Source organism: Pyrus communis, chromosome 11, assembly GCF_041283825.1.
Source record: "Pyrus communis isolate YQ-2024b chromosome 11, ASM4128382v1, whole genome shotgun sequence".
In the NCBI taxonomy this organism is placed as follows: Eukaryota; Viridiplantae; Streptophyta; class Magnoliopsida; order Rosales; family Rosaceae; genus Pyrus; species Pyrus communis.
Window position 1 is genome coordinate 16,453,331 of NC_142575.1, and position 71,021 is coordinate 16,524,351.

Genomic DNA, 71,021 nt, shown 5'->3' on the forward strand with positions numbered 1-71,021 from the left:
CTTTGCTCACTATTGCTTTAAGAACCTTTGTTTTCCATATTCCTTCTTTGTCATCTAAACACCCTTAGCCCCGTTACAACCCTCAACTTCTATCTTGAGTGTTATGTGTTTCAAATTGTGGAGTTTGAACTTGGTATGAGCGTATGGTATCCCTGGTTCTTGCGTCTAAGTAGTGGCATTCCATTCATGAGATCATACATATACATGTTAATAATTCCAGAAAATGCTTTCCTTGTTATAACATATGTGAGTGTTCGTCTACATGTTTACATCAATCTTCTCACATATAACTAGTGTAGGGTGTGTAGTCAAAAAATCTGTGTAAAAATAGAGTGCATTCTAGTAAGGAATTGAGGAAATTCTCTAAGGCATGTTACTACATTCGAAGTGTGTTTTAAATGCTTAATTGTGAACTAGTATGTGGTGACTATGATTAAGAATGTACTTAAGTGTAAAGATGGCTAAAATCTGTGGGAATAATGATTTTTAACTTGTCATGTGCATTGGAAACCCCTGAGACGATTGTTGGAAGGTTTAGGTTGTGTTTTTCTTGTTCAGTGTCGTTTTGTTTTTGGTTTCTTTTGTTTTGTTTTGCTCGAGGACTAGCAAAAGCTAAGTGTGGGGGAATTTGATAGGAGCATATTTATGCGCCTTAGTTTGCTTGTTTTCTTGCATTTATGTTGCTAGTACTTAGTAATTTTAGTACTTTAAGCTATTTTCGTGTGTTTGTAGGTCCAAAGGGCTAAAGGAGCAAAAAGATGCATTTTGGAGACTTTTGGAGCACTTTTGGGCTAAGAATGGATAGCTTATGCTTGGAGCCAAAGTGTTGGACGAAATTGAAGACCTAATTAAAGACCAAAGTGTTGGAACCTTGTTCCCTTTAGTTTTAGGACATTTAAACCTTTCCTAATCCCAATCATGCCATGCATAACACACCAACAAACAAACCAGCCATGCATCCCATTCAACTTTGCACATGCATTCATCATCATAACCTAGCTGTCATTCCACTTTAATTCACATGCATACCTATTCTTTAAATCAGCCACATGCATTCATATTCATCATTGCCGTGCATAATCTCCCATCATTGCAGCCACATTTCCAACCCACATGCACTTTAACCATTCAAACATACACCCATTCACCACCAGAAATCATCCTTGCCGTGAGTTTCATACCCTTTCCAGCACTCCCTTTCATTCCACTTTAATCCACATGCACTCCCACTCTTTAATCCATTTCAAAGCACATGCACATTCACCCTAATCACTCACATACACAACCTACCATCATTCCAGAAAATCACCATCATTGCCGTGCATCCCATTCCACTTTCCAGCCATTCCACATGCCATTGTCATTCCACTTCATTTCACCTTGCATTTCCAGATTATTCCTTCATCACTGCACCACAAATCAGCCACACATTCACCCACATGCACCCTTTAATCATTCAACCATAAAGCCACATGCAATCTCATTCATCCACCACACATTCCAGCCCATTCTCTACACATTGACGTGCATCCCCTTTCATTTCTGTCAAAGCACATGCACTCCCACCCTTTAATCACATGCATAAATCAGCCACATGCATCTCCCATCATCATTCCAGATTTCCACCAAGTTCCTAGCTGTCATGTTCCCTCTTCTTCACCTATAAATAAGCATCCATTGCAGCCACAATGGACACACTCTTCCATATTCAGAAACATACCAAAAACCCCCATTTGCCGTGCAAATCCATCCATTCCCTACCAATCCAAACACCATCACTCCATTCTACATAATCCCCAAAACTCACCTTAGACCTTGTGCTACAACAAAGAGGAAGAGAAGCGGGCCTAAACGTTCATACAATTCAAGTTTGAGTTGTTGGAATGTTTAGGTGTTTCTTTTCCTTTGAATTCAATGTTTAATTTCAATTCTCTTTGTTTTGTACGTATGAGGAACTAAACCCCCCTTGGCTAGGGGGGGATTCGAAATATATGTTTATGCTTGCATTTTGATTTGATTACTTCTAATTGCGTTTCATAAGTTGTGGATTCAATTTGTTTAACTGTTTGATTGATAACTTATTTATGTATGTTTATTGAGAGTGCACGCTTAATTTTCATGCATGAATATGACGCTAGAATATAAGTGAGTTTCACCTAATAGTTACGAACTTATATTCACAAGTAGTGGAGGTTGCTTATAAACAATCGCGTTAAACAAATTCTTGGCATAAGTTTCATGCGTATTCCATAGTAACGAATGCCTCGTCAACACTTATAATTTTCATAGAGCGTAATGATTCTTGCTTGTATCTCTATTATGCAATCATGATTCTTGCTTGTATCTCTATTATGCAATCATGTAGGGGACTTGTGGGGAATGTTTTGGGTTGTCGTATGCAATCATCCAATTCAATAACGTTAGGAAGATTTGAAAGTTAATTTAAGCGGATCTAATTAACTTGGAGCATTGAGAATTCATGGTTTATTGAAGTACAATTGGAAATCATTTTATTATGCAAGTGTAACATGTGTGGAGATGAACCCCTTGGCTAGCATCCATTCATTCCATTTCATCAATTTCATATTTACATTCTGTTTTAATTGCAATCTGTCCATTTAATTTAGTTTCGTCAAAACCTTAATCCCCCTTTACTTTAGTGTCCAACTTAGTTAGAAAGTGTTTTAGTTTGTGTTCATAAGTGTTTTGATTCAATTTGTTACACAAATTCGTCCAAATTCACCAAAGTGCTCAAAACTGCCCAGAAAGTGTTTTTAAGGCAGTTTTGAGTGTTTTGGGTTATGTTTGAGTCTTTTAGTTTGTTTTAGTATTTTAAAGTTTAGTTTTGCATTCTTTGAGTCTAGTATAGTGTTTTATATTGTGTTTTTACGTTTTTGAGTCAAATCCAAGTGATTAACAATCCCTCCTAATCCCCGGTTCAGAACGATCCCTACTTATATACTTATACTACAATTGACAAAAAGAGGGTTTAATTTGTGTGCGTATAAATCACGCATCAGGTGTGTTCGAGCATGACTCCCATCAACGTCGATGGAAGTATTCTGAAGATGAAGGCTTTTCCATTCTCTTTAATGGACAAAGCTAAGGATTGGTTGTATGACTTAGCTCCCGGAACCGTCAAATCATGGGAGAGCATGAAGAGGGCTTTTCTGGAGAAGTTTTTCCCAACTTCTCGCATCATCCTTTTGCGTAAAAGGATAAGTGGGATCCAACAAGAAGAAGGTGAGTCCTTTCCTACGTATTATGAACGTTTTAAATCTCTTGTTGCTTCGTGTCCACAGCATCAGATGAAGGAGGAGTTACTTCTTCAGTACTTCTACGAGGGGCTCCTACCAATCGAACGTCAAATGCTCGACGCCTCGGCGGGTGGAGCATTGGTGGACAAGACACCCAGGGATGCCAAGGTTTTGATTGCTAACCGAGCATTGAATGCTCAACAATACGAAGGAGTAGGCCAAAGAGGACCCCCACGGCAGCAAGTACATGAGGTAAGTTCCACACCCGACATTCATTCACAATTAGCTAATCTTACTTCCATTGTGTCTCAGATGGCCGAAGGAATGAGGGTGCAAGGACCGATTGTATGCGGAGTGTGTTCTATCCAAGGACATGCTTCTGAGAAGTGCCCACAACTCATAGAAAATGGTGGATGGGAAAGCGCCAACGCAATTGGATTTCAGGGCCAAAACCAACCAAGGAACGATCCGTACTCGAACACTTATAATCCAGGTTGGAGAGACCACCCGAACTTCAAATGGAGGGAGCCCCAACAACCACCACAACAAGGAGGCTTTAGGCAACAACCCCCGGGCTTCTACAACAAGCCATACGTCCCTACACAAGCACCTCCACAATCTGCCCAAACAAGTTCAGGTAACACTTTAGACAATGATACACTTCTTAAGTTACTAACGAATTTGTCTCAGGGGCAAGAAAATCAAGCCAAAGTCATGCAAAACCAAGATAAGAGGGTGGAGCAATTGGAGAAACAAATTGGGCAGATTGCAGATTTTGTAGGGAAGTTTCGTGAGCAAGGCCAACTCCCTAGTTCTACCATTCCAAACCCCAAGGGAGGCTTCGAAAGTGCAAAGGCCATACTCTTGAGAAGTGGAAAAGAAGTCGGGGCAGGTCCTACACCATCACCATCAAGCCCCGAAGAGGATGAAAAACGAAGAATTGAAGAGGAGGAATCAAGGCAACCCATGGCAAAGGTGGAAACACCTTTGCCGCAAGCTTCAAATGATCCAAAAGTGTCCAATTCGGCCAATAAAGGTAAAAATGTGTCAAATTCAGTTCCTACTAATGTTGTTCCTTCGAATGTGCCTTTTCCTAATAGATTCATGCAAACGAAGAAAGAAGAAGCCGAGAAGGACATCCTTGAGACATTCCGGAAAGTTCAAGTAAACATACCCCTTTTGGACGCAATCAAGCAAGTCCCGAGGTACGCCAAGTTTCTCAAGGAGCTTTGCACCACAAGGAAGAGGATGGCGACCAAAGAAGTAGTAAAGGTAGGTGAAAATGTCTCTGCCATGTTGCAACGCAAACTACCCCCCAAATGCAAAGATCCGGGTAGTTTTACCATTCCTTGTGTCATTGGAAACACTAAATTTGAATCTGCCATGCTAGACCTAGGTGCTTCTATAAATGTTATGCCATATTCAATTTATGCATCTATGAACCTAGGAGCATTAAAAAATGATGGTGTAATCATCCAATTGGCCGATAGATCTAATGCCTATCCAAAGGGAGTTTTGGAAGATGTGCTTGTGCAGGTTAATCATTTAATTTTTCCGGCGGACTTCTATGTGCTAGAGATGGATGAATCTGACCAAGCCCCTACGTTGCCAATCCTACTTGGACGGCCATTCATGAAGACGGCTCGGACAAAGATTGACGTGTTTAATGGAACGTTGTCCATGGAATTTGATGGGGAAGTTGTTAATTTTAGTCTTTCTGATTCTATTAAGTATCCTAGTGAGGATCATTCATGTTTCTCCATTGATATAATTGACTCTTTGGCGCAGGGACACTTTGAAGATTTGAACGCCGATGCACTAGAAAATGTCATTACACGAAGCATGGAACTCAAAACTGTGCAAGGGGGATTGATGCAAGCCCACGGCACACACTCTCTACTCCATGCCGTGCCTCCTAGTGTGGAATGCCTTGAGTTGGTTGCTGCCCTTGAGTCACTGCCTAGGCACGAGGGTAAGTTTTCTAAATTTGAGTCAATTCCCATTTCGACTAATAAGTTGCTTCCATCTATAGTTCAGGCACCTCTCCTTGACCTCAAACCAATACCAAGCCATTTGAAGTACATTTTCTTGGGGGAAGAGGAGACCTTACCGACCATTATTTCTTCATCACTCACGGCACAAGAAGAGGAGAAACTAGTGCGTGTTTTGAAGGAGTTCAAATCTGCCCTAGGGTGGACCTTGGCCGATATAAAAGGTATTAGTCCCGCCACATGTATGCATCACATATTTCTTGAGGAGGGGGCCAAACCAACTAGAGAGGCTCAACGCCGTCTTAACCCTCCGATGATGGAAGTAGTGAAGAAAGAGATAATCAAACTCCTTGATTGTGGAGTCATCTATCCAATCTCGGATAGTAAGTGGGTTTCACCTATCCAATGTGTGCCGAAGAAATCTGGAGTGACGGTGGTGGAAAATGCGGAGAATGAGTTGATGCCCACTCGAGTCCAAACCGGTTGGCGCGTATGCACTGATTATAGGAAGATAAACGCCACCACGAGGAAGGACCACTTCTCATTGCCGTTCCTAGATCAAATGTTGGAAAGGTTAGCGGGTCATTCATTTTATTGTTTTCTTGATGGATATTCTGGTTATAATCAAATTGTTATTGCCCCGGATGATCAAGAAAATACTACTTTTACATGCCCCTTTGGTACATTTGCTTATCGTCGCATGCCATTTGGTTTATGTAATGCACCTGCCACATTCCAAAGATGTATGATGAGCATATTTTCAGATTATGTTGAGAAAATTATTGAGGTTTTTATGGATGATTTCAGTGTTTTTGGTAATTCATTTGATGGTTGTTTGAATAATCTTAGTGTGATTCTGAACCGTTGTGTTGAAATAAACCTTGTGTTAAATTGGGAGAAATGTCACTTCATGGTTAAGCAAGGTATTGTTTTAGGACATATTATTTCTGAAAAAGGCATTGAAGTAGATAAATCTAAGGTAGACCTTGTTCGTCACTTACCCTCTCCAACTTCGGTTAGAGAGGTTCGTTCGTTTCTTGGTCATGCAGGTTTTTATAGGCACTTCATAAAGGATTTCTCCAAGATTGCGCAGCCACTATGCCGATTGCTTCAAAAGGAGGTGGTTTTTGAGTTCAACGAGGCGTGTGAGAAAGCATTCAACCACCTCAAGGAGGCTCTCACTTCGGCTCCCATTATCACACCTCCAGATTGGAGCCTTCCATTCGAGTTGATGTGCGATGCTTCGGACTATGCGATTGGTGCTGTTTTGGGGCAGCGAAAGAACAAACAACCTCATGTTATTTATTATGCATCTAGAACACTAAATGATGCTCAATTAAATTACTCAACTACTGAAAAAGAATTACTTGCTGTAGTATTTGCATTAGATAAGTTTCGGTCATACTTACTTGGTACTAAAGTTATTATTTTTACTGATCATGCAGCTCTCAAGTATTTGCTCACGAAAAATGAGGCCAAGCCTAGACTAATTCGATGGATGTTGCTTCTACAAGAGTTTGACATTGAGATTCGAGATAAGAAGGGCGTGGAAAACGTGGTGGCTGACCATCTAAGTCGAATGGTGCATGAGGAAGCATTGCCAATTTCTGAAACCTTCCCCGATGAACAATTAATGTCTATCCAGGTACGTGAGCCTTGGTATGCAGATTTGGTGAACTTTTTAGTGTCTAAACATATCCCTAGCACACTTAATAGGAATCAACGTGATAAGCTTAAAAAGGATGCTAGGTTTTATGTTTGGGATGACCCCTACCTCTGGAAATTTTGTCCCGATCAGATTGTACGACGTTGTGTGAATGAATCTGAGTTTCAATCTATTTTAACATTTTGTCATTCATATGCATGTGGGGGACATTTTGGCACCCAACGCACGGCTCTTAAAGTCTTAGAATGTGGGTTTTATTGGCCAACCATTTTTAGGGATGCTAGGACATTTTGCCTTACATGTGATCGTTGTCAACGAATGGGTAATATAAGTGTTAAGGATCAAATGCCACAAAACCCTATACTTTCTGTTGAAATATTTGATGTGTGAGGAATTGATTTTATGGGTCCTTTTCTTTCATCACATGGTTTTCTCTATATCTTGTTGGCGGTGGATTATGTTTCCAAATGGGTGGAAGCAAAAGCCACCCGTACTAACGATTCCAAAGTGGTTGCAGGTTTTGTGAAGTCTAACATTTTTGCTAGGTTTGGAATGCCTCGAGTCCTTATAAGTGATGGAGGTTCACATTTCTGTAATCGCACAATCGAGGCACTGCTCAAGAAGTACAACGTTACACATAGGGTTTCGACACCCTATCATCCTCAAACAAGCGGGCAAGCCGAGGTGTCGAATCGCGAGATAAAACAGATTCTTGAGAAGATGGTTGGCCCAACAAGAAAAGATTGGAGCTTGAGGTTAGAGGATGCATTGTGGGCTTATAGGACCGCCTACAAAACACTCATAGGAATGTCTCCCTTTCGGCTTGTGTATGGCAAACCATGTCACTTACCTGTGGAGTTGGAGCACAAGGCTCATTGGGCCGTGAGGAAGTTCAACATGGATGTAGATGAGGCGGGAATTCATCGTAAGCTTCAATTGAATGAACTTGAGGAGATACGGAATGAAGCTTACGAGAATGCCCGCATTTACAAGGAAAAGACAAAGGCCTTTCATGACAAGATGATTCGCACCAAGTCCTTCTCTGTTGGACAAAAAGTGTTGTTGTTTAATTCTCGTCTTCGTCTATTTCCGGGTAAGTTACGTTCACGTTGGATTGGACCCTTTGTTATTACTAATGTTTTTCCTCATGGTGCAGTCCAAGTTCGTAGTTTCAAAACAGGTCAAGAGTTCAAGGTGAATGGGCATCGATTGAAGCCTTACTACGAGAGCTTTGTAGAACATGATGTGGAGGAGACCACCCACTATGCCGTGGGTTCCCATGAAGGTTGATCAATGTGGCATCGTCCGGCTGCAAGACGTAAAAGAAAGCGCTACTTGGGAGGCAACCCATGCAATCAACAAAGGAAAAACTTGGGAATCGCTCCACACTCAGATTTGCGTCCCTAAACCCTTTCCTTTGTTGCTTACTTTATGTTATGTGTATTGTGTTCAATTGTGTCTAAAACATTGAGGACAATGTTTAGTTTAAGTGTGGGGGGGGTAACATTCTTTTTTGAGATATTTTTGCATGAAATTCGTAGGGTATTACCACCTAACATCTCTAAACTTGTTTCCCACTGTTTTTAAGTGTTTTTAAGCTATTTTAGAGTGTTTTAGAGTGTGTTGACTTAAAAATCCGAAAATACCATAAAAATTTGAAAAATTGTTTTGAAAAACCCAAAAAGAGTTGTTTTGTGTGTTTGTTTGTGTCGTAGGTCACCTTCCAACACAATGATGAGGATTTGGTTTTTAATTGCATGATGGTTAAAGAAAGTTACAAACATGGATGGACGTTTGATATACTCTTCGGTTTATGCTTGTTTGTAGTTATAGTTTACGAATTCACATGTAATCACAAAAGAAAAAAATTAGTTTTTGTAACATGCTTGAAGGAAGGAACTTAACAAACGCTACATCCCTGTGAGACTTGAGCCTAAACGTTATTTGGAGAGTTAAAATCTGTGCATTATTGTTTTCTAAAATCGTTGCATGATCTCATTATTCTTTGCTTGGTTACTACTTAGAAGGCGTTTCATCACTTAGTTCCAAATGCTAGAACTCATGCCCACTTCATTCAAAGCATGTTATTGAATTGCATACCACATATTCAAGATGAAGTTGTGTAGTGACCACCATCAAAGCCAAATAGCCGTGTGCCCTTCACTCATTTTGTGTTTAAGTTTAACCCCCTTTGAGCCGTGTTAGCCATGTCTTTGTTAACCCATATCATCCTCACCTAGCCTAGATTAGGACCATTCGTACCCTTGTTCTTGAAGCATAGTAAGCATGAATGAATTCCTTTTGATTAATGTGTTGCAGGAAATAAGTGTGGGGGAAGGATTATTGATGTGAGTATGTGCCATAGGCACGGCTAGAAAAAAAAAAAAAAAAAAAAAAAAAAAGAGTTCCAAAGTATTGGTTTGTTGAAGTAAGGGTCCAAAACAATGAATTAGGCCCTAAGAGTTGTTTGAATCTCCCCTATTTGTCTAAAAGTTGATTTCTGCACTCTAAGTGAATTCTAAGTCTCAATTTCAATACTTTGCTTGCTATTGCTTAAAGAACTTTTGTTTATCCCTATCTTTCCTTGTTAGCCAATAACCCAAGCCCCGTTACAACCCTTGACTTATATCTTGAGTGTTGTGCATTTCAATTGTGGAGTTTGAATTTGGTATGAGCATATGGTGTCACTGGTTCTCGCATCTAAGCAGTAGCATTCCATTCATGAGATCATATCTTAGCATGTTTAATTACTCCAGAAATTGCGTTCTTTGTTATAACATATGTGAGTACTAGTCTTTCATGTTTACATCAATCTTCTCACATATAACTAGTGAAGGGCGTGTAGTCAGAAAATCTAAGTGAAAATTGAGTGCATAACTAGTGAGGAATTGAGGGAATTCTCTAAGGCATGTTACTACATTCAAAATGTGTTTTAATTGATTAAATGCGAACTAGTGAATGGTGATTATGATTAAGTATGTGCTCGAGGGGAAGGAAGACTAAAAGCTATGTGAGTAATGATCTTGGACATGTCATGGTTCGTTGGAAATCCCTGAGGCAAAAGTTGGAAGGTTTAGGTTGTTTTGTTTTGTTTTGCTTCGTCTTGTTTACTTTAGTTGTTTTGTTTTGCTCGAGGACTAGCAAAAGTTAAGTGTGGGGGAATTTGATAGGAGCATATTCATGCGACTTAATTAGCTTGTTCTCGTGCATTTATGTTGTGTTTACTTAGTTATTTTAGTGTTTAAGGTCACTTTTGTGTATTTTCAGATTAAAAGGCCAAAGTGTGCAAGAAGATGCAAATTGGAGTATTTTGGAGCGAAAGAGGAATGAATGAGTTGAAGACTTGAAGAAACGACGAATTCTTACTCCAACGATGAATTCCTACCAAAATGAGGAATCTTACTCAAACAAGGTTTCCTACTTGAAGTAGGAAAGTTAACCCTAGGTTTCCCGTTTTGGTAACCTTTCCTAAACTTAAACGTCCGTATTTTCTAGCCACTTTGAAGGCCTTGTATGCACTTTAGGACACAAAACAATGGCCCTAGCCCACTTTAAAGCCCAAGCCGTGCCTTTGCACTTTCTTTTCCTTCCCTTGCCGTGCAAGGGGGGGCATTTGTGTCCAATATCATTCACTTAAACCCTAACCCTAATCATTCTAATTACAATCTCAGCCGTACCCTTTTAGTTGGACCCTAGCCGACCTAATTCATTGCATGCATTCATAGTTTTAAACCATTCAGCCACATATTGAAAAAAAAGCTTTTCAGCCGTCATTCCCATTGATTCATTCATTATTCCACCCTAAGCCGTGGCCATTCCCTGCATTCTCTCCCAAAAAACCCGTGCATCCCATCATTCACAAAACCATAGCAGCCGCAGCTACCCTTCCAGCTTTCTCCCATAAGCCGCAGCCACCATATCCTTTCCAGCATTCCCCCATCCTTGCCGCAGCCACCATATCCCTTCCAGCCACCTTCCACACCTCCATACACCTCCCTACTACCTTGCCGCACTACCACACTCCCCTAAACCCATCTATAACCCAGAAAATCATCCAAAAACACCATTTAACCTCACTGCCGCAGCAAGGAAAGGAGAAAGAGTAGCTTGGACGTGCAGAAATTCAAGTGGATTCGTTGTGCGTTCTAGGTGTAATCAATCTTTTGTTCGTTATGTTTAAACTCAATTTTATTTCTCTTTCTGTGAACATGAGAGGCTAAATCCCTAATTAGCTAGGGGGTGATTCGAAACTATGTTTATGCTTGTAATATGATTTGATTACCTTTGGTTGGAATTTCATGTATTGTGGATTCAATTTGTTTAACTGCTTGATTGATAACTTATTTGTGTATGTTTATTGAGAGTGCACGCTTAATTTTTATGCATGAATATGACGCTAAAATATAAGTGAATTTCACCTAATAGTTATGAACTTATATTCACAAGTAGTGGAGGTTGCTTATAAACAATCGCGTTAAATGAATTCTTGGCACTAGTTTCATGCTTATCATAGTAACGAATGCCTCGTCAACACTTATGATTTCCAAAGAACATAATGATTCTAACTTGTATCTTTATCATGCTGTTCATATAGAGAACTTATTAGGAATAATTTGTTTGCGATGCATATTCATCCAATGCAATGATTCTAGGGAAATCTGACGGTTAATTTAAGCGGACCTAATTAACCCGGAGTGTTGAGTTTCATAATTCATCGAAAGACCAACTGAAAATCAAATTGTATGCAAGTGTGACATGTGTGGAGAAGAACCTTCTAGCTAGCATTCATCCATATTTTCATCACATTCATATTTACATTCTGCCTTTTAATTGCAATCTGTGCATTTAGTTTAATTTCGTCAAAACCTCAATCCCACTTTACTTTAGTGTCCAGTTTAGTTAGAAAGTGTCTTAGTTTGTGTTTATAAGTATTTTGCATTCTTTGAGTCTTTTGATTTGTTTTAGTGTTTATTGTTTAGTTTTGCATTCTTTAAGTCTAGTGTAGTGTTTTTAACGTTTATTTTACGTTTTTGAGTCAGTTTCCAAGTGATTTAGTAATCCCTCCTAATCCCCGGTCTAGAACGATCCCTACTTGTATCTTTACTACAATTGTCAAAAGAGGATTTTAATTTGTGTGCTTAATTAGTTCGCATCAGGTAGATGCATCAACCAAAACCATAAAATATCGAAATGGTCCACATGATGGTTGAATAGGCCCACAAATATCCCCTTGAATTCTTTGCAGAAATGATGGGGATTCAGCATCAACCTTTAGTTGAGATGGTCTAATTACCAACTTCCCTTGAGAACAAGCTTTGCAAGGGTTATCATTTGAGACAGCAATGTGTCTGCTTATTAATGGATGTCCATTAGAGTTGGTAATGATCCTACGCATCATGGTAGATCCTGGATGACCCAGACGGTCATGCCAAAGCATGTAATCTTTTGAATCAATGAACTTCTGGTTCATGACAGTATGTGATTCAATTGTCCTTATGTATGTATAATACAATCCACTCGACATACCACGCAACTTCTCCAATATACGCTTCTGGGTATCATTGGAGGTAATGCATAGATACTCCACATTTTCTGCACTTTTTGTTTCAATGTGGTATCCATTTAAACGTATGTCTTTGAAACTCAACAAATTTCGAGTAGATCGAGTAGCATACAATGCATTCTGTATGGACAATATTGTTCCATTTGGTAACATAATATGGGCTTGCCCTGAACCTTCAATTACATCTAAAGGTCCTGATATTGTTGTTACCCCTACTCTTGTAAGTATTAAGCTTGAGAAATACTTTCGATCACGAAGTATTGTATGTGTGGTTGCACTGTCTGCAAGACAAATATCTCCGCCATTTCTCATGTTCTGAGAATAACCACAGTTTTTATCCATGCTCTCTGAGTAAGAGAATCAGAGTTAAAAACAAGTTATAACAAGAAAATTTACATGCCACTTTTATTGAATCTGAAATACTACAAGTTCAGCATAATAAAAGTACATCAATGATTCAATCGGACCGGTATACTTCATTTCCCTTTTCCACAATAAAGTCTGGAACATCTAGATGAGTTGTGTTCAACTGCCCTGATAAGTCAAACACTGGATCAGGTATATCCATTGGTCTAGCCTGGTCGAGAAAATTGGTCTCGACACCCTTCTCCTTGAGGGAGGCTTGATACAGATCCACTAGATGTTTTGGGGTACGACAAGTATGCGCCCAATGCCCATTGCCACCACACCTATGGCAGGCTCCTTCAGAGTTCCTAGGAGCATTGTTCATATGAGCTTTGCCTTTGTGGCGATTCACATTTTTGAAGCTCGGGCCTGAATTATGCCTCGGAACCTGGTTGTGAAACTGAACTCCATGGTTTTTGCCTTTCCTATTCCATCGACCTCGCTTGTGGCCACGTCCTCGTTTATGATTATCACCACCAGAGGATGTGGCGTTCACTTCGAGGGAAACAGCATTCACTTCTGGGAATGGTGCAGATCCAGTAGGTCGGGAATGATGGTTTTTCATCAGGAGCTCATCATTTTGTTCAGCTACTAAGAGCACAGATATCAGCTGGTTGTACTCAGTGTAGCCTCGCGCTCTATACTGCTGCTGCAGGAGCACGTTGGAGGCATGAAATGTGCTGAGAGTCTTTTCCAGCATATGCTCCTCAGTAATAATATCCCCACAGAGTTTCATCTGAGAGGTAATTCTGAACAATGCAGAATTGTATTTTGCCACTGACTTGAAGTCTTGGATCCTCAGATGAGTCTACTCATAGCGGCCATTGGAAGAATCATCGTTGTCTGGTGATTGTATCTGTTCCTCAAGGCATTCCAGAGAGCTAATAGATCTTCAACCGTTAAGTACTCGTTCTTTAGCGCCTCATCAAGATGGCGGCGAATGAAAATCATGGCCTTTGCCCGATCTTGAGAGGATGAGTTGCTCTCTTCCCTGATGGTATCTCCAAGATTCCCTGCTTCCAGATGGATCTTGGTATCCAGTACCCAGGTCAGGTAATTCTTCCCGGTAATATCCAGGGCAGCAAATTCAAGCTTCGCCAAGTTCGCCATTTTCTTTTCTGAAAGAAAATGAGATGTGTAAGAACTTGCAATAATATGTATTCCTGGAGGAATATGATGTTAGAACTTCTGGTTCTTACAAATTTTTCATTTTGATCTTCAGGCCAAAATGATAAGCACTCGAAACTTCTGGCTCGAGATTTTCAGGGTGAATGAGGAGGGCGATTGTACCGCACCATTTTCATTGAAATAATGTAATATAGAATGGGCAATTATTCCGCACCACTCAAGTAACAGGGAAATTAAATATGCAAAGTAGTGTGGGCGATTATACCGCACCACCTAAAATTGCAATGAAATTAAACAGCAGGTAAATTTATATATGCAGGGTAGGGTGGGCGATTATACCGCTCCACCTAAAATTTGCAGTAAAATTAAATCTGCAGTCCAAGATAGGCGATGATACCGCACCGTCTTGGATCGCAGTAAGAATAAATTTGCAGTTCAAGATGGGCGATTGTACCGCACCATCTTCGATTGCAGTAAAATTAACATAAATAAATACTGGGTTAGTAATCAATCTCTACACCAAACAAGTAATCAAATATGTATGTAACCGTTAGATTAAGAACTAAAAGTAGGCATGGAGCAAACAGTTCATCGCGAGGGTATACGGCGCAGTTGAGGCAGAGGAAGAAGATGAACAGTAAAAACCTTAAAGGAAACATTTTTTCTTTCTTTCGTTCGTTCGGCGAAGAGAGATGAGAGAATAATTATATTTAGAGACTTGTGCTGATAACGTGTTATAAAAAGGTCAAAGTTAGAGGAATAACCTTTTTAATGGTAGGTGCAAGGTAGATGTAAAATACCACACTAAAACTATAGCACAAGAGGATAACAAATAAAAGGCAGAGGAATAGATGATGTTACTGATATTTCTCTCTTGTTTTGCTTCTTCTTATCTTTTCTATTACATGAAAACATGCGGAGTGCTCTATTTATAGAGCATCTCCAAACTGATGCATTAACTGCATGTTGAAACTTATAACACGTCCTCTGACAATACAATTCATATTCCACTTTTACTTTGCATGGGCATTGAAAACTTATGCCCATGCTGAAGACTTCTGCTAATATACTGTGTGAGCATTCAATGCCATCAGACTTTTCAACATAGGTGACTATACTTTTGACTTTTTCTTAAAGTGTAAATTTATTCAACCATAAATTTAACCCCTCTTAAAATGTTTGAATTTCTTTTTCCCTTGCCTAGGTTACTTTGTTAATAGTGAAAAATGCTCGAACACAATTTCTACCATTCCATCCAAAAAATTTACAGTCTTTTGCCAATGTACATCAAACATTATTTCTGATATTTCTTGACATGTAAATAGTTCTCTAAAATCTAGATCACAAAATATTTTTTACATGCATATACACTGGCATTTTGTAATCTTTTATATATAAATGTTGGTACCAATCGAAAACCAGAAGAAACTACAAAAGTAGAATGGATGACTATCATTTTTCTGTGTACACAAACAAAAATGTTGCAATCTCTTCTATGCGCGTTGCATATATCAAGCATTTTCTTTATAAAAATATTTAAACCTTTCCGCTATCAATAATGTTAATATTCTATGACACTATCTCTGCATCTTTCCAACACAATATTTGATGCAGTTTTTCAACCCGCGACAACGTGTGGCACTGTTTTCTAGTAATATCTATAAACCAAATTCATTTTGATAGGAGTAATGTCACATCTCGAATTCCTAGTCATGTGGCAAGATCATGTGCTTTGAGAATCACAAGAATGCAACACTTAATTGACAAGTGTGATCCTCCTAATTATTCACAAAACACATTAAACTCTTTTTGTTAGAGAAAAATGAGTTGGAGTAGAGTTTTATTAACAACGAAAGGATCCTTTTTATTCGATTCATATGATGACTAAATAGTTTTCAAGACGAATAATTTTTATACCAATTGATCTTTTAATGATGTTATTTGTAGGATGAAATCCTTCTTATAGAGGAGGAAAGTTTTATCCATTTTATACAATCATCAAGAGCCATGCTCTCCTAAGTTATTCATTTTCAGGACCTGCAAGGACCAAATGCATATTAGCAACAAGATTGAATTAGTTTTAGATTCAAAGACTTTAAAATATTTGACAACTTAATAAAGTAAAACAAGAAAATAAGTTTTCCTAATGGTTGATAGATATATATATATATATATATATATATATATATATATATATATATTTAGAACAATATATTTTTACACTAAGGGAAGGAATGAGTTCGGCTAAGCCACATAATGGACAACCTAATTTGTACCAAATTCACCATCTACAAGATTCGAACATAAAACGGCTCACTTACAAATGAAGAGAAATATCATCAGACTGTAATTCTAAATGACATGTTTGATGAATTTTAAGTTGGTTTTACTTTATTAATTTATGAAATATTTTAAACATTTAGAAACTTGTGACTAATATGAATTTGAACCTTACAGCTCCTGAAATGAAACCTTGGGTGAGCAAGACACCAGTCATCAAGAGTGGTCGTTTCGGCTAAATTCCCCAAAATAAAACACTAGTTCTCACACGTGCTGCATTCCAAGCGTGAGCTCTTATTTTTTAATATAAAAACAAAACAAAAATTGTCCGACGACTTTTATAAATAGAAAACAAAAAGAAATTAAGCAGAAAAAAACTGCGACCAGATTTTTGCATACTGGAAAGAGGGAGAGGGGAGTTGTGACTCTTGAGTTTTTGTTTGTGTTTGGTGTGGGAGTGGGAGGGAGGAAGAAGGAGAAGAATGGAATTGTTGCAGAGGCACAGAGCAGAAATGGTAAGCATCGCAATGGCTGTGGTGGCCATTGGTGTGGGTACGGCCTACTATTTCTACATCACCAACAAAACAAAACAGAAAGGTCTCTTCTTCTTCTTCTTCCTCTTCTTTCAATCATCCATTCTTCCCTTTCTAAGCTTTATTTGTCAGTCCAAATTTTTCTTTTTTAAGCTTTCCGGAGTATACCTGGATTCATTTGAAACCATGTCATTCAGATGGACTGATTGGATTCTACCTGTTGCGTTGACTGTTTTGATGAGGGGTTTCAAGCAGATTGCTCTGTGTGTGTGTGTGTGTGTGTGTGTGCAGGGACAATGACATGGTTCAAATATCAAGTTGATTGCTATGCTATGAATGATGAATCTAGTCTGTGATTAAATTCGATTCGCATTTAGGTCATTTAATGGGGTTTCTTGTTTTCCCTTCATACTCTCAGTTCTACTAGACTTTGATTCTTTCTAGTTTTTTGTCAGCTATATGAACTTTTTTTGGCATGGCGCCCTACGATAATGAATCCATTACATTCACAATTCCTAATGCAGTTTTCTGTCATTACAAGGAAACTACATTGCAATTCCTGCTATAATTATATATAGAAAGCAGACATTTGATTTCAGAAATGATACTTATCCTTTTCCTATGGCTGGTAGGGGGCTTATTCTTTGAGAATTTATCCGAGTGGCACTAGGCTTCATTTATTACTAAGAAACTTAGATGTATTTGGCAGGCAGGTTCTAGCTTACCGTTTCTAAGAATCAGAGGAGGAGTACTCAGTGTGGTGTTAGAATCAGGATAAACAAAAGCAAAATATTGATTATCGACTTGAGGGCGTGTGTGGGAGTGGCTGTTGATACGAGTATGATTAGGTTCATTATTTATTAAAGAAATTTACACTTATCATATAGAGCTGGGCACCTCTGCTATTTTAATATTTATCTTTCCTTTTACCCTATGAAATATTCTAGAAGTTCAACGATTCTGATTTGAGCAAAATCAATCTTTCATGCTAATAGTGACAGTGCAATGCATTATAGAACAGCATGCTGCATCCAAAAGGTTCAATCTACTGCTTTTGCTTGACCTTCTAGAGTTTTAACCCCAACCAATATGAGCCGTGATGACGTCATATGTTTGCAATGTATGACTCATCTTTATGTTATCTTCATGGTAGAAGGAAGATCAAAGATTGTAAGAAACATATTTTGTTTCTTGTTGTTTTTATACACTCATCTGTTCTAAGTTTACTCAGCCGCAGAGTAGAACAAGTGACTTTTGGAATTTGCAGACTTCATAAGTACATGTCACTCACGCCTTTCCTTTCCAGTCATTAGTTTCCCTTGTTGCATTTGCAGACCCATGCATAGTTATTTTCAGCTACATGGTTATTTTATTTTTATTCTTCTTCACTTGGTTTTAACTACTTCTCTGTTCTGTTATCTCCCAAAGACTTATATTTCTGTTGAAAGAAAATTCAGCGATTGTATGAATCCTGCTTGTTTGGATGTTCACTTCTGACTTGCGGTAGCACTATCCATCTTTTGATCTGCCTTTAAGTTCATGCTTGCAAAATAATCTGCCAGATCAAGGTTTATATAACCATTTGATTACCATCATCATATTGGTTGTTTGTCGTCACAGTTTAGATGATCAAATGATTTCCAATATTGCTTATTTTTTCAAGCAATGATTCTTGAAGAACCTAAAAATTAGTCCTTTATGATTATTGAACTACAAACGAGATGGCTGGAGGACATCTGCAGTTTTCACTATTTGTGGGAATCTAATCGAACCGCCACGCATATTTTTATACATTTGCTATATTGAAAGCCCCTTTGGGCATTTCTTGTGCTTCAAAGGTACAGGAGCTGAAGGAATACAATAAGGATTTAAGTAAAACCAAATCACAGGAAGCTTACTTGATATTGCAAAGAACCATTTGCAGACGAATGATAGTTATATCATAATTTTAGCATTTTACCTTTCGTGGCATTCACCATTCGGTAATTAAAATGTCATATCCCCAAGACAAGAAGAAGTCAAACTTTCAAGGAATTTCTAGTTGATTAACATTTGTCTTCACTGTATGCTCCATATTTTTCTGTGGATATGTGTTTGCAGAATATGCCTAATACCATGTGTCTTCTTAGGTTGCTTGGATCCTGACAAATTCAAGGAATTTAAACTTGTTAAACGCACTCAGCTCAGCCATAATGTCGCTAAATTTAAATTTGCTCTTCCAACTCCATCAGCAGTGTTGGGACTCCCTATTGGACAGCATATGAGTTGCAGGTTTGGTTCGTTTTTATGATCCAAATCCATTTTTTTTTCCTATGAACAGTTCATGCTTAGTTTCAACATGTTTGATACTTCTATAATTCTTGTATGCTTGACTTTTGCTATCATGATAGTTTCTTGTAACTCATTGGTTTTTCATACAGAGGAAAAGACAGCCTTAATGAAGACGTCGTCAAACCATATACCCCAACAACTTTGGATTCAGATGTTGGATACTTTGAATTAGTCATAAAGGTTTGTTTTCTTTTTAAAATTTCTCATGAATCACTTATCTTGCTTGGCCTATGTTGCATGGTTTGATAACTTTTTAATTTTTTTTTATCGTATGGGTAGATGTATCCACAAGGAAGGATGTCTCACCACTTCCAAATGATGCGCGAAGGTGATTATCTAGCTGTGAAAGGACCTAAGGTAATCTTTTCCTATCAATTAAGAGTCCATATCAACTAAAAAGGAACAAAGAAGACAAAGCTATAGAACAAATAAAAAAGCATTAAAACCCATTCGTTGAACAGCATTTTCAGTCTTCCATATCACCCCAGGATAATCAGGATGCAGTTTAGGACCAAGGTTAAAGACTCTAGGTAAAAAATACAGAATTTTCTACGAAAGTTTGAATCATTCACGACGTTAACTAATACCTCCCTACAAGTTAGTCCTCCAGACTTTCTATACTTAAGCTAGGAGCTTCTAATCCCCTCCAAATAGATTAACAGGTCTATGGAACTTAACATTCTACATGTTCCCTTTCGCCCTTTGATTGGAATTACTGCAATTTTTGAAGCATTCAAAGTCAATCTACTTTCAAAATCTCGGGTGTAGAGAAACCACAAAATGTGTTTATGATACTATCTCTCATTGGTTCAGAAAGACACCACAATTGATCTATGAGTACTGGCGGAGTACTGTCATTCAGTTCTCTCTAGGACTAATACCTCATTTTCGAAAGATCTTTCAGACAATGCACTATCTACATTAATTGAAGCGATGTAAATCCTTTTCCATATAATCATGCTTCCAGGGACGATTCAAGTATCAACCTAACCAAGTTAGAGCTTTTGGGATGCTAGCTGGAGGCACTGGCATCACTCCAATGTTCCAGGTACGTAATTGAGTTAGTCTGAGCATTACACAAGGTACTTTTCTTCTGTTTTCTGCACACGTCATTTGGGATGGTATAATTGTTTTTATTTGTCTTTCTGGTTTCTCAGGTTGCTAGAGCCATATTGGAAAATCCCAGTGACAGAACAAATGTACATCTTATATATGCCAACGTCACATATGAGGACATCCTATTGAAAGTAAACTCTCTCTCTCTCTCTCTCTCTCTCTCTCTCTCTCTCTGTGCGCTCCATTTTCCCATTCGTTCAATACTTACCCATATCCAGTATGTATTCATATCTATATGTCCCATACATGTAAGGTAATCTTCTTTTTATCAATGCTTCCAAGAAGTTCAGTTGTAAAAGTTGAGCCTTAGGGAAAAATTTTCTTGTAAATCCTATTCTATAAGTTTGGACACATATCAGGCAGTCCTTGTCTCCCTTTCAGCTTAATTTGGGAGTAAAGGTTCCTCACAAGGTAAATATTTTGGCTTGGTTGGCGGTACATGGGAAGGTTGACAGCTGAGATTGACTCCACGAAAGCCAGTTTCCTGTTTTTGTTCATGTTGGTGTATTTTATGCAAAAGATCAGGGGAGAGCGTGGATCACGTTTTTTCTATTCTTGCCCATTTAGCTGAAAGCTGTGATGCTTTATATTTAATGAGGTTAATGTTTGTTGGGTGGCCCCAAAAAACGCTTTTGGTTTGTCGAGTGAGAAGTTTAAAGTATCAAGTGGTGGGAGTAAAGGCAAATTAATATGGGTCATCATGGTGGCCATGAGTTGGCTTATGTGGTTAGAAAGGAATCAGTAGGTCTTTGAAGATGTCGGGGGGATGGAAATTGAGGTGTGGGACAAGGTCAAGTTCTGGGCAGTGCTTTGGTTTCTGTCTCTCTTACCTTTAGGGGCACATCTCTGTCCGATATTATTGAAGATGGAAAAGTCTGCAGTGTCATGATTAATTTTGGTTTCGTAATCTAGATGTAGTTGTTTGTGTCAATGCTCTTCTCTTTTTCTTTTGATGGATCACTTGTCCAATTTACTGTACAGTTTCTCTTATGAAAGCATTGCTGGCATAACGTCATTGACAACTTCATATATCTTTAATTGTTTGACAGACTTGCTGAATATTGATGTTTTATTATGGTTAATTGCCTGGCTTACAATCCGTAAAACTGGGAGGTTTTGCCAATTGTCTAACTTTATATAATTTGTCTATGCAGGAAGAGCTGGACAATCTTTCCAGTAACTTTCCCAATCGTTTCAACATTTATTATGTTTTGAATCAGGTATCTTTAATTTGGTTTTGAAGCCACTCTTATGTCTGTAAACTTCCAATTTGACAAGTTGCTTTCTCTCTGCGTTTCACAACATCATTACATATGCTACATTACACTGCGAACGAAACATTGTCAAATTAGTGTCAAGCTCGGGGTAATCCAGTTAAAGTTTGTGGCAAAGGCTTTAGGTATACCAGAAAGTTTGAATACAAATTCTTTTACCGGGGGGATTTCTTCCTTTCAGAATATCTTGTGAAAGATGAATAACTTACAACATTGCGTTGTTATATTTTCAGTATACGATTAGTGTTTGTTTGATATGTTTGATTGTCTATTGGTCACATTTCTGTCTAACAAATTGATGCTCAGAATTTTGTAGTACGTACAACAGTGGCATTCTGAATTTTCTCGTTTTGAACATGATGAATGTCGTTTCAGAAACTTGCTTTGCTTATATTCTCTTTTCATTTCTAATAATGAATGTTAAATACCATCTTCAGCCCCCTGAACAATGGGAAGGTGGTGTTGGATTCATATCAAAAGAAATTATTCAATCTTACTGCCCGGCGCCAGCACCGGATATTAAGGTAACTTATCCCTCTCTCTCTCACTCTCTCAAATTCCAAACCTTCTTTCTTTCTAATTCGAAACCTTGGTGTTTCCAGATTTTGCGATGCGGACCACCACCGATGAACAAGGCTATGGCTGCTAACCTCGCGAGTCTGGGATACAGTCCCGAAATGCAGTTCCAGTTTTAGGTCATTCATGGAGCTTTTGTGATGATCTCCGGCGGGGTTTCCTATCTCTAGCAATAACATAAATAAGAAGCATGTTTGTTCAGGATCACCATTATTTATTTGTCCTCAGACACCCAACATTTGCTTCATAACTTGTTTTAGCATTAACCACAGAAATGCCTTCGCTCTTTTCTTTTATATGGATGGAACTCCTTAACATTGATTCCAAGTAGAAAAAAGTAAAAAAAACTATTCAATCAGCTTCTGACAAAGTGCTTCTCTAGGAAGCGCTTGCTGCATTTGTAGAAACTAGAAAGCATTGGAATTTTTGGTAAATTATCAATCGTGACCTAAATTCTCAAAAAGTTATTTTAATGTCCTTATAGTCCCTATTGAAAACAAAAAATTAGAGACGAGTTCAGGATGACTAATTTGGGGTAAATTTTAAGACGTTTCCAACACTTGCTCTCAAAGCCTTTAGGGTCATGTTAGGACGATTAAATATTTTATACCAAATTGCATTTGCAACATTAGCAATCGGCCATCTTCATTCAAAAATCTGTCAATTTCTTTTTTTTTTTTTTTTTGAGTGCTTTTAAATAGGGTAAATTGCATTTTTCACCCAGGTTTGGGGGTGTATATCAAAATGGGCCACGACCTTCCGATTTTGTCAATTTATACCCCTAAAACATTGGGAAATTTTTGGAAATCGGTCAATTTAGGGTTCACCTATTGAAATATAACCTACATTTTCTAACTTATACAAAACTAACCAAAATTGAAAACACATTGCCAAACACTGATTCTAAATTAACAAATGAATTATCCATCTACAAAATGTTAAATACTTTTGCACTTTGATACTAAACAATGCCTTAATCCGCAGACGTGAGAATAGCCAAATTGGCTAAACAAATGTGCGCCCCTCTATGCAACCAAGTTCGAATCCTCTCTTACAGTTCAGATTAATTTAAGATACGTCTTTGGTAAAAACATAATTAAAAAAATTAAAAGGCCCCGAGAGGGGGCGGAGAGAGCGAATAGACATGAAAGTTGGTTCAAACAAGAGATACGACGTCGACTACTTAGCACATCTGACTTGACACAAAATGCTTCCAGAGTTTTTGAGAACCTTCTCAAATCTATCGTCTTCGCATCCCGCGCCCACGACCGCCTCCACGACCTCGACCTCCCATGGCACTTGCAGCAGCTTCTCCCTGTGCACTCTCGGACTGCATTACCACCATATCAACAGTTAGCTACCTGATATCTAAAAAAACTCTACAATTATGATTAGGAGGAACGTCCGAATAGACTACTTTCCAGGAGATATGAAAGTGAGGTAGGCACAATCATAGAAATAGAAAACAGAAATCACATTACCTTTGGGTTTTTTACTGTCTCGTCGACACTTAAAACAAGGCAAGCAGCCTCGGTAGCAGCATTTATAGCATTGATCTACAGGAAATGATATGGTGTTATGTTGTTAAAAACTAATAAATCACTAAGTCGTGTGTGATACATCTACGCAATTAGAAAGATAACGGGATACCTTCACAACAGCTGGCTCCCAGACAAAGTTAGCAAATGAATCAGCAATTCCACCTGTGTTGATGTCAACTCCATAAAGTGCACCCTCGCCTGTTAAAAAGTTTAAATCGCTCAGCAAACAAATATAATTAATCACTAATCAAAAGCCAAATACTAGAATAACCATCAAACACATTACATCTTTGCAGTCAACAGAGTAATCTTGCCTTCAATAAATAGAAGAAATGAACGTTTGTTTTGGCTCCAACGCATGAGTTGTGACTTACAAACAAAATAATGAAATAAATAGATAAACAAGGTCAAATAAAGTGAGAACCCAACCAGATGGATGCGCGTGTTTCTGTCTAAGTTTGTTTAGCACATCAGTCGCATCAAATCCCGCATTATCACAGAGCTGCCGTGGGATAACCTATAAGTGGAACACTGCTGATTAAGACAACAATTACGCTTCATTCAAAGTACATTTGCAGTAGAAAGAAAGTGTTTATTTTTTTCCATCTTAAGAAAGCCTTCGGACTTTATAGTCCTAGCACAAAAAACATTAACGTATCATGCTCATGGTCTCCATAAAGACCACAACAAATGAACTTAGAAGTTAGAACTGAGAGTTCCACAAGAACTCAACAAACACATTCCTCGACCCATAAAGTCAAAACTAGATGATTTGCACAGGAATTATATCCCAAACATGCAGCTTATCTAGATATCATAATAATGTTGTTACTCAAGACAAACAAAAATTTTATTTAAATAGTAAAACTAATATCAAGAGTGGTTAGATATCATGACAAATAAATGCCACAAAGAGTACTACAGTCTTCTTTGTTTTTTGTTTATAAGAAACAGAACTATTATTCGGAGATAACACAATGAATACGATAAGCATCGACCGGTAGTCCATGAAACACCTAAGCCAACAGAAAAAACACGTTAACCCTATCTTACTACACTCTACATAAGGGAAGCAGTACTAACCTTAGGTGCTTGAGGCAATAGTTACCCCAGCTACATTGAAGTACTAAAACAGTTCAACTCCTCACAAAGCCCAACCAAGCGAACATACTAAAAACCTAGAGCTCTATTGGCTATGATGACAGTTCATTCTGGCATTGTGTCTCAGTTGAAATTCAGGAGAACAGCTTCAATAAGTAAAAATCCATAAACTGGTAAACTAAAAGAAGAGACCCTGTTGACCATGGAAAAACTAAAAGTATAAACCTTAAGTTTTTACAATTAATCTCTAGCACCTTAATACCGCAAAAAGCACACACAACTTGCTGCCGATGTGCAACTTCGAAACAAGTTCCAATGACTACAATTGAGAAGTGAACTGAAATCCTTGGATCAAAGCAAAAACTAAATTATTAAACATAGAATCCAGTATTTTCCAAGATTATATGTTAATTCCAAAAGTTTCAAACTAAATATTAATTTGGAAACAGTGCATGAGTAAGTTCATCTATTCCATATCAATGAGTTAGAAAACAGAAGTAGATACATATTACATAGAGATTTATTAGGGACCTTAAAATTCTTAACGGTGAGCAGTTTAAGTATTGGCACTGGTTTAAGCCACTACAGCATAACATAAAAGCCCAACAAAGCATACCTCGAGAGCTTTTGCATAAGAGTTAATGAAAAACTGAGACTTCCCCCTAATTTCATGTGCTTTCTGCCGCAAGTACCGGCTGATTTCCATCTGCCATCAAATTAACAAAACAATCATAAGGGCCTGCAATATTTCTCAGATACTGTGAGATCTCACTAATGCTAAGACAAGCATACATCTATAGCACCACCACCAGCAACTACAGTTGAATTCTTTAGCGCTCTTCTGACAATCATAATAGCATCATGTAAACTTCGCTCAGCTTCCTCAATGAACTAAATAAGAATCCCAGGGAATAATGGAGGTCAGAATTGAAAAAACAAAACTTCAAAAAAGAAAACAAGAAAACAGGAAACAAAGAGTTCTTATGAACATGTGCCAAATTAACTTCAACAAATGGCATACCTGATCAGCTCCACCACGAAGAACAATTGTAGCTGTCCTACCTGACGGACATCCACTAAATATATTAAACCTCTCATTTCCAACTTGCCTTTCCTCAAAACACTCGCACGTTCCGAGGACCTAGAAATCAACAAACCTAAACAGTTTCAGTTGACTGAGAACAAGCGAGATGCTTCCCAACTCAAGAAGGGCACTAACATAACTCTAGGAAAAAAATGCCCACAATTCTACATAAAATAGTCTGAAAGAGCATGAGATAGGAACCTCATCAATAACATTGTTGATGGATGTTTGCACAGTCCCACCAGTGGCAGCAGCTACCCGGTGCAGATCTTCTTCAGTTACACGTCCAGCACAGAATATATCTCTATCTGCGAAATACTGTTCACAGAAAGAAAAGAAAAAACTTTGTCAATAAAACTCTACATCTTTAACATGGTCACAAAGATTACTTACTATCAGGATGATATAAATTATCACATGCATATCAAGTTATCAATCCACCTATTTTATAAAAATTGAAACCATGAAACTTCATAATATCACTGATTTTTACCTGTGTTGTTCTACCGGGATCAAAATCAAACCACCAAATTTCATGCATACTAGGACAACTCAGAGCTAAACATAGATTTGTATTTTCCAGCGGTGATAAAATGAAGATTGTGTTGTCATCTTGTGAAAGGTTAAAATTGTATAACCTGGAATAAAACTTAATTGAGGGGAAAATTGCCTTTTTGCCTGATCAGACAAAACGCTCTCAATTTCTATCATAATTTGAAATATCTCACAAGACTGCGCAATATAATGCAAGATCTCACGTCACAGGCGATATCTTGCGACATATCCTAAAAATATCATGGTATACTCCAAATATCGTGAATATGTATGAGATATGATACGAAACGTGCGATCAATTTTCATATCCCAGTGCTTTTTCTTTTCAATTTTTTCCAGCAGCCTTCATGGTCCATCAAGTTTCACGCCTCTTCCTCCATCACCCTCTGATTTTGACAGCCTTTCAGCCAAACCAGATGACTTTTTTATTTTGTTTGGGTTTTGTGATGATCTTCATTAGTTATCCTTCTAATTTGTACCAAATGGGTTTTGTGAAATAAGTGTGTTGATGCTTTTATAGCATTGGAATATAAGATCATCATTATGTTTATGAATATTTGGTTATTTTTTTTAGTTTATGGTGTTCTTGAACTTGAACTATGTCTTTAGTTCTATATTATGCATGAATGTGAAAATGTTGTTGAATTGTGTTTTGGTGAAAGTATGTATATATTTTTTTCATTAGTATTATTCTCTACGCAAGTCTCGAATAGCTTACGCATCACCACTACATAGTGTGAGACTGCGTAGCGGTAGCCCCAGCGCAACATGATTTCAAACTTTGATTTTTATACACTTCTTTGCATTACCAAAATCATGAAAACAGATTTTGTGCAGAATTTACCTAACAAATTAAAACAATCAGACAAAACTTTACCAATTCTCTTTGGATCTTTTACCAAACAAATTAAAGCAATCAAGTGGATAACAAGCTTTGAACTCATTTAGCAAGGATAAAATTTCCACCTGTGTTGCTAGATCACCTATAGCCAGCCGTGAAAGAACAACCCTGGCCCCACTCTGCACACACTTATCCAACTTGTCATAAATAATATTCCATTCTGCATCAACAATGGACTGATACTGGGATGGATCTGACAACCTGCAAAGGAAAGAAGAACCTCAAGTGGCATAAACAAATTGTAAAAGAATTCAACTATAATATATCAAAAGGAAACAAAGAATCCTACCTTATCTCAGCATTTTCTTTCTCAGATTTCAGTTCCAATTCAATGTTCAGTAGAAGTATTTTGGGATTAAGAAACTTCTTTGGCTGTTGTTCAAATCCAGCATATGAAAATGTCTTCTTGAAGGCAACACCATTTACTAAAAAGGAGTCACGCATGTTGCCCCCAGAAACCTGTAAAGCAACCAGTTTCTCATTACACATCATTCAATTCAAGCTATCATGTCCTGCCAAAACTAGTTGTTCACTACTAAGCATTCTTTTACTACAATGAAAACAACCAAGAAATATCAATACCCACAAAAATTCTTTTTCCAAAAAAAAATCAGAACATAGTGCCAGAGTCGGTGATACATGTTTTGGGTTCTTTTATTGAACTTAATGCTCATTTGAAGAAGATGATATATAAATCCAACAAGTTAAATTTTTTGGGGTGAGTTAGGTAGGATTGGCTGGGATAAAATAGCTCAACAGATTCAACACATCTTGAATAAAAAATGGATGACAACTTCCCAATTCTCTGTCCAGGTTGAACGTAAAAGATGGATTATTAATAAAGGAAAGTTGTCCCTTCTAATCCCAATAAATAATAGTAGGATTAGAAGGGACAACTTTCCTTCATGCCTACCATCTACCTTTAGCTTGGACAAAATTTGGAAGTATTCATCCATTTTTCCGTACAACATGCCTTGAAACTAAACTAGTGAGTTATCCTATCCAAGTTAACTTACCTATATCCCACACCCTCGTCTATCAATCCTTAAGTTTCCATCCCCAACCCCACCCCTACCCCTATCTCTTTCTCTCTCTTTTTTAACTCTATATACTCGTCCCATTGCCAACCCATCTCTCCCTCCCTCTAATTGTGTACCTTAGCACCAGCCCTCTCTCACAGCACCAGCATGTACCTCCCCAACCTCCTTCGCTGTTGTTGTACCCTCATGGTGTCCTTAACAGTTAGTTTTCATAAACTCATGGAGAAAAACAGTTAACAGCTCTGCCCCGTCACCAGAAACCATTAGTAAAAAATTCAGAATCAGAATCCAAGTCTCAATGCGCATTTTGTTGGTTATTTTACTTGCAATTTTAAATGCATACTATTCATCATCATCAGCAATGACATCCAAATCAACCATAGCTTATAGTGAGAATAAGTCAGAGTTCCTACACTTTAGGACAAATTCAGATTCACCCTTTCAAACCCGGTTGTGCTTCTAGGTGTTATCCACAGTTTGGTTTACCCGTCGTCAAATCGTTTCAATATTTCAATCATATAAAATGCATAGTACATGGGACTTCTAAGCATTAAATATCTATTTTAAAATCATGAGGCCTCTCGACCCATAGCCAATTGGTTTTGGGTTGAAATACTCCGACTTTAGCATGACAATAGAGCAGTTATTAATCCGCATATCTCGTCACGGCCACCTGTTCTTCATCTCATCAGAAATAATTAGCCCATGTTTCTGTCTCAATCTAGGTACATCCAAGGGCTCAAATCACAGCAAACAAGGGCCCGGAACAAACTTAAACGAATATCCTAGTAGTTCATGGAACATGTCTTATTCTGTTCATTTCAATGAATGCAGTCTATTGAAATGCAGTCAGAAGTCCAAAGCCACTGGAAAACTCTTATTAACACAGTTGGCGGATTACAAAGAGATATTTAATATAGGAAAAGGATACCATTCAAATTGAGGTCTTCCTAAAATCTATTTTAGGAACTTACCTTCTTTATTCCAATCATGTTGAGACGATCTTCATCACCAATCGCAATGACAGCATCCACGACCATTGATGCAAAAAATTCCTTTTCTCCACCAATGAGTTTTGAAGATAGTGTTGTAGCCGCACATTTAGCTAGCAGGTTTTTCTTCTCTTCAAGGCTTTTGCCCTCTATGCTTACAGCAAGTTCTTTGATTTTCTCAATTGCCTATACACAATGTATAATATTTAAGATACATAAACATCTCAATCATACAGAGATTTTTTTATAAGAATCAGACGTAGTAATTGAAAATTTAATTCCTATCACATACCAAATAGCTAGCAGTACGATAACTTTTTATCAAGCTTTGTGGGTGCACCCCATCCTCAATGAAAGGCTTGGCCTCCTTCAGAAACTCCCCTGCAAGCAGAACAACTGTTGTGGTTCCATCACCAACCTGCACCGGAAACAAAAACGGTTAAAAATCTTCTAAACCATGTAATAAGGAAAGGTTTTATCACCACTTATAACAGAGGATACCGCAGTATACCAAGTCGGTTGTCAGATTTGCCATTCCTTTTTTAGTTTTTTATTTTTCATTTTTGGCCAGGAAGCTTATTCCTAACAGAAATTTTTTCAAAGCTACAAGGCCACCCACCCGCTTTCAACACTACATATGCTGGAAAAAAATATATAATTGAAGTAGGCATTCCATCTGCATTACTCCCAAACTTTCACTAGTACTGATTCGGTGATTCCATAGCATAAGCGTAATTCTTGAGCTTGTAATTAAGTAAAATAGAATTCGGATAACATCCAAAACCCATACCTCAGAATCCTGAGACTTGGCGATGTCGACAAGGATCTTGGCAGCGGGGTGAACAATATCGAGCAACTTCATGATGGTGGCGCCATCATTGGAAATAGTAACGCTGCCCTTGTCATCGTGAATGAGCTTGTCCATGCCCCTAGGGCCCAGCGTGGTCCTCACCACATCGGCCACCGCCGTGCAGGCGTTTATATTGCTCACCAGCTGCGCCTTCCCTTGCGACGTATCCGTACCCTCCTTCAACAGTATGATCTGTGGTTGCTGTTTTCGATTTCAATTTTTCCGGTTCCGGCATTTTCATAAACAGTTAGCAAGCACAACACAAAACAGTAGCTCATACGCAAATAAAATGAAAGACACAGAGCGTACCAGCATGGATGACATCGTTGCCGATGCGGATGTTACGGCGGACAACGGAGGGAGCGACGGAGGAGGGAAGAGAGGGAAGAGAGAGAGAGAGAGAGTGAAGGAGTAGTGTTGGAAACAGAGAGCTAGGGTTTATACTCAAAAGTGAGTTTCTCTGGCCCTTTCTAGGTTTTTTCTATTCTGAAATGACCTGGATCCCCTTTGCCCACAAACAAAATTATAAAAATAAAAAATAAAAATAAAAAAACCTGGATCCTCTCAATCCTTGTTCCTAATTGTCCTTTAGTTTAATTCCGATCATCCATTAAGGGTGCGTTTGTTGTACCGAATTATCTCGAACTGGACTAAGCTGAACTGGCTTAGACTAGACTAAGCTGGACTAGCTTAGTGAAGCGTTTGGTACAGTGTCGGATTAAGAAGCTAGACTAACAATAAATTATGGAAATTGTTATTAGCAATTCAAAAATCTCATTCTATACTCCAAACTTTCTATATTAGGAAAGAAAAATACACTTGTGAGGAGTGTAGAATGAGATTTATTTTAATTTATTTTCTATTAAAAATAAAAGACAATTATGAAAACCCCCAATTGAATTCGTGAATTTCCAAGCTAACGATCAATGCTCATTTCACAAACACACTACTATTCAAGACACCCCAGATTGTCAAATTAATTAAGACTTCAAAAACCCATCTCAAACCTTCATCACTAACCTCTCGATCCCTAAAAACCCCCAACCTTCATCGCTAACCTCTCAATACGCTTCTTGGGTGTACCGTCCAGTGACAGTAGGTCGCCACCTATACACTGATTTTGGTCGTATCATCTACCAACAACAACGATTTGGACAGTAACCTTTCGATCCGCATAGCGCACAGAAGAAGAAGGCGGAGTACTGCACCTTTTTCTTTCCTCAATTTTTGTTCTTCCTTCACAAATATTCTATAAAATTCCATGGAAATTGTTTGCTTGCCTTCTGGAAGGTTGAATGCTATTGCTGGGTTTCTTTGAAGGTTGGGTTGGGTACTTGGGTGATGCAGCGACCCACTGCTTGGCCATGGTGACGGTGCCGTAGAAGAAGAAGTGGAGCGCGGAGGGATTGGAGTGAAAGTTGGGGATTGGGGATGTTGGCCTCATTTCCTTTCTAGTCCGCCTTAACACCAAGGAAAAGCTTGGGATTAGATAGCGAGGGTTAGCGAAGCGCGAAAGGATCCTTAGTCGGGGCGAGTCCCATTTATTTTAGTCCAAGAACCTACCAAACGCAAGATTATAGTCTTATTTAAGCTAGTCCAAGCCAGTCCCTCCTAAGGAGGTGTAACAAATGCCCCCTAAGGGAATTGGATCCTCTCCGAGACAAATCATCAGGATCATCCTGACCCAATAACACGGGCCATTGGATTTTGATCCAACGGCTATAAACAGGATGACCCCTCTAAAGTTATAATAATTGTAGCCGTTAAATTAAAATCCAACAATCTATGTTAGTGGGTTAGGAGGATCTTGAGGCTTTGCCACGGAGTGGATCCAATTCCTCCATTAAAATCTACCAGCTCAAAATATGCCACTTCAGCTTACTAAAGATTTTTTAATAAAAAAAATGAGATGATTTTGAAGGGAAAAAGGATGGGATTCTGTGGTCGTGATCGTTCATCATATATCGTGCGATCAGTTTTCGTTAGGTACTATTTATATTTAATTTTAAATATTAAATTTTAAAATGATTTCTGACCGTAAGATAGAAGATGAACGGTCATGATCAAGGAATCTCTAGAATTCCCAAGAAAAAGATCCGATTTTGTTCCAAAATGTTCCGAAATCATTCGGATTCGAATGAATTCGAATTACTCCATTGCTGTTTCGAAAAAAATTTACTTTTATCGAAAGTTGGGATAGGGTGGCATTGTAGTTTAGCTATAGTGCAATTTCAATTGGGAATTTGAATTAATTTACGAAATTGTCATTCATTAAAAAATCGTCCAGGGCCATTTCGAAGTCCAAGGATTTCCTAGGTGGCTGATAAGGATGGCCCGCTTTGGTGTTCAAAAGTGCTTTTTGTGTTCTCTTTCTGTTGCTGCTTTAAAGACCTGCCTATTCTCATTTTCCTTTTCTAGGTTCGATTCTGCTACCCTCTGCATTTTTCTCTTCGAAGGTGGGTTGTCTCCTTCGGTGGTACAATTTGCGTTTTGTTGTTCGATTAAGTTTAAAGTCATGCTTTTGGTTTTTTTTTTTTTTAATGAAATAGGGTATTTAGAGAGTGTTATTTGTGTTCTCTTTCTTTTGCTACTTTAGAGACTTGCATGTTGTCATTTTGTTCTTTTTGGTTCAGTTCTACTATCATATGCGTTTTCCTTGTCTTTGATTGAATTGAGGAAGGGAAATTTGCTTGGCTTATTCATTCAATTTAATATTCTCTTAAAGTAAATTGTTTTTATTGTTTCGTTTTGTGTTTATATATTTAGAGTGGCATGTAGTGGTTTGCTTCTAGTGATCTTTGATTTGAGCTAAAAGGGTCTCTGTTTTGTGGGGTTTTGGTTTCTAGGTGAAGGAAAATATTTGATAAACTAAGTTCATTGAGCAACATAATACATGTATTTAACAATTAAATGGCGGAAGCATGCTTGTATGTACTCTAAAACAAAACTTATACCATGAAATTCAAAGTCTAGTGGTGGTGGTGAGCCAAGACTCTATTGTAAAAATAAGGGTCTAAATCACATAGAAAATCAAGAAATAATTCATGCAATTATAAATCAAAGTAATGCATGCACATGACTAACCAATGTTAAATAAACATGACATAATAGATTAAAAAAAACCTGAAAATACGATCGAAGTAAGTGTTGGACACTTTGTCCTTAAAATAAGTTTACGCACCACTACGGTGCTCATGGTTGATCTGAGTTTGTCTCCCAAGATACAACAACCATGTCCTTGTAATAGCAGCACTCCAAATCATAAGGCTCCATGAACCACGATTGTGTTGAAAACTCTCTCATATGGACTCAATGAAACTCTCTAATATTTAATGCACTTTATGTACGATTATGTAAAACAATGAAAAGTTATTTATGATTATAGGGGGCTTCCTTATTTATAGAATTTGAGATACCTTTTTAGAAAGCATGTGACCATACATGAAGAGTCAAAAGTTGCAACTCTTCATTATGATAGACACATATTTCCACCAAAAGGCATCACTGATAATTTTTCGTTCAATTGATGATGATGATGATGATGATAATAATAATAATAATATTCCAACAGACTCAACTCAAACAATAAAGTGAGTTGGGGAAACATTACACTTTTTAAGCACTTCTTTGCTTAGCAAATGGTGATTATGTCAGGGCCTTCTTTCCTTTGCCTCCTTACTCTTTGGCTCTATGTAACATCCCACATAGCCCAGAAGAGTGGATCATGTAAGCCTTATATATATATATTCTCATCTCTACCTAGCACGAGGCATTTTTGGGAGCTCACTGGCTTCGGGTTCCATTGGAACTCCGAAGTTAAGCGAGTTTGCGCGAGAGCAATCCCAAGATGGGTGACCTACTAGGAAGTTCTCGTGTGAGTTCCAAGAAACAAAACCGTGAGGGCGTGGTCGAGGCCCAAAGCAGAAAATATCGTGCTACGGTGGAATCGAGCCCGGGATGTGGTGGGGGCCCGGGCCGGGATGTGACAATTTGGTATCAGAGCCAATCCCTGGTCGGATGTGTGCCGACGAGGACGTCAGGCCCCTAAGGGGGGTAGATTGTAACATCCCACATCTCCCAGGGGAGTGGATCTTGTAAGCCTTATATGTATATTCCCATCTCTACCTGGCACGAGGCCTTTTGGGAGCTCACTAGCTTTGGGTTCCATTGGAACTCCAAAGTTAAGCGAGTTCGTGCGAGAGCAATCCCAGGATGGGTGACCCACTAGGAAGTTCTTGTGTGAGTTCCCGAAAACAAAACCGTGAGGGCATGGTCGAGGCCCAAAGCGGACAATATCGTGCTACGGTGGAGTCGAGCTCGGGATGTGGTAGGGGCCTAGGGCGGGATGTGACACCATGGATATGGATGACAGAATTTTACTTCAAGTAAGTGGCAAACTTGTAATAAGTCCACCATCACAACCCCTCCCTCCCTCTATGGCTAGCCATTGGGTTTTGTTTGGGTAAATCCCCATTTTGTTTTAGTTATCATACAACTCAAACTCAATGGGGGCTTATGGACCAAAACCTGCGAAACCTGAAACTTACTTAAAGCCCGTTATGAACCTTTGTATGATTAATTAACATATTAACTAATACTTGTCATATACAATTAAACTATTTAATTGTCCTTATTTATCTCTGTTATATTTTTCAATCATTATCTTACACAGTGTGTGATCCATTAGGTTTCTTTTAGCGAGGCAATGGGCGATTAGAACTAATACTAATCGATTGTGAATTGAAACTTACTTTCAATTCTCCCTTTAGTGATAATACATCTTTAGGGCTTCGACAAACCATGAGTGAAACCTAATAGCATGTCATGGCTACCCAATCTAATCAGAAGAGGTTGGAGAACCTTTTTAGTTTGGTATTACAAATGGAATACAGTCTTTCTCTAATTCAATACTCTTGAATATATTGTTTGGTTTGATAGTTTATTCATGTCTGTTATTCAATGTGATTCTCTTATATGATTACCTTGAAAGTAAATTTCATTCATATTCTAGCCAGAGATTATTAATCCTATCATAGAATATTCTCCTTCAACTGTTTCAAGGTTAGAGATCCCTTGTTGCACATTCACATGCCCCCATGATTAAATAGTTTAGCCCCAACTATGTCGTGGACACTCTAAAATGGAATGCTTTTAACATAATCAAAGATTAAGGACCTAACCACAAGACAATTATGATGTCTCAAGTCATAGGACTACTTCGCTTTATCCCAACTAGGAGTTCTCATGTCACATGTGTATGAGAATTCCTTGTTGATAGTAGCATCGACTGTTGTAACAATCAAGACTAGTAAGACTGTCAGCCCATTAAGTTGTCCATGTAGCAGTAGATTCGCATTCAATGGACTCACTCTCTATTGAGCACCTACATACTTATCTTGGTGTCACTTACACCAATGAGTCAATACCAGTCACTCCCCTGGAAAGAAGACATAGCGTATACTGATCTATATGGATCGTCAATGCCTAATTGACAATCATATTATCAGGAATGTTTAGGATATGTGTACGAAAAATAATGGTCTCATGAATCTAACATCTTTATATCACATTCTCCTAATTACATATTATATGGACTTATCGCATATAGTTGTTAATTTGGGTTATGTTTGTCTGTCCGTATTTTTTTGTGTTTGTGGTGCTTTCTATTGAAGCCTGGGTTTGTGTTGTGTTGCCCCAGTGATTTGACGTATTTTAAAATTGGTTAGTTTATGAGTATGCTGGTTTGATCAATCAACAAATAATTGTGATTGGCATGTTGTTTGTTTGTTCATGTTGTGTTGTGGCTGCATAGTTGAAGATGTCTAAGTGGGCTGCCAAAATTGAGTGGCCAATTTCGCAATCTTTGTCGATTGTGTTAATGTATTATGTGTGGGTTTTCTTATACATTTGGGGTTCTAATGAGGCATAGCTTGAACTTATGTTTTTGTACTTTTTCTTAATGTAATCTCATGATCAGAACTCCAAAAGTGTCTTCCAATTAGTCGTTCTCATGCTTTGCGCAATAAGATGAAAATGTTTGCGTATTTATGTAGATATTGAGTGCAGAGGCGTCACTTTGTTGTTGAGTCGGCTATGTAAATTTTAGTGTTTATTTTGGTTTCATATTTGATCTACCCTTGTTTAAATGAATCCTAATTGCAAAACCCAAAATTCTTTTCCTTCTTTTCGGTCGTGTGCAAATGTATTCTTATTGTCGACCAAATTTAAACTTGTCAATGAATTTGTACTAGTTGTTGACGATTAATTCCACGATATCAATTTTATCATCGTGATAGTACAAATTAATTCACAAAGCAAATTACATAATTCATCAAGGAATTAAGTTTGCTGCAGTGCAGCCAGATGCAGAGATGCTGAGCAGTAAAAAATGCAGCTTTCTTTAAATCAAGTCCAATTTCCACAGCTTTGTTTTACAAGAAACAGGTCCCAAGAATAAACATTATCACCTTATCCTGTTGAAACTTAAAAAGTTACAGACAAGATCCTCTACATCATCACTTCTCAACGACTAATACAACCACGACTTCGCCCTTTCACTTTCCGCAAACATAGCTCAATAGGCCTCTAACAGATCATTTAAACAATCAGAATGCTGAGATGAACCTTTGAATCCTTGCCTGCGATCGCTCCATTTCTTCAGGTCCATCAACATCACCAATGTTTTCCTGATACTCCTGCGGTTCACATAATTATTAGTACAAGCTTAATGACCAAAACGTAAGTTTCACTATATCATTTAAAAGTGCATCTCTAATATAACTACGACTACGCCCTGAAATCAAATCACCCTACATAGTTGCTAAGGTCTAGGTAAGAGGTGTTAAAGAGTAGACCAGAAGATAAGCTTGAAATGCCAATGCATATGGCACCGCTCTCCGTGTGTTTGCCAGTATGATCTCAACTCCGGGTGCAACAAATTTGTTAAATTTTATCCCCGCTGCCCAAATTGGCTAAATATTTTTCCTGGTGACAATTTAAATTTTCACAAAGAACCTAGTGACCTAAAAGGTTTTTAACCCTTTTAAGAACTAAACAGAGGGCCAGGAGAATAAAGGTAAAGACCAAGTTTATAACACCTCAAATTAACTCAAGACTAGGCAACCCCCACAAGTCTACGTGTAATTTGAAGGAAGAAGTAAGAATAAGAAAAATGCAGTAGCATTTGTATATAAGCATACAAGCAATTAAATAAACTGAATATAACCCCGAGCCACTTGGTCAACCATTTCATCAACTTAATCCTTATCCATCAACCACAGTTAAAAGGTTTGATGATAATTCTATCCGTGTTGGATCTTCTTATAGGACATCTCAAACCAACTGCAATTAATAGTTTTAGCTTATTATAAGTATCTAAAACCAATTCTACTAAAAAATTCAACCATATCAATTGTTGTACTCTACTAACCGAGACCAACTTTCACACTATCAATTGTTGTACTCAAACACCCTGATACTGTTCTCAACCTTCATACAACGCCACTGCCTGATGCTAATCATATGTCAGAGAAATTACTCACAACCATTCCAAGCCACCCCTGTTACACTAAAAAATTCAACCATATCCACCAAAATCTTGCATCAAATGCTACTTTTTCTGGCACCCAAGTATCCCTCTTTCCCTCCTCTTCTCCTTTTAATGGCATACACAGCAGATAAGCACTTTTTTTTTTTTTTTTTTAAATGTCAATTATTTGAACTACAATTCCTACTAGAAATAACAGATACCAAACATATGTACCTGAAGTATATCCTTAATATCCTTCTTCGTCAGTTTTTGCTGCTTGAGTAGTAATTCAATTCTTGCTCTCATTTGAGGGTGCCTGCAAAACAAATAACAGGCTTGATTATATATAATACAGCTCCACCATGAAACTGCAAGAAAGCATATATAAATTTGATGTTGAAACTTACTCAGAGCACCAAAGATGACCCAGAATAACAGCAATCAACTGCAGCATGTAAATAAGAGGTTAAGATCCAAAAGGATATAAAATTTCAAAATGTAGGATATTTAGTAATAAATTGACAGATAATATCAGACAAAGCTTCTCATATGCAGATTGAGGATCAAATTAGCTAAATTACATATGTGACTGATGTCTTGAACTTTAAATTTGACAGTGGCTTTACCAAAGATATAAACACCGAAATACAATTCATAGCCACTGTGCTTTGAAACAATCCTTATACTGTAGCTATAAGAAATTTACTCTAAATTGAATCCCAAAACCCTGTACCAAGAACTTTTCCAGAAAATTAACACCTCCTCCTACTACTCTTTTAAGATAACAGACTTCAGTTTTTAGCTCCAATTATAAATAGAATTTCAAGTACAATTGAATATGGGAATTGTTATTAGCACTCCAAAAATCTCATTTTGCACTCCAAACTTTCTATAATTAGAAAGAAAAATACATTTGTGAGGAGTGTAGAATGAGCCGACCCCACTTAGTGGGAAAAGGCTTTGTTTTGTTGTTGTTGTTTGAGGAGTGTAGAATAAGATTTTGGAGTGCTAATAACAGCTCCCTTGAATATAACAAATAATTTTTGTAACCTTTTTCATGGCCTGAACTTTTACAACTATTGTTTTTCTTTTTCTAATAGTTCTCATTTACACCTTTACTGGATTTGCATCACTTAATCAGACAATTGCACATGCTTCTTTTTGTGCCCTACTCAAGACAACATTTTATTCAATTATTCTAGTTCCTTGTGGTTGAATGGGATTATAATTTGGTTGCAGTAATTCTATTCCAAAGAAAATGGAAGAAGAAAAAAAAGATGGGACAATTGATAGTTTTTCCCCCTTCTCTAAGTTAAATATGATCGATGTTCGTCCTGGACAACTTCAAAGAACAACCCACACAACCCAAGTAAAAGTATGCTGAAAATTGCATAAACCATCCACGCCAATACAAACCTGAAGAGTATAAAGTCCAGATTCCAACTTCCGGTTGTATTTTTCCTCTTCATCCATCTGCAAAGTATAAAAATCTCCAAGTGAAATTAATGTAATTTCATGGATATGCAGAGTAATAAGATCCAAATAAAAAAGTAACCTCTAAATCATCGAGTTCAAGCCGATCCATTCGTTCAGTTTCTGCGTTAACTCTATCTGAATACCTGAAGTATAAATCAGCACAAAAATCAAAACAATATCTCATTGAGGTGAAAAGTTTACATCTATAAAAAAATATTCTTTCATACGTTTGGCGTCCTTTTTCTTTTCACATGTTTCCAAGAAATAAAGGTACAAAGAAGCACAACCCACCTCATATAAAGTTCCATAAGCCGGTCTATCTTTTCAAACTCATTTTCAACAAACTTGCTTAACAATCTCTCCCTTCTAGAGCCCCTCAAAATTCCACCTGCCATGGGAATTTTGGGTAAGATAAGTTGAAAGTATTATTTCGAAGAATGAAAACCAGGGAGATAATCTAATTAAATGCTCTTTATGGATGAAAGTCTTACAACTACACATGTTTCAGTAATAGTCTAATGCATTATAAAATGGTAGAATAGCTCAGTTGTCTATTGCACTCAACCATGCCCCACAGAGCGCCTCTTGCAGAACTGAAAGCCTAAATGCCCAATCCAATAGGTTCAAGGAGAAATAATTTGGATGAAACCATCAGGCAAGGATGGGCCACAAACTACACCCGCTTACAAGAATATGTTAACAGTATTGGGCCACCAATTTAGGCTATTACAGCATCAATATGATAAACACATCTCCTAGGGAACTTGCAATGTGTTCTTGTTCAGCCATTTAGTTATTAAGTCTTGACTACTAAATATGAACCTATATGGGTAGGCGTATCCGGAACAATAAGGTCTGCCAATACAGCAAATTTCTAAAAAACAAGGATATGAATATGATACGGCAATTAAAATAATCTTTTTAATAAAATATATTTCATTATATAAGTAAATCACAAAAGAGTGAAACATTCAGGTTTTATCATTTAACATTAACAAAATAAAACGCTGCTCAGTCTTTTTGGTTCTTCAGTGTTATAATTCTGATTCCCTCTAGATCTTGCTCTTTGATGTATCCTGCAATAAACTAAAACTTAACAAAATAGAAAAACTAGAAACACACAAGTTGGTTTACATGCCTATGTATTTTCTGATTAAGTTTCCTATTCTATATGGAATAGGAAAGTACACTTTCTTACCTATTCCAATTGGACTTCTAAGATTCCTAATCTAATTGTACAAGGAAACTTCGATTCTTTCCTAGTCCTTTTTGGAGAAGAATCGGTGCACCTGTAATTTTCCTAACACAATCCTAAACAAAATAGGACACTAACTTTGACGAGCCAAAATCCTAACATTAAGAATGGTCCCTGCCACTCCCAGGACCGGAACCCTGCTCAATGGGTCTACATCCATCTCTAAATGTCCTGGTGGGTCTACCAAACCCATAAAAACAACAGAATTTAGAAACTAGAACAACCCAAATTCCTAACTTAATTCAAGATCAATATCTTACAAGTATCTTGACCGTATCCTCGGAGTATCCGAGAACTATCCTATAGTCAACAACCCAAAAAAATCAACGATACTCCAAATACGTATTGGACGGTATCATGGAGGTAGGAGTGTAGGAATCCAAAACTCACCCCTGTCCAAATTTGAGGTATCGGTGCAACATAGGTTTCAACTAACTCCCGTCCTTAGAAACAATTTCCTATCCAGATTATGTTGGAGGTTCCAACAACCCCAGAATGGAAATTGTAAACAGGAAGTTTAATTAGAGAGAACTGTCCGATAAGTTCAATTGCAAAGCTCAAACTCAGATGTATCCAAATCTGAGAATCCACAAGTTGCACTCTACAAAATGCACTACAACCAATGAGAATTTGATGTTTAATTCAACAAAACATGAATCAAAATATGTGGACTATCTCTATCGAAATTTTCTTTCATAACCTTCAGGGGCAACGAACCAAAAAGCTAATACATTGACAGATTTACCAACTTATAGATGGTCTTTCTGTTCCATTATTAACCTAGGGATCTCAACAATTTTATATGCACTAAACATAAAGTCAAAGGCTAAAAAAATGATCAAACAGGTAGTCTTGGAAATTTAAAATACAAAGGTGAAAACAAAGAAGGGACGCAACTCATAAAAGCAAAGGACATTCACATTATCATCAGAGCTTCACTTGCCTACTTACCAAATAATGATGCAATTAGAGACACAACGCGCTCCTCCAGCTCCTCGTTGTAACGCTCCTTCTTGTTCTTCTTATTAATTGGAATCTACACAACCAAAAAAGTTTTATCATGCTCCTCTAATTAGTCAAAATAAGTTATATGTTAGTGATCACATTTTATAATTGCTCTATTGCATCATGAAATTCAATACCCTGCAAAGTTTTAGTTATTAACTTGTTGTTCTCATGGCATGCTCATGCTACTTCCAGGACACAATCTAAACTAAAGCAAGACATAAGTAGAGCAGAAAAAGGGCATGCAGCACTTGCCTTACCCATAAAAGCCGCAAAGGCCGTCTTCAACCCCAAAACATCAACAAAACGTTCACAGGCCGGTGGGTACTTGGTCATGGCGAAATCGAGCGCCCTTATGGCCGAGCCATAAGCAGACTTCTTTTGCTTCATGATAATAATCATTAACTCCACACCTTCAGCCTTGACAAACCTCTCCTTGTTTTCCAAGGGCATCAACAAACAGCACAAACAATCAAACAAATTCTCCAACATCTCGGCCTCCTCGGAGCTTTTGGGGTCCTTCGACTTGTACATAGCCACCGCCTGAAGCAACACATCCACACCGTTCATCTGCCCCAACCTCTTCTGATTGGCAACACTGGTCTGCAACATTATAGCCAATATCTCCGATGCATACTGCTTGTTCCCGTCAAACTCTCTCACCTTAATCTTCCCCATCACCCATTTGAGCAGCTTTGTTCTCTCGCACACCATCTCCGCCACCGCCGGCTTCACCTCCATCAAATTCTCGATGGTGGCGAGAGTGCTGTGCACGGCGGCGCTCTCATCGGGGTCCGAGTCGTTCAACCGGTGCAGATTCTGAACCAACAATTCGAGAACATTGTTGTCGACGAGGGCATCGACGAGAACCCTAGCAGGCTCGTCGTTCTCGTCAAAAACGTCCTCGTCGGTTAAGTCCTGAAGCAATTGGACGACGTCGATTGCAATGTCGGTGTTGTCGTGGCCAAGGAGGTTGAGGATGGAAGGGACGGTGTTGAGGGAGACGAGTTCCGGATAGAGCTCCGGAGCTCCGGCGAGGACCTTGAGCTTCTGGAGTTCGTCGTGGAGTTCGACCTCGGAGTCGGCGAAGCGGTCGGGTTGGTCCGGGTACTTGAGTCTGGCTCCGATGTTGTCCTTGAGACGCCGCTCGAAGGACAGCACCAGCTTCTTTAGGTTTCGGATGTCTAGGGCTTCTACGGCGTTTTGGGATTTCTCTACTGCCTCCAGCAGGGCCAGGTCGATGTCGCCGTTCGGGACGACGCCCTCTCGCTTGCGTTTGGCATTGGGGTTCCGACTGTCGACAACTTCCATAGCGTTTCCGTCACTGTTTCCGTCGGAGTTGGATTTCTTCAATCAAACCCTACTGCCTGCTGGCGCTGCTCTGCTCTTCCCTTGCCTTTGCCTCCGTCTAAAGATGATTTCTTGCCTTCCTCTTCAAAGTGATATTCACTTACCAAAGCGCATTAGACCAACTCCAATGTTGGGCTACAAGTCAAATTACTTTCCAAAATTTCCCTCCGAGCCACTCCAACACAAGAGAAAATTTGGGCTAAATGCTAAATGTCAAATTCCCCCCAAAATTTAGTCCAGAAATCGGAGTGGACTTCACCCAATATTTATTGGAATTTAAAATTTTTTAGATTAAAATGTTCATAAAATTAATTTACGATTGTCTACATATTTATTTTTTTAAAAAAAAATTAATTTAACAAAACAAATAGCCTAAGTTCATTCTTTAATAATCTTGGGCTAAAATTTTAGGTTAGAACGGTTGGAGCAGAAAAATTGTTTCTGGGCTAAAAGTTAAATTTTCTAAGCCAAAATATTTGGCTTTTAGCCCAACCATTGGAGATGGTCTTAGACACAAATAATTCATTTTATCAAAAATAAAATTTAATAATAATCAGAAGTTTATCCATAAAAAAAACTACCTATTTTAATGGAGAAATTATAAGGTGATACGGTACTACCAGCTCGCATTGAACGTGATCACCTTCATTTCGCCATGTGTCTGGCCAATAAACATAAGCTTAAGCCGTTTATTCTAACGTTACAAATTGAATTCGATCAATGTGGGACAATGATTTTTCAGGGCAAAGTAATATGGATTGGAATACGTATATCTCAGAAGTTCCGTCATGGACTTAACAGCTCCAATCAGATTGAGCTTCTTAAATGAATGAGCGATGCAACCACATCTTATTGAGCTCTGGAAAGGTAGGCGAATTCGCTTAGCTCCTCCGTCGGCGGTGCACAAATTTGGTTCCAACAATTGGTGATTTCATTGAAAGTGAACTCATATTCTCCTGACCAAATCACTCTACCACGCAATATCTACTTCAAATAGTTCGGTGAACACTGGTACCAATTCTGATGAAGGGAGCAATCAATATCTCTATGCCTCTGTCGATTTATGTAACAATGGCGCCCCTGATGGCGGATTTACCCCCACCATGGACCAGATTTGGGAAGCCTCAATGAGGATCAATACCTCTGTCAACAAACTTCAGAAGATTTCGAGAGCTTCTTGGGCGGAGAACCGATCGAATCATGTTAACCTCGAAGTGTTGGAAGTATTCCCTAAAGCCAATCATTAGATGATACTTTACGAACATTTCACATGTTAAACTAATTTTGTGAAATCTCGTTCCCATATGTCACTATTTAATTTTACGTATTTGGCATTTAAGCGAATTTACCTTATTTTCGTTAATTTTAGATTTTCAATTAACTAGTTATAAAGTTTGAATTTCATTGCTAGCCATTAATATTTTGTAGACCTTGTGAGGTCACATTAAGTATATTTGGATAAAGCTCGATCCCATAAACGTTTAGCCAAAAACCATTCTCGAATCGAAGTTATAATGAAGGAGAAATTAACAAAGAAGGGAAGGGGCAAAATCATCCTTTGGACAAATATATATATATATATATATATATATATATATATATATATATATATATATATATATATATATATATAGGAGCTCCAGCATTGCTGGAAGGAGGGGTATTTTATAGTTTCGGAAAGTTGACCCGTGTGTTGACCCAACTTTACAGAAAGCCCCAATGACGATTCACACCGTTTTCCAACGAATTGATCATCGTCACCACCATCATTCAATTCATCTTAGTACCACAATCACGACCCACCCATATTTAACCCACTTTGGTCGCGAATCTGTGAAAAATCGCGGAATTTCAACGGTTGAGCAGTCGCCCCATCATGTTGAAGCAAATGGCGGCTACTACTCCCATCAAACAGATTACGATCCCAAGAACAAAACACGAGCGTTTGATCAACTATTGAGTCACCAACATAGGCGCAGTGGCGTTCGATTTTTCCAAGCACCGGATCATTTTCAGGTGATTTTTACCACTTTCCGTTCATATTTTGGCTCCGGTGCAAGTATGATAAAGGCTCTACTCCTCACAATCTTCAATTTGATAAATTTTGAACCATTTTTGTGTTGGTTGGAAATTCCGGCGAGTCAGGGCCGACAACCTCCGCATGCGACTGCGCGTGGCTAGTTGTCGGCTTTGTCCTTGTAGGCCAAATTCAATACCTTGAATTAGTTGACACATGTTTGATGTAATTCCGTTTAAACTTAGTATCGTAAAGGTCCACCATATGCCCTTTGTAATAGACGAAGATCCGACCGTTGGATTTACAAAATTGTAGTATATGGTTATACGTAATATTTGATGATCTTAGATATTTACGGATCAGAAACCCGACATACAAATCTTCCCGGGTTGAATTTCTGAGTTTGTAGAAACGATCGTTGACCACCACCTAAATTTACAATTGGCGGAGAATCGACCGCTAAATCGTCACGAAATTTTAATATGTTGTTCCAGAAACATATTGAGACTCTTAAAAAGTTACAGATTGGAAATCCAGTAGGCGGATCTTCTGGATTAGATTACTAGGGTTGTTGACTGTTCCGTTGACCACGTTGACCGATGGTTGACTTTTGGTTAACATGTTCCAAATCATTCTTCAATACTAAATTTAGTGGTAGTAGAGATTCATTAGTCCAGTGGGCTTATCTTGGTTAGCAAGCTATCCCAGTTGATGTATATCTCGATTTGCACGCAAGTAGCACCTTATTAGGGTTTTTGTGTTTATTGGGCTTCTAGGTAAAGTAATGATAATGTGTAATTGTTGTGTGAGACGATGAGTGAAGACAATATTTGAGTTATTTAGTACAGCATGTACATCTGTATGACTAAATAATCGTTGTTATGTAGAATATTGCATATGTGATGACAATTGTGATCTTTGATAAAATGTTATATGACATGGAATTTATGATGCTTGGTGTGTAATGATATGATTGCACAATGTAGCAGTGGTAGATGGATGGTTCCACTTGGTATATCAGCGATGGGGAACCATACGTTTTAGGGGTGATCATACTTGGTATATCCGCGATGGATGATCATCACTTACATGATTAGACTATACCTATGGTTCTGCTTGGTGTATCTACGATGGGGGACTATACGCATTCTACGAGTGATCACTCTTGGTATATCCATGATAGGCGATCTCTACCTAGTACTATATGATGCGACCCTGCTTGGTTAATTCACATTTGGGCGTCCATACGCATTTTAGGGGTGACTCTACTTGATTAATCCGCATTGGAGGGTCACTGCCTACATGGTTACATAGTGCTCATAGGTGGTCCTGCTTGGTATTTCTGCGTTAGGGGACCACACCATTTGATGCATGCCTATGGTCTTACTTGGTTAATCCACATTGAGGGACCATATGTATTTTAGGGGTGACCCTACTTGGTCAATCTGTATTGGGGGTCACTGCCTATGTGGTTACCTTGTTTTCATAGGTGGTCCTGCTTAGTTAATCTACATTTGGGGACCATGATATTGGATGGATATTTATGGCCATGCTTGGTTAATCCGCATTGGGGAACAATACGCATTCCAGAGATAGAGTCCGTTGAGTCTGAAGACCTTGCTTCGACTCGTTTCCTTTCGATTTGTTTAGAATGTGGAAGATTATGAGTTGTAAGCTTCGATTGAATTGTGTCGCTCTAACCTTAGTTTCAGCGTAATGAAAAACAATAGATTCGAGAACCTTTGGGGTTGTCTATGTGACCCTTTCGGGATTTCCAGCAAATTGTTTATCATTTTATAAAGGATGGTTATGAATATTATTATTACAATCAAGTTGGTTAATCAATGTGCTTAAAGAATAATATTGTGCACCGTTGATTCTTTGAAATGTTATATGTTATTGATTAGGGTATTGTGTCAGAAAATGGTGTGATATATGTGATTGACGAAATGACAATCCTGGTTGTCATATGTTTTCTTTATATTGTCCGAAATCTAAAAAGTCATGCTCGTCAAGTTCCATTGAGTGATTATGGAATTCTATGTTGTTATGTAAGAATGTACTATGAAAAACGTCGGAGTCTAATGAATAGTGAACTACGAATGTCTTAATCTCGTCTTTAGGTACGTAGGTAGTCTAGCACAAAGGTTAGATGCAGTCATGTGATAACAGAAAAGTTACTATACTATTGATTCGTTGAGTTGTGTTTTGGTCATATCTCGGAGGCAAGGCATGAAAGATGAACATGTATGTGGTGGCGTATCTCGAGATCCGAACTAATTTGAGTTTAATGTAAAGGCAAAAATTAATATTTAAAGCCATCTCATTTATATTATATGCTTACATGAAAGTCCAAGAAATATGTGATTAAGAGAATATAATTTAGAGAAGTTTGATTCATGAGACTTTTCTCTTCCATACACATATCCTAAACGTTCATAATCATAGGATTGCCAATTAGGCATTAACAATCCGAATAGATCAATACATACTAGGGAAAATAACCAGTACTCTCACTTCTCTTTGGTAACTTATCTCTTCCTTAATCATGTCCTTGGTGTGGAGATTTAGAGGTTCCCTACTTTGGGAACTTGGAGAATCAAGTCATCCAACCAAATCCATGGAGCTATGGAGTCAGGAAGCAAAAGAATAAAGACCCTCTCTCTTGGGTAATTAGCTTTTGCTTATGCAAATAGGGGTTTACAAGGTAAAACAAATCTCAACTCTCTTTGTGTTTTAGAGTTGGGTGTTTGGTTCACAACTACTAGGCTTAGAACTTCATGGGTGAAGTTTTGTTTTTGAGCGTATACTTGCATGCTAAAGCCTTTAATAATTAATTACACTCTTGTATGTTGCTAAAATGAACTAACATATTCAAAAATTTTCCTTCACGATGTATGGGTGAAAGCCCTGGAAGATGCTATCTTCAGATTTGAAGGTCTGAATACCACAATTCTAGAAGCACAGTCAGCTATGACGACGCCTCATGTGACCCCAACAAAAATTGCTAATCTGAATCCTCTTGTGAAACTACATGGTCGGACTTCCAAAACATCGCATAGAAAGCCTACGCGTGATATAGAAACGTTTGAGGATCGAAGGTTGGTGAAGAAACCAACCCCTCAACATCAATTGTATCTACGAGTAGCAGGAATATCTGGGCAACACCAGAAAAGAAAGCAAGGTACCATGTAAGAAGCCAAAGATGGTAGCCTCCACCATAGCCTCCACCAATAAAACCCCTTCCATTCGACTCTAACATCTTGATGTTCTCCGATCGAGACTTAAAAGATGTATACTCATCTCAGGATGATGCTTTGGTGATAAATATTCAAATCTCGAATGCAATGGCAAGCTAAAGGTTGATAGATAATGGATCTGGAGTTAACATCTTCTTCAAAAAAGCAACGAAGAAGATGGGAATTCTGGATAACATCAACAGGAGTGAGACTACTTTACATATGTTGGACGATACTTCAGTTTGATCTTTCTGAATAGTGAAACTTGTTGTTCAGGCAGAGAACCCTACAGTTCTCTAGTAACCTTCCATGTTAAAGATTACCCAACCCCACACAACGTCATCTTGGGCCAAAACAGACTTCACAAGATGAGGGCAGTCCCGTCATCGTATCACCAACTGCTCTAATATCCTGCGCTTAGCTGGATAAAAGAAATCAAGGGTGATCAGGGCGCAGCCCACTACTGCATTGTGAAGCATGAATATGTTTCGAAGGGGGAGCGTAATCCCTTAGCTCCAAAGAAAAGTTTCGCTTAGCAATCACAGTTTGAGACCCAAGAAACAAGCTAAAATAATTCAACATGGATCTTGACCCCCTAGGATGATAGTACTCTGATGCTCAAAGCAGATGATGATGATGTCTACATAAGTCTTGATCCTGACAAATCAGAGTGTAATGACATAATCAAATCAAAGTTAAAAGTCTGATCATGGACTAAACAACTCCGATTGACCTAAGCTACTCAAACATACTAGTGATGCTACCACATCCTATTATGCTCCGAAAAGGTAGGCAAAGTTCGCCAACTTTGTTGATATTGACCATATTTGTTTTGTAAGACAAGGAAACTTGATTCGATTGGGGATCAGGTGGGTTTTCTATATTCTTGGAGATTCCAACAATCTAGGGATTGTTGTGCGCCGCAAGTAATCACACTCCTAAGAGGACACAATACCTAATCCTAGATATCCTCTTGTATTCTCTTAGATGAATACGGATTATATATCCTATAAGGTCTCTCTCTCGACTAGTATCTTGAGTTTCATCTCTAGTAACACAATCCACTCATGCATACTCTTTTGCTTATTCTCTTGCCCATTTCTTGAGTCTCAATACTGCTTACTAACTTGGCCATCAAATAGTCTTTGGCTAGAACCCTACCGGTACTCAAAGTTGATTGTGGTTGTTTGCTCTTTTATAGATAGTTGGATTTTCTTAGCTCATCGGTCCACAGCGGTGCACGAGTTTGGTTCGAACAATGAAGTTAAGTGAGACTCGAGCTAAGTTTCAAAGAGTCTAGTTGTAATTAAACCCGATAAGCAAAGCTTCTCCTAAAATATTTGTATCGGTCAAAAAGTTTATCAATGAATAAATTAGTTAACAATAGATCACTGCCTCAATTAAAATTGGGGCCAACTACATTTTACACCCTTCGATTTGAGGTAGTTTTCAAAATGGGTTATGAAGTTCTAATTTTACCACGTTGCACCCTAAGATTTTAAAATTGTATAAATTTACAACTTTTGTTTCTTTAAATGTCTAATCTATTAAACTAATGATTTTTGTCATTATGATGCAAATTTGGTTTACATGTACTTTTTTTATTTATATCTTCTGGACAAGACCATTGGAGAACTTTTGGCCAAGAGAAAAAAAAAAATGCTCATTTTAAGATATTTTGCATCTCGCAATGGAGATGTTCTTATGAGTCAAACACAATCTTATCAACATACGCCTGAATGACACAATTCGAATCAAGTGACAAATAAATTTGGGTTTTATTATCAAACGAAAGAAAGTAAATGTGACAAAATGAAGCCAGGGTTAGGTTCCTAGCAGCACTACAATGTAGTAATTAAGTCTTTGATAAAACTAGCGATTAACCCTATGAATTCCTGCAAAACTAATTAGCTACGTTTGAACATGATGAAGAAACTTCACTGTGAAGTTGTATTCATTGGGTGTCTGCTTTTTTATTATTTTGGCCTCACTTCCACAAGTCGTACAAGTAAACGGATTTGAAACAGTAATGAATTGCAGAATTGCTATGGTAAATTGGTGATCTGAATTCCGTTTGAGTACAAGTCTAGTAGGGAAATGTCCATGCCGAAGCCGCAATGGCAAGCATTGTAAGTAGGGTAATGTGGCTGTAGACGAATGATTGGGAACCATTTGAAGAGTTGGGAAGAAGTTGTTCGGGTGGGATTTCTTGAACATGGATTGCAACTTTCATACCCTCAAAACAGTAACCTCGACCACTGAGGAAGAAATATGTCTTCGCCTCTGTCAAATTGAACACGTCCCGCCCGCCTCTCGTAATGTTATATATGAAATCTTTGTCGACGCAATTCTCGTAGCTTGTGCTGTTCACCTCCAGAACATTGTAGATACGCTTGTCAAACCCAAAATCTACAAAAAGTGGACAAATAGAAAGGAGGTTGAGGCTGTTAGGTTAGGTTAGCAAATTTGTTAAATTGGATGCGGGGTTGATCTGATATCGTTTAGTCTTAATGATACGAGCGATACTTACAGAGCCAATCACCGACGTAGAAGCGTTCTTGACTGGACCATTGCGTGAAGTTAGTATGAGGAGCCCAAGTGTTCCTTCCCCCTCCTATCCTATGGAGCACAGGCGGCCCGCATACGACAACCTTTAGTATTATCATCACAACCATCAACCACCAACCCCTACTTTTCAAGCCCTTATCCTCCTTCATTTGTACCTTTTCGAGCTCTCCGATTTGAGGGTGCTGCTTAAAACGCAGCAGAACATGCATGTCTCATGCACACTGCCACTCGGCATGTCTCACGCACAACAGCTCACCCCAGTCATAATAACCGTGTGAGGGTTGTTGGATATCAACAGTAAATTAGTAACACGCGACCACGTCTTGAACAACGCTTAAAATGACAGTGAATATCATCTAGCATTGCCCCGGGGCCTTTCATATCCACCGCCTGTTCTCAGCATGCCGAAAACAGCTCGGATAAAAATACCACGCCCCCAAATGGAAGTGGGGTTTCCAAAAGACCGCTCATAAAACCAGTCTCCACATACATAAAAGGCAACAGAAACAATCACATAATCCCATAAGTTAAGCCTACACAGGGAGTCAACATCCAAGGTCCCATAAGTAAGGCTGCACGCGCAACGTACTAAGGATCATATACAAAACGGCTGTCAAACGCAGGGTACTACGAAACTAAAAACTAAGGCAAGCTTACCAACGACGATAGTTCAAACCTCCTATTATGGTGGGAGGCTACACCGAAAACTAGTATATACACAAACTGCTGTTCTTCCGTAGATAATCATAGTAGCTCAGGGCTCACGGAGACCTCAGCAGAAAAACATGGAATTGGACACATTCTCCTTCAACCTGGGTAGCTGAGGGACAGGAACAGCTCCAGCGGAGGTCAGCCCACCATGGCTTGAGGATGTCTCAGACGCGTCTTCAAATTTCATGAACTGTGACATCTGAGTGGCAGCCAAATGTGCATAGCAAATGGGGGCAACTGAAAGGATAAATATTAAACCAAGGGATTAGGATTCACTATTAGAAATTTAACAAAATCAAAGAATCATTCTAGAGGAGCCAGCAGGAATGGAATAAAGAAATTTACCAACGGAAATGGCGGTGGTACTTCTCTGGTACCTGCGATTGAGGGAAAAATATATATATATTATTAAGGACACTAGTTATAACTAATGGCAAGCATAAGCAATGTAGTGCGTAGATATCCACTTACACGTATGAAAGAGAATGCACTAGTTCCTGCAGATCATCGGCTGAAAAACCAACGTCGTCCAACAGAACATGATAGTGAGTAGGCCTCGTGGTCCCCTTAGAAAAACAAGAGTAAACCAGTCAAATATAAGTGTAAACTATTACAGAGAAAACAAATCAGATGTTGCCCAGGAATGATTCACAGGGTCCCTGAAGAATCGTTTGTGCCCCCGGAGATCCACCCAGTAACGTTTGGGTTGAAATTACGGGGAACAACATAAAACATGTGGATTATTAAAATGTTGAAAAGCTCAAGTACTGAAAATTGAAGGCATTGTTTTTGGAGCTTAGACCACGGTAGACTAATGCAAAGTAGCACAATCTAGATAGGATTCAGAGTTACAAACAAGGTACTACAGCTGCTAAGCATAATATTTATACTCACAATCATTCCCGCTTGGGCACAGAGATAGAAGTCATTGTTCCTTGGGTGACAAATTCTGTTATCTATAATTGTTCCTGCAAAAACAATAAATTGTATACGTAAGTTGAATTATGTTTGTGAAAGGGCTGACTTGTGTGAATGGTTGAATTTGTTCAACCGCGTTAGCGTACCAGGAGGAACGTTATCTGGGGACTGAGGCTGAAAGAACTTTGTGTGGTGGTTTTTCTGAGCTATAATCACCACAAATTTAGGGGACCAAGTCTCATCCAGGAACTTGCATGCCTGAGAATAAGAAAAAGGATAATTTATCATTTTCATAGTTGAGAGGACAAATTTGACGGGTAATAGTCAGCTCGCAAAACCTCTATGATTTGATCCAGTTCAATGTTCAAAACTTGGTTGAATTGAGACTCGCTGACCCCATCCCTGTATTCAATACATAACTAGTCAACACGAAGGTATCAGAAGCACAAGTAAAAGAGATTAATCAACCATGAAATGCTCAAACAGAAGTAAACTACATGGAGCCCAAAGAAAAGGATAAAATATAAGTACTCAGCATCTACTCATGCTATTAAAAAGCCCATCATATTTCTAATAGACAAATTTCTAATAGTTCAAGTAAATTGAGTAACGGAAGTCTTAAAGAGAGTTTAAAATAGCAAAAAGCATTCAAGTAAAACCAGTGATATGCACTGGAAACGCATAATATTTTCATTGGGAATATCAGCACTGCAGGATAAAATATGCCTGCTTCGGACCAATGTGGTAGGCTATGGATTGTACCATTCAAATCCTTGTATATTTGGCATGTACACACAAAAGACATACTGGGAAATTCATTGTGTCAGAATACAAATGCAACGTGGAATCTAATAACCTTTAAAATTTAACACAGGAATAATCAAACGACGGAATTGAAAAATTACTCATCAAACTTAGTTATTAAAGATGTACAGAAAAATTAGTAATTGACCCATACATTTGAGCGGCCACTGAATGGGTTTTAGAAAAACGAACTACTACAAATAAGATACTGAGCGTTTCAATTCTTACAACCGCATAGTTTTAAGAACAAGTGTACAAAATACTACAATTCATTTGATTCTAGGGTTTCTAATTTAGAAATACCTGAATATGATAATCTGGTCCGGTTTCTGTTTGCCTGAACTTGTATAGAAGTCCAGAAGCAGCTCTCTGAAATTAAGAAGAAACTCAACATTTGGGTGGTTTGGAAAGGATTTAAGAAACCAAAATGTGAAACATAAACTGACCTGAACATTCAAAAGAAAATGAAATTTCAAAAATCTTCAATATATAAATGAAGAAATGTGCAGTGAAAAAATAACTTCAAGATACATATCCTACCTCATAATCCCATCATCCTCTGCGTCAGATACTCGCTTGTACAGCGAGTCTATCATCTCCACCTTGGGGGATTGTGTTCGAACAGATGCCCTGTAGCGAGAAATCAGGGGCCACTGCCTGGAGCTGACCACCTATAATTCCCCCATTGAATACAAGTTATACAACATGAAAGATCATACAACATGTGCAGAGTTCAACTGAACTAGCTTCAATAACAACAATTAATCCAAAATATAAAACATAGAAAACAGTTTACCGCGGCAATTGAAGGTACATCAGACTGCCCAGGTGAACCATGGGACACATCCATCCCAAGGATGATAGTGGGAGCCTTGGAAACCACAGGGATAGAAGGAGAATATTCAACTGCCAACAATGAATTTAAACCACCAAGCTGCAAGGATTTTTGAGGGCAAACCAAGTATGAGATCACAGCCAACAGAAAATGCACTCATTTTGATATCAATAAAAGTTAAAAATTAAAAGCCCCACCTTTGCATTGATTTTTAACAGGACATTTGTAAGGTATTGATCATTGACCCTCGTGGGAGCAATGCACTGTGTCACAATACCATACTCAGCAAGATTCTTCCGCTTCCATGGACCTAGTGATTCAATAGAAATCATTAAGAATTTTAATTGATTTACCACGTCAATTATAGTATAAAATGACTAACCATATAAAGCAGAATTTTTCCTCTCCGGCAGCAAACAGAGAAGAAACTGTGGTTGTCCAGGAAGTTTGGATTGTATATCCTCAAACATCCTCTCAACTCTAACCAAAGGTGGGGCACGCCTAGACTGGGGATTCTCTTCAAACACATCAAATGGAGCCTCGATTTTCTGCCAGAAGGGGAAGAATGGAAAGTTCAAACAAAAGAATAAAACTGAAGTTATCTGAATACATACTGTAGTAAATGTGTAATTACAAAACTTACAATTCCTTTCATATCACCACATTTGATCAGATCACGGACAAGGGCTTTTAGATCACAGCGTGCAGAGAAGTTGACAACAGCCCACTTTTCTATCTTAGTTGGCTTCACAAGTGTCTGCATTTCAACAATATAAATGAACCTTTGAATCAGAATACTGATATAAGGTAAAAAGTAAAGGAGAGAAGAGGAGGGTTAAGACCTTGTTGTTGAAATTCCAGCGCCCATTTCGAGGGAAGAAATCATCTCCGTTACCCACTTTAAGCTGTCAAGGAAACCCAAGCAATCAGTAGAAGCACAACAGTATAGGCTAAGCCATATAGGTAAATATGGAAAATACCTTTGGGGCTGGAAGAACACGGCCTTCCACTTGAGTAAAGTTACCACCAATTGAAACACCGCATGAGCGTAGCATTGGTTCAGCATCATAATTGTTGATTTTCAGAGCCTGAAATAGTACTCATGAGATTTGGAGTCACGGATGCATATACAATGAGGCAAATGTTAATGAAGACACCTACATTAGACAAAACACTCATCCTTTCTTGTGGCTTTTGCCTTGATTTTTCCACCAGAGAAGCTCTTTGAAGGGTGGAAAGAGCTTTGGTGTAACGTTGCAAGGACACCAAAGAACAAAGCTGTAAAGAACAGAAAGTCAGTAAAACGATTCAGATCACGGATAAAAGTAAATCATCATATTTGTAACAACAAATATAAGGAACAATAAACTCAGCAGGTTACCTCAAGGGGGATATAGGTAGGACGTTTTGGCTTCCCAACATTAAGGCATGGTAGATCAGCAGAGTAACGCAGTTGTATATTACGATGATTAACAAAATAATCATACACAGTGACTTCTATTTCTGCATCTTCACCTTCCTTCGCTTGTTTGTTTCTCAATGTAAAACTGGATCATACCGGAACAATGAATTCAGGGTGTGAAGAACAAGAACACAAAAACAATACTGGCCCCAGTTAGGGTAGTTAAAGCACCACGACGCAAAAACGCAAAAGTAGAAAAGTTAAAAGTAATTTCATTGAACATAATATATACGTTTGTTCGCGGCATGGTTTCTCGCTCAATCCAGATATCTTGTACTCTAGATTTGATGGACTTGTTTTAACCCTCAAATTCTTGAGTGTTCTTTTAGCCTGTTCGTTGAAACAAAAACAGATTATCCGAAAGTAAATGAACATACTAAGAGGCCAGAATAAATAATAACAAGTGTTTGTTACCTTCGTCCAGTCAAGTTGGAACGGATCTCTAACATTTTGGTTGGCAATTAGAAAGTCCACCACTGGCCCTGGCTGTATAATCATGGTAGTCGATACATCTGAACATGTACACATCAGAATAGGTGAAGATACAGTAATTTTTTAAAAAATATAACAGAGCAATAAGTGATATAGTTACCAATATTCAAAGACAAGCCACCCTGAGTGGTCCTAAAACTTGAATGGAATCCTCGACATCCAAGAACACCGCCTCCAACATCCGCAAAATTTTTTGGATCGTTATGGAAGAATGACTGGCGAACTAGGAGGCATCCTCTGTTGTAATCCAGATTTTCATTAGATAAAATCCAATCCAGACAAAAACTAACTTCAACACAACTATGTGCAGGAAGGAGATAGATGGGAGAAAAATAGTCAGAAAAAAACTTCACTCACTGCTTCGATGCATGTTGTCTTAGTATGATATCCAGAACTCTCAAAGCTTCTTGAGAATTCTCTGATTCTTGCCCACGCAGAGCATCTCCAATTGCTTTCATGGGAATTTTTGCAGCATAGCTAATCTCCACATTGAATGTTTTGGAGCGATTTGGACGCCGTAATCTCTTACGGTCACTCTCATTTGGACTCCCAGGACCATCAGGTTCACTGGTTCCATTGTTCCTATATAGAAACCAGTCCAACAATAAGAAAGTATAAAGGAGATCTAACACATTGGAAAGAAAGCCATAGCCTTTCCTAAGGTACCTGCTTGATGGCACATCCTCCAAAACTACGGCAAATTCAAGTTTGTTGCGTGGTAGGGAACCCACAGTAAACAGGCTCTTCTCTCCATCATAGGCAAAGTCCTTTCCACCTAACTCAGACTGATACGTCTCATGCACCCTTTCAATTATTCTTCTTCCAGCACCCTTTCCATCAAGGGGACGGCCATCTTCATAAGCAACAGAAACCTATGCATACAGTACAAAAATGAGAACAAGTGTAACACTTAGGATAAAAGAAAATGGAAGTACTGCAAGTATATAGAAAGCATATGGATCATACACTATAATGGAAGAAGTAACCCTCAATATTAGTAACGTTCACTTTGAAGTGATTTGTGACCAAAGGTATTTTTGTTCCCTTGGTTCCTTGGCCACGCCTAGCAATAGGGGCCCGAGCAGGTTTCTTCTTAACAGGTTCAGGAATTTTATCTGCTTCTGCACGCAAAGGAACAACATCTGGTGGAATAACCGGGGGTGGGGGTGGCAACGCATCTTCTGCCCCATTTGCTCCATTCATCCCATTTGTTCCATTCACACCATTTTCTCCATTCACACCATTTTCTCCATTCACACCATTTGCTCCATTTACTCCATTTCCATCTGGCTCAAATGAATCCATATCCTAAAGCATACCATAAGTATGTAAATGAGATGCAACACAGGAAATCTTTTCATTTTAAGGCAGAAATTGAACTCCTAAACGGTACCAGATTTCCTAATAATGCACTTAGACTACAACCGGAATATATAGTACTAAGCTTCCTGTGAGGTGGAACAATAACCAAAATCAAGTGAATAAAACAACGGTGTGCTCGCTCTAACAACTGCCCATGAATCTTCCTAGCAGTTAAGGCACAAAATAATACGAAACCAAAATTAGAATGGCCAATGTTACTGCTTAATAAATTTAGAGATAGAACAACTGCAGTGTACCACTGAACACTCACTTAGGAGTAAAAGCTTTAACACCCATAACAGACTAAAACTCATCATAAACGCACCAGAAGCTCACCATACTATGAAATTATGCAAACAAAAAAGCCTCCGCTCGTATCAAAACCACTTGAAAGATTTGAAAACATGTGAGAAGGACCCAACAACTAAAGTAAGCCACACAGAACAAAGAACCAAACTAAGGAATTTGATTCATTGAACAAAAAGGTATAAGGAGATCATATATGAGAACTTAAAACTCTGGAAAGCCATATATGAGAACTTAGAACTCTGAAGGCTCTAACATCGAATCATCCTTTTTGTTTCCAGAACTTTTGACAATAATAAATAGACCTACAAGGCAGAAGTTGCGACATAAAATTGACTATTTTGCAATGCGCACCCTAATAACACAAAATACAGGCAGCTTGCCTCAAGTCTCCATGGTTGTGAATGGACGGGACACTTAAGTATACAGCAAAATCATGTGACACTGAACTCTGGGACATTTAAAAACGCATGCAAGGCTTTCGCAATAATTTAAATGGTGCAGAAAACAAAAGTCAACGCCCCACATCAAAAACGGTCGGAGAGCATCTCCCGAAGGCTTTTATACAAAAAGAGATACCATTTTCTTAAGCAAGAGAAACAAAATAATTACAAAAAGGGAAACAAACAAAAGGCTAAAAATAACTGTGATTTTGAAGGGTTTGTCCAAAAAATTGAACAAACTCAGTATAACTAAAAATACCCCAACATGCAAGCATCAGATGATACAAAGTCAAGGAATCTCAAACCCATACAATGCTATACAAATACATATATACATATAACATAAGCAAAACACACACATCTAACCTAAAAATTCTCAAATCGAAAAGAAAAACCAACATGCAGAGTGGTCGAAGTGAGTTAACTTGTAGCACATTTAGAGTACAGAAAGAAACAGACATGCAAGCGGAGAAATGAAACATTTACTGTATATTTTACCTAACCGCACAAGAAACACCCAGCACCGAGTACTCTTCAACCCTGCAAGTCAAACACACCATTATTATGCAAAGATCGGCCTCAAAAAAACCCAGAAACGACCAAAAAATTCAGTCCAGAACACACAAAAAGCTCCCGACTTCAAAACACTGAAGAAAAACAAGCAAATTACTAAAAAAAAAATTTAACTGCATTAACATGCGAAATCAGCAGAGCCCACAACTCCAAGTGCATTGTTCAAAAATACTGAAAGAAAAAAAAATCTGCACAATTTAAAAAAAAAAAAAAAAAAAAAAAAAAAAAAAACCCTTTCTTTCTTCTTCTTCCAAAAAAACCAACAGAAATCTTGAGCATTTTCCTAAAACCCCAGAGAGAGAAATTTCAATTGCAGCCATGGGAGAACCCAGAGAAGACGCTGAAGCTCAGAAGCGTGAAATACCCAAAATGACCCTGAAGAAAATGTCGAGAACTCACACCCCCCACAACCACCCACTCCCAGAGAGACAGACCCAGAAATCAAATTTCCAGTTTTTTTTGAAAAGCCAGAAGAAAATGGGCTCGCTGAAATAAAAGCCGGAAATAGCCATTGCGGCTCACCTGAGAAACCCTAAAACGGCTGAGAGAGACGACCGATGAGACTGACGACCAAGGGAGGAACTCTCTCTCTCTCCTACTTTCTCACTCCTTTTCCACCTACAACTTCTAACCATTTATATATATCCTCGTCCACTCCAATGCTGTACTATCTCACTCTCTGCGGTGCCATCCCTGCGGTTCCTGCGGTTTCACTCATTGACCGTGTCAAATCCTGTGGGACCCTCCCAAATCGACGGTGCGGATTGATCTCCATCCCAGCCCTAAGTGCTTCATCAACCGAAACGCACGCTTTTAGTGCGGTCTGAGTAGTTATGTCATCCCTCGTTTGTCCCGCGGGCTGTTTCCCGTACTGTTTTTACGGTCCTGCCACTGCTTAAATTCTTGATTGACTGTTGTGTCCTTTCTTCCTGTCGTTCAGGAATGTTGTGTCGTATTGGCTACAGTGGAAGGACGATGGTCAGCATTGTCATTGCGTACATTCTGTGAAACGGTGGTTTGTTGCTCTTTCACCAATCGCCGTGCGGTGACCACGTGGGTCACGGTCAATTAACATATCTCTGAGGGGGTGATGAGCACTGTCACGACGGTTTTCTGTGTCAGTCTCCGTTATATGAACGTCTACTTTCTTTATTCCATTTCAAGAAGAGTACATCCTAATTTCGAATTAGAAATGATTTTTTTCTCTAATTAGCTTCTTACCCATCTATGTTCATTTTTTATTGTTGATTCTGTGTTACTTATACAATTCAATGCCTATAAATAAATAAAAGATACGTGATAAGCTAAAATGACTATAAAAATCACTTTTTTTTCTTGAAATTTATAAATATCCAAAAAAACCTAATTAAATTTTAAATACTTTATAATTGCATTTGCTTACAAGGTCTGAATTTATAAGGAGTAAGTATAACGCTCATTTATGTGTTTACTAACATGTAAGGAATGAAAAAACATTTATGTGTTTACTAAGCAGCAAAGCGGGTCGTAATGCTGGTACGGACCAACCCGCCTAGTTGTTTGTTGCATCGGGCTGACACTTGTAGTGAACTATGCCTTTCCTAGGCTTGGGTTTCTTGCCTTGAGCCTGCTTTTCCTACACGCTGTAAGAGTTGTTGGATAACACCTTGGGCTATTGCATGGTGGCTTTATAGTGGTTGTTGGGTAGTAGCCACAGTGATTGCGGTGTTTTGCGACAGTAGGGCTCCGCGTGCTTTCGCGTTGAGCTATGAGGTGCGGCGGCGTGGCACCAAATTACGATCTTTATCTTCCAGTCCAAATCTTGAACATATGGTGTTCTATTCATCATGGTTTTAGAACGTACCCTTCCTTTACGCAGACTAATCAAGGAACTTTTCTAAGAAAAATCAAAGACAGTGTCTGTAAGGAAATCAATGGAACAGAAAATCCTGAAAGTGAATACGAAAGCCTTCTTCGAGAATATTAAATCAGACTCCCAATGAAAGCATCAACTTGTGGCTTATTCTCGGAGATATGTAAGGAAACCTATTCGAATCCAATCACACCCCCTATCAAATCATCATTCTTTTGTAAATAAGAATTTAAGTTTGATCGTGTTGCAACTTTTGTCTGTTTGTTCGTTCTTTTTTCTTTATTGTAGCACAACAGATACCCTAAATTCCTGAATAACACATAGCTTTGAAACTTTACATAATTACAAGTCCAAAACTTCAAAGTGATAGTGTTAGAGAAGTATTCTCAAGACATTCGAAGATAAAATCTACACCTACATTTCAGATCTGGTCGCACTATCAATGGCTTTACCTTTATCTGGAACAGATGGATCTTCTCGAGGAGCCTCAGAGTTGTCAAGAACAATCTCTTATGGTGTCACCACTAATTCAATACCTGATTTAACTTATTTAGATACATCAGGCTTTGTGACCTCATCCGACAAGCGAAAGAAAATAACAAATTAACCTTTTGGATCTCCACCATTTTGTGATAAACGTCTCACACATCATGGTGATCATGTCTAACATTGTCGGTAACATAGCCCCGATTATTACCCTCGAAATACTTCAACTCTGATTCCTCTTCAAACATTGTGCAGATATCGACTAATTCTACTTCGTGCCCATCCATAGCTCGTTGAAGGGCTTCAATGTGAGCTTCTTCCCTCAGGTCCGCCTCATGCAAGGATCATTCTAATGCAAACTAAAGAATAACCTGACTAGTGATCCATGTGCTCCGCTACGCTACAAACATTCGCTCTGCATTATCCTTAGCCTTCAATGCCAGTGTTAACTCTACCTTAACTTTGGTCGCCTTGCAGCAAGCTCATTAATCATTTTCTTCTTATGGCGCAATTGTTCGATCAAGTTGTCTGGCTCAAGTCCTAAGAGTGCTTTGCTCCTCAATCCTCGGCCATAAACTTCTCCAACTCTGTGTTTTTCTCCTGAAGCTATCTCTCTACCTTGATCATGCATCTGAGCTTATTCTTATAATTTGTCCCTAACTTATAGATTTCTTTGTCTGGCTCAGAAGTGCAGCCTTAGTCCAAGCATTAACATGTTTTTACATGTTCGTAAGAAGAAGACAAGAAGCCAAGAAAATCAACAAAAAATTATCAAACAAATGAAAGGAACTTACCACGTATCGACTTTGATAACTATTCCTCACCAAGTGATCAGACTCTACTATCACCTACTTGAAGTTATGAGAAAGATTGTTAAGCGGATTAAGGCTTGAGCATGCTTCATATTGTGAAGATCACTCGCGTTGTTAGGGAGCACTTCACGAACATAGATAGGTTTGATGATTAAAGGAGAATGAACTCCGCCCACAGTTGCATCAGAAGAACTCGTGATATAGCAGGCGTTTAAAGAAGCCTGAAATGACTACTTGTTATTCTCTTGTAAAAACTGGGGCATGACGCTGACTACCACCTAATGCGGAATTAGGCAAAATTATGTTGCTCCTATTGTGGTTATGGTTATTGTTGCTATTGTTGATGTTGTTTTTGTGGTCATTGTGGTGGTTGTTGCTGCTGTTCTATATTCTTGTTGTTATTCCGGTGCCAGATGAACTTGGTTTTCGGGGGCATCGATAAAGCCCCCACCATCATTCAAGAATGATCATTAGAGAATCAGAGCTTGTTGTGTTCCACCTCAAGTAGTCTTAACTAGTACAAAGTAGGAGTCCAAGCTTCAAGCATCCCATCAATATTCTCCTTGAGAGTAGTAGAACTTTCATCCATGGTAGACTTCTTTTTAGACGTTTTGAACTTGCCACCCTTCTTCGTGGTGCCTTTAGGTTTCTCCCTCTTCTTCTCAGATTTGGGGCATCTGTGACTCAAAACACTTTCCTTTTTTGGCTTCCTTCGCCTCAACCCATACCAGATCTGGAATATGGTGGTTGGATGATCCACGATGGTGTCTTGATTATGCTTCCTAAATATATATATATATTTTTGCCAATGAGCCACTTCCAATTTCGCTGTGTTAGAGGAATGACCTTGAAGGCTCTATCAATCAACTAGGGTCCACATTACCCGATATTTCCCATGTCATTATCACATAGAAGGCCATCAGAATGAACATGCTAGACCATGGCCCTAAAAATGTTACCTTCCAAGTCACCATCACAACCAGGACTTCCTTATACCAATAAGTCAGTGATGTACACATGCCACTTAATGCTTGGCCAAGATTGGAAGAAGTAGTGATGGTCAGCACTTATTTCACAAAATGTAAAGCATAAGAAACTCTTGAAGACCAACATCTGCTTCATGCCACTTGTTCAGAAGCTTGAAGCAAGTGATAATGCGGAAAAACGCAGGCGTAAAGTTGCAAAGGGTGATATTTTAGAAGATCAAGATTTCCTTCATAATAGGAGAAAGAGGGAATTTTAACTTAAATCAAAGTACCAAGGATGAATTCTAGTGCACGGGTAGTTAGGATCTGTAGGTGCAGACAAATCTGCTTGGACATTATGTATGTCCTCCCACCAAACTTTGCACCCATTTACAAGATATCGGCCGTAACGAGGCTTCACCCTCTTCCTTGCTATAAACTCTAACAATTCAAGGGTCGTGGTAAAATCATAGTTAGTAGTTGGGGTAGAAAGAACACTAGAAGTGGTAGACATGGTTCTTGAATTTAAAAAAATTGAAAGAAAGGATTGAGAAAGAAGAGAATTTTAGATAAAGAAAAAAAATAAAGCTTTGAGATTTTCTTCGCTAAAGCTTAAGACTTGGAAATTTTGAAAGCGTGAAAAGGACGAGGAAGATATTCGCAAATATTTATAGAAGATATTTCAGAATCATCTTACCATTAAATCGAACAGTCTAGCCTCGAGATCAACAAATCCAACAACTGTAATTAATTGAGAAAGCAATAGACAGTCCCTCGTTCTCCATGCACATGTAACTAAGATATTTTCATCATTGCAATATTTATGGCATGACTATCAAGACTACATGCTTGAATTCAAAACGTCTCAATTACTTTGCCATTTATAATTGATGATCCATTATTAATCTATATTTTTACCTTAATCTTAGTTATAATTTATTTGTTATTTTGAGAGAATTTTGATATTTTACTTTATATTTTGATTGTAGGACATATGAGTTTATTTTGAGCAAAAAGTGACAAAATGGAGGAATTTTGGAGTAATTCTAGTTGGAGTAGATTAACGAGTCTTTCAATATGATTGTGTCAAAATTTCAGATTTTATTTCCTAGCCGTTTGTTCGTGTCGAATAAAAGAAGGTTGGTCACACAGTGCTGGCAGCTTGACATTTTAGGCGTATTAAGTCATTGAAGATAACATTTTTTTTATATGAAAGTTCCTTACGCAGAAGTGTAGGGGATGTTTTTATCTGTCCAACACCACCTTGCATGCCTGATTTAGAGCAGATTTGGTCATAAAACATGTAGACTTTTCTAACTAAGTGGATTACCCAATTAGAATAAGAATGTGTTTTCTAGTGTATTATTTTATTTGGTTTTTCAGATTTATTAAAAGACCCATTTTACTATTCTATTTATATGCCAAGTTAGGAGCTCTATAGGGGCAAAACGTTTTTAGAATTGGAATTCGGCTTAGGAGCTTTTGACAATCTATCTTTTCTTACTAATAATATTTTGTTATTTAATTATGATTATGTGTCTTGCATGTTCATATTTGATTTGAATGTCACAGATGAATTGCATGTTTGATATACGTTCTACCTTGAATACCACAAGTAGAATATACATTAAGATAACCTAACCTTCAAAGTTCACTTCAGGCAAATTTCAGAAGGTTTTCACAAAACATTAATGAGTCTTACATGTTCATATTTGATCTGAATGTCACAGATGAATTGCATGCTTGATATACATTCTACCTTAAATGCCACAAGTAGAATATGCATTAAGATAACCTAACCTTCAAAGTTTGAACGTGTTTACTCAAAATAATTGATAGAACTACATATGATTGTTACTGGTGATTGCTAAACCCTTATGCCTTTTAGCTTTGATTCTTTGAATAATTTGTTTTGATTATTTTCTTTAGCTTAAGTTCTTGCCAATTTAATTAGTTTTTATTTCTTGCAATCTTTAGTTTAATTCATGATTTTAACTTTTTATATTTTGTATTGAATAGTTAAATAAGGATTAGTTTTAAACATACGTTATTCACATCAATCCTTAAGAAAAATGATCTTACTTGAGCTATCTATACTACAATTACTTTATTATCTTACAAGTATTTTAATGTGATTTAACCATAATTTTGCAGGTGATAAAGGTTTTATCAATAATTTTGCAAGAGAATGTTCATGTTATTGTAAACGTGACGTACGTTGACAAATTGGAACTTATACACCAGAGGAATGAAAAAAAGGTATAAAGATACAACTAAAATTCAAAAAGTTGAATACATGCATATGTATTGGATGCAAAATTATATTTGTATACCAAGATACTTTACCGTAGCAAAGTTAGGAATTGTTGAGAGATGGGCAAAATTTAAAAGCGTAAACGGTTCCAAAAAAGTGTAGATAACCAAAATCCCTTTACATAGTAGACACTATCAATGAAATAAATAAATAAATAAATAAATCAGGCCCTCCTAACACCTGTAGCCAAATGGAGAAGGGAGAAACATGTTTGCTTCCATTCCTAATACGCCATCCAAGTTCCACTAAGCTTTTTCGAACAATTTTCTCAATAATGTTTAAATTAAAATAAACTGCGTGATTTTCACCAAATGAAAGTAGAAACCACCATTACTTTCAATCTCAATGACATTCAATCAATCAAAATAACCTTAATTCCCTAAATGAAGGTAGAAAACACCAGGCAATGAACACAATATTGGACAATGCACACCAAGGGCTTCAACTAAATTGGACAAACAATTATGAAACATGCACGATAGCTCGACATCTTAAAATTCCAAGCTTTTATTTCTAAGAATGCAGTTTTAGCAATTAAATACTAGAATATGATATCCAGATGTTTGTAGGAAATGAGAATAAACTAACATGACATGGGTTATTGACACCAACTTAAACAGCACATAACATCATCAACAAGCCAAAATCTAGTCACAACTACATTAAATACAAAGATATATGACGGCGCTTAAGATGGGCCCAAAGCCTTGATTAGAAGACCACAATTATGGCTTACCCCCCATGGAAAGTCTTAAAGGCACTGCAGTTGGCATGAATAGTGTGAGCATGACATTCTAACCTTCTCATCAATCTCTTAGAGCAACTCTACCGGTGCTTCAAATGCCTTTGCATGTGGGTTGAATTGCAACTTTTGTCTAGGCTTGTACCTGCTGGCTACAAGAATCGATTGAGTGGGATCCCCCGACGTGCACAACCTATGACTCATTTTTCCTCCAAGCTGAGCCAATGAATTTCCAACGGTAAAAAAATTGCGATTTTTTCTGCAATTGCCACGTGACGCAATCTGGGACATCCAACATAAATAATTTTGAAATTCAATGGTCAAGATTATTCTAATGGTAAAAAATTCAAAAAAATACCCAAAATCTTTTTTTTTTCTATAAATGCCCAATCATCTTCTTCATTCCTTGTATTTGTAATGTATTAATGAAATTAGACATTCATTTTATTTACATAGAACAAACTTACAAAGTATAAAAAATTAAAAATTAAAAATTTATATTTGTAAATAGTTCCTTTGCCCTTGACAAATGAGTGGACTTGCACAAAGGCAATTATTGTCCTGACTGAATAGTGACAGCAATTTCATTGCCCTTACCCTTGCCTTGCCCTTGCCCTCCTATGACGGGTTAACTTGCTCTCATGAATCATTAGTCACGGATTTATCCCAGTTTACAAGTTCAAAATTTGGTGTATTTTATCCACTTTTTAATATCCATCCTCACAATATTTTTCAGCTAACAATCGTCTCTCACATTTTTTCCCACATTTCGTATATTTTTAATTATGTATTTGTGGTATTGGAGGGGACTAAAAAACGTTCAACTTTAAGACTAATTTGGGTTTTGAAGTGTTGGAATTACTAGCTACACAACTTATTTGTGTCGGTGCATTTATGGATTAAATAAGCACCAAATCTATTAAACGGGTACAAGCCACATATGCGCTCTACACCCACTTATTTAATAACTTCAAAAAAATCGGGTAAATTTGTCCCTCACGAACCCAGTTACAATAGCACCCTCCACCTAGACCTGGCATTTTGGACCTGACCCGTTAATATTAGTATTTGGGTGGATGCTTAACGGGTCGGGTCGCTAACGGGTCACTTTGGGTCAACCCGTTAGACCCGTTAACACCCGTTATAAATTATAACCACACCTTATCTTTTTCCTATTTTCCTATCTTTTTTTTATCATCGATAAATAATCTACAGTAGATTATTTATCTACTGCTTCATTGACAACGAAAACGCCGGCTCTCGGCAGCGGCTTTTATATCGCCCAAGCTCTCCAACTAGACCCTCCTCTACTCCCTGCACCATCTCTCCCAAGAAATCTCCTCCCTCAAGCCGCTCTAGTTCCTTCTGTGCTGCACCTTTCGCTCCATGATCCGTATGTCAACCCTCATCTCCATCCTCTTCGAAGACATCATCCGCAACTCCTTGTTTGCAGGAAGAGTTCCAGAACCAGACGGAGGAGAAATCCAAGTAGCAGCTCCTTTTCTGTTTACTATATATCGAAGTCAGTACATTTTTCATTGTTAGCAGTCAGCACCCTTTTATACATCATTTCAGTTAATTATGTGTAATTGTATTGGAATGCAAAAAAAAAAAAAACGAAAAAAAAAAAGCCATTGTTAACGGGTGTTAACAAGTGAAATGGGTGACTTATTAGTTTAACAGGTTGGGTTCAGATGACCTGTTAGCTTAACGGGTCGGATTGAATATGACCAAAACCCAATAAACCTGACTCGTTTACAGGTCTACCTTCACCCATGTATCATCCTCGATCCAGCCGCTATGCTAGACTCAATGTTATTTCCATCTCTTGCTCTCTCACTCCTCTTTGTCTTGTATCTTTCTATGTCTTTCCAAGTCCAATGGACTCACTAACTCACTTTTGGGGCTCTACTAATCGTTGGGGTCTACTAGTTCGTCTCCAATTTCAAACCAACTGAGCAAAAGGACAAGAGCGACTCCACCTTCGCTGAGAAAGTCTAAAACAACTATAACAAATACTAGTCTTCTTCCGCGACCCATGGAGATCGAACAATTATAACAAATGTTTCACCAAATCCATCTTCACCCTTAAATTAACATAAATAAATAATACATTTAAGTCATTTTGCCCTCAAATAAGTTTTTGTTTATGGACAAAATCCGACAACTAAACCTAAAAGTTATATCCACTGCCTCCTTTGTCTCTTTCAAATCCAGTCATGAACAACCCCAATTGAATTCTAATGATACCCAATTGAGTTCCGGTGATGGTGGTAAAGAAGCTGCTTTTGAAAAAAAAATAATTGACCAACCCTAAACTAGTCCTAACAAGGGAGGTGGATTGTTTGCCCTCCCATTTCCATACTCTCCCCATGCCCTCCTGTGATGTGTGGTCACGGTTAAGCCACGTCAACATTTTATATTAATTTTTTTTTATAGAAATAATAAAACAAAAAGTAATAGGAATATAAAATGTTGACGTGGCTTAACCATGACTACACAAACATGAGGGCATGTGAAGAGTATGGAAATGGGAGGGCAAACAATCCACCTCCCAAGGAACCATTAAAGTGAAAAAAACACAATGAGAGTTTGAAATTCTCTTTTTCGCTACAACATCAAAGATGGTATTAAATAGTGGTCTTCAGTCTGATAATACACTAAATGGCCAACTATTTAGGATTACTATGGAGTTATTGTGTCGTGAAAAAGAAAAAAAAGAAGTTGTTTTTAGAAGTAGGGGTAGAGGCATATATCTGCTTATGTTTTCTCCTATTTTAGACCCATATTTTGACAACAAAACACTTTTCTTTCATTTACCAAATATAATTTTCGCTCCAACTTTTTTAAAAAGTTGCTTTTAAAATAATTTCAGCAATACTAAACTAACATGTAGTTAGATAATCTTATGCACAAATTAGGAGGGTGTATTCAATTGAGAATTTGAAAGATTTTAATGGATTTATAAATCCATGGAGTTTAATGTAGTTCAATTGATTTGTAAAGATTCCATATAAAATTTTGATTCAATTCCCTCGAAATCTCATGGGAAGATGTGAGATTTGTAGATGTTTATACACTATGAAATCTCTCAAATTCCCTCTAATTCCTCAACTTTCTCAAATTCTTTAAAATTAATTTCTAATTGAATACATTTGAAATGTTATAAACTTATTTAAAATCTTAATTGAATACACTTAGGGGATGTATTCAATTGGGAATTTGAGAGATTTTAATGGATTTATAAATCCATAGATTTTTACGAAGTTTTTTTTGTAGAGATTCTATGTAAAATTTTGATTCAATTCCCTCGAAATCTCATGGGAAGAGGTGAGATTTGTGGATGTTTAAAATACACTACAAAATCTCTCCAATTCCCTCTAATTCCTCAACTTTTCCAAATTCTCTAAATTCTAATTCTAATTCAATATACCGGGATGTTATAAACTTCTTTAAAATTATAATTGAATACATCCGGATTTCTAATAATTTTAATAAACTATCTTAAAATCTTGATTGAATACACATTGAATTTCAGAGAATCACTTAAAATCCTGATTGAATACATCTAAATTCATTAAAAGAATTAAAATCCCTCAAAATCCTAATTGAATACACCCCCTTAGATTTCTAAGGATTTTAATAAACTATCTTAAAATTCTAATTGAATACATCTTGAATTCCAGATAATCACTTAAAATCCTGCTTGAATACTCCTAGATTCATTAAAAAAATAAAAATCACTCAAATTCCTAATTGAATACATTCCTTAATCTCGCTTAGCTAAAATAATCAGTATAATCCGATAAAAGACCAAAGTGAATTAGAGATGAAAAATGGAAAATAGCAACCGGCACAGTAACAGTAAACGTTTGATGATTAAAAAGAAGAAGAAAGGCCATGTGATTTCCAAAACCGATCCTTCTGAAGTCTTCTCTTGAGCCGTTGACTCTGCTGCCTCTCTCCCCCCTTACAAAACGCAAAACAGAGAAAGGCAAGGCAAAAAGGAAGGAAAACAAAAGCCCTACAGCCCTACAGCCCAACAGAAGAAGAAGAAGCTGATTCGGCGTCAACCACTGGCCATGGCGGCGGCATCCAGGTTCTTCTTCACTCTAACCCTAACCCTAGGCGTATGCCTCCTTCCGCTGGTGTATTGCAACTCCGAAGGCGACGCTTTGTACACGTTCCGGCGGAGCTTGTCGGATCCCGATAACCTGCTCCAGAGCTGGGATCCTACCCTCGTCAACCCTTGCACTTGGTTTCACATCACCTGCAACCAGGACAATCGCGTTACCCGAGTGTACCATCCCCTAAACACTCACTCTCTCTCTCTCTCTCTCTCTCTCTCTATACATATATATATATATATATATATAGATGTATATTAAATTTGTTGTACTCCTTTTCTTCTGATTGATATGATGATGGTGTTCGCTATTTGCTTTTAGATTGGGTGATGACTGGATGTTTAATCAAATTGGTTTTTCAATTTATTTAGGTTTTTGTTATTTGTCACAGTAATTTTGGTATTAACGAATATATTTGAGCCACTTTTTCAAAGAAAAGAAAAATGGAACCATAATAGTTGAGTTTGGTTGGTCACTTAGTGTGGAGGTTAACATAAATGGAGTCCAAATTTAGTTAATTCAGTGGTTAAATTTTGGAGGAATGATAAGGTCATGTTCCACCACCGGTGTGTTGTTTGAACGGAAGAAGTTCTAGGATCACGCAACTGTCGAGTACATCTGGTTATTACGCTGCAAAATGCATCAGCCTTGTGCTCCACAGCTGCAGAATGCATTGCCAGTAAACTCTTAGCGCTGCAACTTAGGCTGTTCGGCCATGATATCCTAGATAGTGGGAAACAATTTTTCTCAATGTTGTGATTGGAGATTTTTGCTATCTTAGCTCTTGACTAATCACCTACCTACCTGTTCCAGTATGTAGATCAATAAGATATACTGCAGTTGACTTTCTAGTTTGAAGAGTTTCAGTTGAGGGCGTCGGTTTTTCTCATTTCATAACTCATATTCTTGTTTTTCATAAATTTCTTTGTTGTTTCCACCCCCCCCCCCCCCCCCCCCCCCCCAATTGTACGTTGTCGTTCCCGTTATTATTGTTTATCGTGTCAAAGGAACTATTCTGCGCAAACTTAAATTGGAAATGAGGTACAATGGTTTTCTGTTTTATTTGGTCTGGGCAATGTGAGATTTGTACCCTCATGCATTATTGTTTCCGTCTTGTGTGGATTTATTGCATTGGACTTGCTAGCTGCAGTGGTATTTATGCATATCTGCTGTCTGTTTCTTTCTTGCGATGAAT

At 38.0% G+C, this 71,021-nt stretch overlaps 6 protein-coding genes and 1 pseudogene across 6 annotated transcripts in view; 2 read left to right on the top strand and 5 right to left on the bottom strand.

The window, feature by feature from the left end:
• Positions 1-12,710: 12,710 nt before the first annotated feature.
• LOC148692967 (uncharacterized) lies at positions 12,711-14,171 on the bottom strand (annotated as a pseudogene).
• Positions 14,172-16,632: 2,461 nt separating this feature from the next.
• Positions 16,633-22,441, top strand: LOC148692968 (NADH--cytochrome b5 reductase 1-like). The gene is made up of 9 exons (XM_088680136.1): positions 16,633-16,887; positions 18,953-19,094; positions 19,244-19,334; positions 19,434-19,511; positions 20,122-20,202; positions 20,312-20,401; positions 21,425-21,490; positions 21,982-22,068; positions 22,147-22,441. The coding sequence occupies exons 1-9, from the start codon at positions 16,773-16,775 to the stop codon at positions 22,237-22,239; spliced, it is 843 nt and encodes a 280-aa protein (XP_088536262.1). The 5' UTR covers positions 16,633-16,772; the 3' UTR covers positions 22,240-22,441.
• A 566-nt stretch (positions 22,442-23,007) lies between these two features.
• Positions 23,008-31,704, bottom strand: LOC148692969 (T-complex protein 1 subunit eta). The gene is made up of 14 exons (XM_088679344.1): positions 30,494-31,704; positions 30,125-30,385; positions 29,627-29,752; positions 29,317-29,520; positions 27,592-27,761; positions 27,368-27,503; positions 26,048-26,164; positions 25,784-25,903; positions 25,555-25,653; positions 25,379-25,468; positions 24,091-24,178; positions 23,771-23,859; positions 23,602-23,676; positions 23,008-23,450 (listed from the first exon to the last, which is right to left on the bottom strand). The coding sequence occupies exons 1-14, from the start codon at positions 30,506-30,508 to the stop codon at positions 23,361-23,363; spliced, it is 1,680 nt and encodes a 559-aa protein (XP_088535470.1). The 5' UTR covers positions 30,509-31,704; the 3' UTR covers positions 23,008-23,360.
• A 4,855-nt stretch (positions 31,705-36,559) lies between these two features.
• On the bottom strand, positions 36,560-42,920 carry LOC148692970 (ARM repeat superfamily protein). Its single transcript, XM_088679777.1, has 8 exons — positions 41,704-42,920; positions 41,395-41,479; positions 39,480-39,576; positions 39,268-39,331; positions 39,129-39,185; positions 38,120-38,157; positions 37,947-38,028; positions 36,560-36,879 (listed from the first exon to the last, which is right to left on the bottom strand). The coding sequence occupies exons 1-8, from the start codon at positions 42,757-42,759 to the stop codon at positions 36,790-36,792; spliced, it is 1,569 nt and encodes a 522-aa protein (XP_088535903.1). The 5' UTR covers positions 42,760-42,920; the 3' UTR covers positions 36,560-36,789.
• Positions 42,921-49,978: 7,058 nt separating this feature from the next.
• On the bottom strand, positions 49,979-50,974 carry ENODL20 (early nodulin-like protein 20). Its single transcript, XM_088679393.1, has 2 exons — positions 50,585-50,974; positions 49,979-50,463 (listed from the first exon to the last, which is right to left on the bottom strand). Exons 1-2 carry the CDS (start codon positions 50,829-50,831, stop codon positions 50,141-50,143), a joined length of 570 nt encoding a protein of 189 aa, XP_088535519.1. The 5' UTR covers positions 50,832-50,974; the 3' UTR covers positions 49,979-50,140.
• A 115-nt stretch (positions 50,975-51,089) lies between these two features.
• Positions 51,090-59,335, bottom strand: LOC148692972 (protein argonaute 4-like). Its single transcript, XM_088679392.1, has 24 exons — positions 59,051-59,335; positions 58,454-58,495; positions 56,811-57,152; positions 56,511-56,716; positions 56,202-56,426; positions 55,945-56,081; positions 55,767-55,864; positions 55,585-55,682; positions 55,272-55,437; positions 55,052-55,168; positions 54,871-54,978; positions 54,733-54,795; positions 54,534-54,647; positions 54,273-54,438; positions 54,088-54,200; positions 53,852-53,989; positions 53,596-53,726; positions 53,359-53,424; positions 52,590-52,653; positions 52,398-52,509; positions 52,228-52,301; positions 51,805-51,899; positions 51,679-51,710; positions 51,090-51,570 (listed from the first exon to the last, which is right to left on the bottom strand). Exons 3-24 carry the CDS (start codon positions 57,147-57,149, stop codon positions 51,395-51,397), a joined length of 2,838 nt encoding a protein of 945 aa, XP_088535518.1. The 5' UTR covers positions 57,150-57,152; positions 58,454-58,495; positions 59,051-59,335; the 3' UTR covers positions 51,090-51,394.
• A 10,144-nt stretch (positions 59,336-69,479) lies between these two features.
• The window catches only part of LOC148692973 (leucine-rich repeat protein 1-like), a 5,310-nt gene continuing 3,768 nt past the window's right edge, over positions 69,480-71,021 (top strand). The window contains exon 1 of the mRNA XM_088679935.1: positions 69,480-69,999. Coding sequence (XP_088536061.1) covers positions 69,782-69,999 — 218 coding nt within the window. The 5' untranslated portion in view covers positions 69,480-69,781. The remainder of the gene's footprint in view (positions 70,000-71,021) is intronic.

Bases quoted from the DNA above. Each gene is read 5' to 3' on its own strand.
- ENODL20 (XM_088679393.1), bottom strand. From the start codon at position 50,831: ATGCATGTTCTGCTGCGTTTTAAGCAGCACCCTCAAATCGGAGAGCTC. The intron at 50,464-50,584 runs GTAAGTATCGCT...CACTTTTTGTAG, and splicing joins CTACGTCGGTGATTGGCTCT to ATTTTGGGTTTGACAAGCGT.
- LOC148692970 (XM_088679777.1), bottom strand. From the start codon at position 42,759: ATGGAAGTTGTCGACAGTCGGAACCCCAATGCCAAACGCAAGCGAGAG. The intron at 39,186-39,267 runs GTTACTTTTTTA...TATACTTTGCAG, and splicing joins TTGAACTCGATGATTTAGAG to ATGGATGAAGAGGAAAAATA. The intron at 38,158-39,128 runs GTTTGTATTGGC...TACATGCTGCAG, and splicing joins CTGGACTTTATACTCTTCAG to TTGATTGCTGTTATTCTGGG.
- LOC148692969 (XM_088679344.1), bottom strand. The intron at 29,521-29,626 runs GTATGTGATAGG...CATTGTGTATAG, and splicing joins ATCGTACTGCTAGCTATTTG to GCAATTGAGAAAATCAAAGA. The intron at 23,860-24,090 runs GTTGGGTTCTCA...ACTTTTTAACAG, and splicing joins GAAACACGCGCATCCATCTG to GCGAGGGTGCACTTTATGGA.
- LOC148692972 (XM_088679392.1), bottom strand. From the start codon at position 57,149: ATGGATTCATTTGAGCCAGATGGAAATGGAGTAAATGGAGCAAATGGT. The intron at 55,438-55,584 runs GTATATATTATG...GGTATGATCCAG, and splicing joins AAACCATGCCGCGAACAAAC to TTTTACATTGAGAAACAAAC. The intron at 52,654-53,358 runs GTATTTCTAAAT...TATTGAATACAG, and splicing joins GACCAGATTATCATATTCAG to GGATGGGGTCAGCGAGTCTC.
- LOC148692968 (XM_088680136.1), top strand. From the start codon at position 16,773: ATGGAATTGTTGCAGAGGCACAGAGCAGAAATGGTAAGCATCGCAATG. The intron at 19,512-20,121 runs GTAATCTTTTCC...TCATGCTTCCAG, and splicing joins TAGCTGTGAAAGGACCTAAG to GGACGATTCAAGTATCAACC. The intron at 20,203-20,311 runs GTACGTAATTGA...CTGGTTTCTCAG, and splicing joins GCATCACTCCAATGTTCCAG to GTTGCTAGAGCCATATTGGA.